Consider the following 72,089-nt stretch of genomic DNA (forward strand, 5'->3'; position numbering starts at 1 on the left):
CTTGTGAGCGTGAGGGAAGGCCCAAGACTGGGAGATATACCTCCCAACGTTATTTACTTCCTGAAACAACACAAAAAGCCATCTACCTCTGTAAGTCTTGATATTGGAAAAATTTTTTAAATAACAGTAATTGAAGCTACTGCTAAGCTAAGTCACTTCAGCCGTGTCCAACTCTGTGCGACTCCATAGACGGTAGCCGACCAGGCTCCGCCGTCCCTGGGATTCTCCAGACAAGAACACTGGAGTGGGTTGCCATTTCCTTCTCCAATGCATGAAAGTGAAAAGTGAAAGTGAAGTCGCTCAGTAAGTGACCGACTCTTCGTGACCCCATGGACTGCAGCCTACCAGGCTCCTCCGTCCATGGGATTTTCCAGGCAAGAGTACTGGAGTGGGGTGCCATTGCCTTCTCCAATTGAAGCTACTATTAGTTGGCTTTTGTGTACCTGCAACTGAATATATTCTTAATTAATATGTCTTTCCATACACTTCAAATTTTTCAAAGGTGTATTCAAAATTGCAAATTTTAGTTATAAATTAAGTACCCTGCAATGACTTTCTATATAATAAAAGAAATTAAAATACTTTTAATCCTCATTTTCCAATCCTTGTAAGTATAATTTGTGAAATCAAAATTTTATTTTTATTGAATTTTTACATCATGTTACATTTGTGTTTAATTTTATAACTATAGTTATAACAATTATTTATAGTTAACATTTTGTGCTCTATTTTGAACTCTATAGTTCTTTAATGATTAAATGTGTTCATTCCCAGGTAAAACTGATTCATCTTTTGGGCAGCTGTCATATGTCTTCAGGCACAGTTGCTAGAAGTTACAAAAGTGATATTTTTCTTTTAAATCTTTCCATAACTAAAAACGCCTATCTTTTTGCCTTTAAGCATGAACAACATGTTAGAAAGCAATCTCTTGTCTACTGCAGAATTCTTGGATTAAAATTTTTCATTAAAACTCCACATTTTTAAAACTGTCTTGTGAATTTTTTAATAAGGTACTATGAAGAATAATCTAAGGGCACAACGAGTTTTTTCCCTTGTTGAACTACAGTTTTTAATTCTCTAAAATAAAATGTTGCAACAATGTAATACTTTATGGATAATTCACCCTGAAAAATGTCAAGCTCTTTGAATCACAACTCACATGATTGTAATGATGATGCTGGTAGGTAGTGATGATGATGAGGTTGAGGTTGAAGATGAGGATGATGGTGATGATTTTAGCTCAGGAAAGTGTCTTACTTTGTATATTCTTTTATTCCTTCCTTTGTTTTGGTCTCTTCTGAAAGTTGTGTATGTAAAATTAGTTTCTGTTCTCCATATCAACTTCCTCTCCCTCATTTAAAAAAAATATTACTTCAGCATTCATAAAGAGATACAGTTCATCTTCTACACCATTGAGTTGAATTTCTGCAGTATCAATTCTATTTCTTATCTTCAAAGCATATTTTACTTCTGCTATTGCATTTTTAAGTTCCCAGAATTCTCTTCTCACTTCTGTCAGATCTTTTTTCATGTCTGCTGGCTCCATAAGAACACTTTTATCTCATTTCTCAACCCTGTTTCACAAGCCCATGCTTCTCATATTTATTGAGACTATAAAGAGAACATCTAGCTTATTTTTCTTCTTTTTTCTCTACCTATGTTTTTTCTCACACAGCATTTTTCTCATGTAGTATAGACTTCTGAACTATTAGACTGTTTCTCGTTAATTTCATTGTATCTTTCTGTTTGTTCATCCTTGAATATTAGAAGCTGAGGATTTATTCTGTCACTGAATATTTCTTTTTAAAAAGAACAGTTTTGGCCACACTGGGAGGCGTGCAGGATCTTAGTTCCCTATCAGAGATCAAACCCATGCCTCCTGCAGTAGAAGCACAGAGTCTTAAACACTGGATGACCAGGGAAGCCCCCTGTCACTGAGTATTTCTTAACAGGTTATTCTTTCCAGAGATTAGCAAATATTTGGCCAATAGCCTTAGTTTCTGAGTGTTGAACTTGACATCTGAATTATCATAGCTGGTTCGATGGAAAGTAGAATGAGTGAGTCAGGTATCTTCCCATCCTACCAAAAATCCTTCCTTTTCCTAGAAAGGGAAAGCCCATGTTACATGTTTTAAGAATGATAGACCATAAATTTTTTTTCACTTGAATGTGATTAAAAAATAAGCAAGTACACTTTGATTACTAACACCCAATACTCTATAGAAAAGTGATACAGGAGAGTGGTTAAAAGTACCGATTTGGAGACAACTTGTGTTTCTGCCTCTTATAACTCCTTAAATAGTGACATCAGGAGATTCACATCTGCGGGTTTTCTCGTATGTAAAATGGTGCTCAATGATACCTATCTCAGAGGCCTACTGGGAGAATTAAATAGTGTATTTAGGATATATGCATCCTATTATTAAAGTATGCCAGGCACTGTTAATACAGAAATTAGTACATGCTGCTGCTGCTGCTAAGTCGCTTCAGTCATGTCCAACTCTGTGCGACCTCACAGAAGGCAGCCCACCAGGCTCGCTCCCCTGTCCCTGGGATTCTCCAGGCAAAAACACTGGAGTGGGTTGCCATTTCCTTCTCCAATGCATGAAAGTGAAAAGTGAAAGTGAAGTCGCTCAGTCGTGTCGGACTCTTAGCGACCCCATGGACTGCAGCCTACCAGGCTCCTCTGCCCATGAGATTTTCCAGGCAAGAGTACTGGAGTGGGATGCCATTGCCTTCTCCGTTAGTACATGACATGCATTCAATATATAGTAGCAACTATAGATATTTTGTTAGTTGCACAGTATTTTGTAAGACGTGATAGTTCTCCCTTTTTTGTTTTTATTAAACCATCTGTATTAATTTATTTGGACTACCTAGTACTCAAATTGCTAAATAAATACAATGACACTTGAAAAAAATTAATTTATTATTTTATTCACATAAAAATTCACATAAAAATACATGATTACTGGGTCATAACAGGCACTGATCAAGTTAACAAGATTACAAATCATTCCAAGAACTTCAGGAGGTATTCAACCAGAATATAATTCAATTTTCACTCAATTTTCTGTACTGATGATAAGTAGATCAAGAATTTCATGATTAAGTCTTTTCACGGACTAAGAAAGACTACAATATATCCAATATTTGATTTCATTTTTATCAGGTGAGAATACTTTCACTGATGACATTTTTTGCCAACTTGAGTTCACAGAAAGAATGTTTTCTGCTGTTGTTTAGTTGCTAAGTCACGTCTGACTTTTGGCAACCCCATGGAGTACAGCCAGCAGGCTTCTCTGTCCATGAGATTTGCCAGGTAAGAGTGCTGGAGTGGGTTGCCATTTCCTTCTCCAGGGAATCTTCCTGACCCAGAGATCGAACCCATATCTCCTGCTTGGTAGGCAGATTCTTTAGGACTGAGCTACCTGGGAAGCCCTCTCAGTTATTTACAAATATCAAAATAGATCGGTCATACTGAGAGAAGTAAGTCAGACAGAGAAAGACAGATATATATGATATTTCTTATATGTGGAATCTTAAAAACTATGATAAAATTAAAATTATTTACAAAACAGACTTAGAGATTGAATTTATTGCTGCCAGAGGGGAAGGGTGGGAGGAGAGATAGTCGGGGAGTCTGGGACTGACGTGTACACACTGCTCTATTTTAAATGGATGACCCACAAGGACCAACTGGGGACTCTGCTCCATATTACATAACATGGAAAAGACTCTGCTCCTTATTACATAAATGCAAAAAGAATTTGAAGAAGAGTAGATAAGTGTGTATGTATAACTGAATCACTTTGCTGTACCCCTGAAACTAACACGACATTGTTAATCAACTATACTCCAATGTAAAACTAAAAGTTAAAAAAAATGGATTGAGAGGGAGGAAACTGGAGAACTTGAGGGGCTAACAAGTTGAAAAAACACTACCTCTTTTTATCTGGCTAGCCCGCAAACATAACCTTGATCCAAGATACAACCAAAGTTGAACATGCTTCTTCACATAGAAAAATTAGGAGCAACTTTAATAACTGCTGCTCTATAATTGAATGGATTCCTTTAAAACTTGATGGAAGGTTTCAAACTGAAGTTCCACATACGAGGGCTTTCCATAGTCACTGAGTTCTGAATCACTGCTAGACAGGACTGGAGGGGATGGAATGCCTTACACTATTCCCTTTGGCTAATCAGCCTCTAGGGACAGCCAGGGGGCCCCATGCGAAAACCACAGGTGTCATCTTGAACTCAGGAGCTACCGAAAGCACAGTGGACTGAGGTTGTTCACTCCTGCTCAAGGGAGCCACCTACTGTGCTCCTCTTACACTGTCCATGTGCAGCCTAGGTAAAACAGGACTTGGGGGTTGGGGGTGGAGAAATTACATTTTTAATAATTCAAAACTATTTTAGTGGCCTTTTTCAATTATAGAATATAAGATCTAATCCGTAACTTTGAGAATCTATCCATGACTTTCATTTATAAAGTATAAAATCGATCTGTGACTTTCTATCTAAAGTGCAATAGTTCTTAAAGAAAAGTATTCATTTGACTAGATATGTAAAATGCTAGAGGGCACTAGTAATGAAAAATCTAGCCAAGATAAAAGTATCTTTCCAACGATGAAGGAAGTCAGTGGCTGGGGAGAAGGGAGAGATGAAGGATATTTAAAATAGGCCACATCCTTCTAGTTCACACTCAGAATCAGCTCTACCTAAAGGTCCCTGAGTGTAACATTTACTCTGATATTTAGAAGATGGCATGGGATTGGAGACTCATTTCTAACCAACCAATCAAACTATATGATTTTGCACAAATCCATTTATCTCTCTGAACCTCAGTTTAAGCATCTTAAATGCAAGGACAATAGACTGGATCAGAGGCTGACAACTATATGTTTAAATAAATGTTGCCAGAACACAAGTAAATGGAAAAAGATAAAATCAGAGTGACTTCAGAGCGCTCCTAAGGAGCCTTAAGGCTCTGTGGGACTCAGTCTGCCAACGACTAGACCAAGTGATTTCTTAGACATTCTCGGAACTAACATTCTATTACTCTAAATGAAAACATGTTAAACAACGAAACCCAGAGCTCTATGTCTCCACCTATATAATATGTCATGAGGTTCAGCACTGTGAAAACTGGTCCGAGTTGTGCCATTCCAAATGTCAGAAAGAGAAAATAACAAGAAGGAAAAATTGGTTGGCTCTGACAGAACCAAACAGAAGGTGATTAGTATGTGTGGATTGTTGCCAGAGCTCTACCCTCCCCTCGGAAAAATTGCACATGCAGCGCACCAAGCCCCTTCTAATGAAAAGAGATGGAATGCACAGAAGGACTTGCTAATACAAATGTTCTTAAACTTGAACTCAGCAGGATCAACTTGTATGGTGAGACATTTCTGACACTGGAGAGAAAAAAAAAGTGCTTAGTATGAAACCTTTGTCCTCACAGCAGTCTTGGCCCTGTTTATGGCTTTGTGAACTAATGTAAATTGAATAGAGCAACACGCTCAAACCACACTGGACTTGATAGTACAAATGAGGAAAAGATGGGGAGTGAGAGTGCAGCTTCATTTTTATTCCATGAAGTCAACACATTATAAAAGTGCTGTAATTCACATGACAAGTGTCCAGAGCTCTCCTCACACTTTCTCTCCTAAACTCAGCCTCCCAACTTCTTTCTGTTCTCATCACACATCCAGTCCTGGGTGATGCCAGAAATTGTATCACAGTTAATGGCTTATGATTATTAAGGGAAATGGACTTTTTACTGAAGTCTTATCTTCAACAATTCTGGTTCCATTCCTTTGCTTTCTTTAGTCTTGACATAGAGCTCTTTGCATATTCATTCTTGACATGCCCAGTTTCCTTAAATATTTGGGGGTACTGTCAATCCTCTGTAGATATGTCTTTGGTAAAACAGATATATTTCCTGTGTTAGTTGTCTGCTCTTGCATAACAAATCACTCCAAAATTTAGTGGCTTAAACAGTACATATATATTATTCCGCAGAGTATCTATGGGTCAAGAATTCGGGAGCTGGATGATTTTCATTTGACGTCCCTCATGAGGCTGCAATCAAGTTGTTGGCCAAGGTTACAGTCATCTGAAGGCGCATCTGGGGCTGGAGGATCCACTTACAAAATGGCTCACATAGTTGTTCGCAGGACGCCTACATTCCTCATTGCTCTTGATACGTGGTCTTAGTTCCTCACCGTATGAATCTTTCAGTAGGGCTGCTTGAGTGTCTTTACAACATGGAGCTGCTTTCCCCTAGAGTGAATGACCAAAAAACAGACAGCAAGGAGACCACAATGCTTCTTATAATCTAGTCCCAGGGGCACACTCCATTGCTTCTAGAATATTCTGTTCATTACAAATGAATCACTAAAGCTGAACCCATGGGGTGAAGGGGAAAGATCAGGCTCCATCTGTTTAAGGCTGGATTATCAAGGTATGTGTGGACATATTTTGAAACCTCCAGCCTCCCTTCAGGCTAACCTAGAATATGAAAATGGAAACTTTGAAAACAAATTACTGCAAGAACGGCAATTCAAATGACCAAAGACTTTTATGTAGGATTTTGTTAGTCCACAGTGACACACTCCACATTAAGTATTGGTTTCAGTTCAGTTCAGTTCAGTTCAGTCGCTCAGTCGTGTCTGATTCTTTGCGACCCCATGAACCTCAGCGTGCCAGGTCTCCCTGTCCATCACCAACTCCCAGAGTCCACCCAAACCCATGTCCATCGAGTCGGTGATGCCATCCAACCATCTCATCCTCTGTCATCCCCTTCTCCTCCTGCCTTCAATCTTTCTCATCAGGGTCTTTTCAAATGAGTCAGCTCCTCACATCAGGTGGCCAAAGTATTGGAGTTTCAGCCTCAATATCAGTCCTTCCAATGAACACCCAGAACTGATCTCCTTTAGGATGGACTGACTGGATCTCCTTGCAGTCCAAGGGACTCTCAAGAGTCTTCTGCAACACCACAGTTCAAAAGCATTGGTTTATAGATCATTAATTAATACTTGACAACAGAAGATCTGTAACATAAACTTTAAGAAGTAGGAAGAATTGCAGGTTTCTCTGTAATGATGGTGTAAAAGAATAGGGAAATTATTTAATTCAGAGAACAGACCTGAAGTTTACAGGAATATGCCTTAGAACTTCTCTGCTAGTACAATGCAGGGAAGTCAAAACAGACATTAATAATCATCTAAGATGCTAACAATAATGTTAAGCTGGTAATGAAGAAGAAGAAATTGAGTGCTTAGTGAGTGCAGTCGTTTCTTCTTTGAAATTACTTTTATGATTTTCCCAAATTTTATAATAGCCGATGGAAAAAAAGAAGTAGCAAAAACTGTGCCATTTTAATTGCATGTGTTGGGGTTGGGAGGAAGAGACCAAAGCTTAACATTAGCATACCAAAGCCAAAATTAATTTTTGCCAAAAGTAAGTAAACAAAAAGCAGTCAAATTAGGTTTTCTCTCATAGAGACAATCAACTTGTTTGTGTTATTTTATTTGTTCATTTTCCAACTGGTTGTTTCAGCAACACACAAATATAGCATCGCCTCTCCTTTCCCAGGGCTTCCCGGGTGGGTGCTAGTGATTAAGAACCTGCCTGCCAATGCAAGAGACATAAGAGATGCAGTTCAATCCCTGGGTCAGGAAGATATTCTGGAGGGGGTCATAGCAACCCACTCCAGCATGCTCACCTGGAGAATCCCTTGGATAGAGGATCCTGGAGGCACATGCACTCCCTTTCCCAGCAATAAATAAATAAAATGATTTTCTTGGTAGAGCCAAAGACATTTATACTCCTGAAACAAACTCTTTTTAAGCCTCACTGATAAATAAAGATGTGTCTACAAATTTCTTAAATAAATACTGCTCCTTCTTAGCAAGTAACTAGCTGTGGTGGATTAAATAATAGACAAGAAATGGTAAGGAGTTTCCATGCTTCCTGACATTTATCTCTTGATATGCTCAGTCACTAAGTTATGCCTGAGTCTTCTGTGACCCCATGAACAGTAGCCCAGCAAACTCCTCCATCCGTGGGATTTCCCAGGCAAGAATATTTGAGTGGATTCCAATTCCTCCATATGTCTTGATGGGGACCATTCATTTACCCTCTCCTGAGCTGTCCAGCTAAGAACCCTGTATTTCCTCAATGAATAACACTTCTCCCATCTGCACCTGCTGCTGCTGCTGTTGCTAAGTCGCATCAGTCGTGTCAGACTGTGCAACCCCAGAGATGGCAGTCCACCAGGCTCCTCCATCCCTGGGATTCTCCAGGTGAGAACACTGGAGTGGGTTACCATTTCCTTCTCCAATGCATCAAAGTGAAAAGTGAAAGTGAAGTCCCTCAGTCGTGTCTGACTCTTAGCGACCCCATGGACTGCAGCCTACCAGGCTCCTCCATCCATGGGATTTTCCAGGCAAGAGTACTGGAGTGGGGTGCCATTGCCTTCTCCGCCCATCTGTACCTATTTGCCTCCTATTCAAATGTCTCCCAGACAGCAATGTACCTTTTGCTTCAGACAGATTTTAGTTTTTTTTAGCACCTACCATCCAAGAGAAAGTCTGCAGTGTCTCAAGTTGAATGATTGTAAAGAATTTTGTGAATGGAAGAGACTCTTTGAAAAAACCAATTCTCTCCTGTTGTCTAAATAGCCTTGCTTTTCCAAGAGAGGCCCAAGAACTAGAGACTGTGAGTCAAGCAGAAATCTCAGGCACCACGGCAGACCTACAGGATCAGAATCAAGGTTTGTTATAAATTAAGTCCTCGTTTGACTCCCATGTGTGCTGAAGTTGGAGAAGCTGTGGAATTTGAATAAAAACATTTACATATGGGATAAACAACAAACTGTTCACAGGGGCTAAACCACTGGCTGTTTCCCCCTTATCAGGTTGTACAAGAAATGTCAGCCTAGACTCAGCCTAGACAGCCTAGAGTGCAGAACAAAGATTGCTGGATGCCACAGAAATGTTCACGTCCTTGTGACTTACCTCCTTGTGTGGTGGGGGCTTGGGCTATCTGACCAGGCCATCAAGACCAGACAGACCAGTGTTTCAGCTAAGAGCTCCTGGCAGAGGTTTACAAATAAAATCCTTCCAACAGAATAATCCTGGCTGGAGGGAAAGGCACAAAGCCATAGCATTTATCCAGGTTATGGGAAAGGGAGAACCAATTCAGACCTTTTTAGTTCTGTTAGTTTCCTGGGCTCACTCAGCTTCCTGTCTCTCTGTTGAATTGTACACAAAAAGGCTGGCAGCTTGTAAGTGTGTATACAAAGGACCAGTGTTGCACTATGAAAGGTAAAAAGGCATAGATACTCTATCTGTAAACCAAATGCTCTATTTGGGACTGACGCAGAGTTACTTTATAGGTTCACACTTCAAAGTAACACTCATAAAATAAATGATTGAAAGTGATCATAATTTAAAAGTTAGTAAAAGAGCACCAGGCCCAGGTAGGGGAGGATATTTTATGATCTGTGCCAGGATGGACAAACACGGAACACCGGACACCATTCCCATTCCTTTGGCCAGTGCAGATTTTATTGTTATCATTACCACAGCCCTTTCTCCTCCCCTCACTGTCTTCAACCAAGACATAATCTAGAATCCTTATCAGTAGTGTTTCTTTGAGCACTTCCAGTCTATCCAGAATGATACACAAGGTCTTTACCATCTGGCCTTGAACCAGAATATTTCTGTGCATCTGTGCTAAGTCGCTTCAGTCATGTCTGACTTTTTGCAACCCTATGGACTGTGGCCCACCAGGCTTCTTTCTCCATGGGATTCTCCAGGCAAGAATACTGGAATGGGTTGCCATGCCCTCCTCCAGGGGGATCTTCCCAACCCAGAGATTGAATCCCTGTTTCCTGCATTGCAGGTGGCTTCTTTACTGCTAGACCAGTAGGGAAATCCCAAAAAAGCATCTTTAGGTATCCTTATTTTGAGCAAACCTATCAAATTGACTTCTTTCAATAATATTCCAAGACAACTTAAATGGGCCAAAGCTTGGAGAAAAACTTCTCCATTTTTTTAATGTTTCCTTCCAAGTGGCGGGAGCTCCACTCCTGTGAAACTTTTAGTCAGTTTTATTTATTCTGCCCCAGTAATGGAGGACTAAATTATGTGATTGTCAAATTTGCAAAGAATAAACTAGATGACATCCATAGCTCATTTCTTCCCATTTTACTTTTGGGAGGAGGATTCTCAGCATCTCTATTCCATGTGTTTTTCTCTGTGCAAATTTTTTTCTTGGTAAAGCCTGTCCCACCCAAGTTGAACATCAATCAATGGGACTCCTTGGTCCTTACATTAAATTTTCCCTAAGGAAAATGAAACAAGGAAATGAAGTTGCATATTAGATTATACGTAATATAGAAATAAAAGAAAAGTTACTGGGGAAATAAGAAAGAGCTCCTTTATGCTTTTCAGTGTCATGTACCTTCACACCAAAAAGCCGTACAAAACTGTTTTGTTTGTTTGTTTTTTTTTAACTCCAAGAACGATGAGTGGGACTTAGCTTAAACCTGAAAGAATCACAAATCTTAAAGGGAAAATCCATCCATCACTCAATCCAGAGCAGCAGTGTTTGGCAGAAAGAATAGAGATAACACACCTTGAAGGTCAGCTAGTGCTTAAGGCTGACTCCAACCTTCTTGGCTGGGGTCACTTGGCTGACATTTTCTATTGTGAGAATGTCATAATAGGCACAGAAATTTTCCCAGCTTCATACCTGGGGGTAAAAGTGTGTGGATTGTTATAATAATGGTTCCAATTACATCCTGTCTCCCCATGTCCATTATGAGTCTGTCACTCCTTCCATCAAGAGACAGAGTCATTTTCTTACCCTTTTCACCTGACCTCATGACTTGCTTTGACCAATAGAATGCTCCAGAAGTGAAACTGCATGACATTGTCCAATAAGACTTAAGGGGACTTGCACCTTCCATTTTACCCTCTTGGATTTCTCATTACTATGTAAGGAAGCCCAAGATAAACTATTGCATGATGAGAATTATCAAGAAAAAGAATGAGCCTGACAACTAGCATCAAGGTTCCAGACAGGTGAATGAGGTTATCTTAAATGCTTCAGACCCAGTTAAGTTGCCAGGTGATTACAGCCACATGAGTGACCACAGATAAGACCAGCAGAATAACAAACAAGCTGAGCTCAACCACCCCAAAAATCATGAGAAATAATAAATCTGTTATTACTAACTTTATTTTTATTTAATTTTTATAATTTTTATGGGCTTCCCCAGTGGCGCTAGTGGTCAAGAACTTGCCTGCCAATGCAAGAGACACAAGAGATGCAGATTCTATCCCTAGGTTGGGAAGATCCCTTGGAAGAGGGCACAACAACTCACTCCAGTATTTTTGCCTGGAAAATCCCGTGAACAGAGGAGCCTGGTGGACTACAGTCCACAGGGTCACAAAAAGTCAGACATGACTGAAGTGACTGGGCATTACTTTTATATAATTTTTAAAGGCTACTTTCCATTTCCAATAATTGAAATAATTCCAATTATTTTAAAAAGTGGCTATATTCCCCACATTGTACAATATATTCTTGAGTCTTATCTTACATAAATCATTGTTTAAGTCTTTATATTTGGGGGTGTTTTGTAATACTACAAAGGCTAACTGGTGTAAGGAGTGTGTTTCTCTGTGGACATGAAGGTTTTCTCCAGAATCTGTCTCACTACTAAGCATGAAAGTCCTGTATCTTTGCCTTTAAACCTGTACAAGTACCAAAAGACTTCCTCTTTTATCAGACACTGCATTTTCCTTCCCTCTCTCCCTTAGGCTCCTTTACTGGGAACCTACTAATTTTGCATCAAGAATTTTTAGGAGTAGCTACAGTTGACTAAGTTCATTTCCCATTTTTATTGTCCTTTTAATTAAAAACATATCCCCTCTCTCGGATTCATAGTTCCACCATCTAAAATATCTTCTTTTTCTCCCATATTCTCCAAAGTAATTGAACAGCGAAGTGGGGGAAGGTGGGGTACACATTTCTTGTGAGAGCAAATGCATTTTTTTTTCCTGGACAAGTCCTTATCTTGTCAATGGCACAAGCCACTCTGACTGTTCCTAGCTATGCACAGGGGCTAAACACTTCTAATTAGAGACAGGCCAGCCTCAAAGGGATTTCACTTGGGTTCCAACTTGCAAATGGAGTTTGTGTGTTTGGATTTAGATTTAGAGTGAATCAAAGCTTTCCTCTGCACATTGACTTGAAGTTCTTTGCCTTAAACCCAGCCAAAATGGAGTACTCTCTCTTATGTGTCAGAACACACACATGGCAAAGATGACAAACTCTTTTAAAGTCTAGATAAAGGGTTTGAGTTGATATCTTCCAGCTGAAGGAGAATTGGAGACTCATATTTGCAATTTCTCTGCCTTCTTAGAGCCTATTAGCACCAAATCTGTGTACTTTTTTGAGGGAGTGGTGACAAACAACTGGGGGAAAAGTCAAAGAAGTATTCAAAGCAATGCGTTCTTTGATCTGTGTAATGGCTAACAGTCCATGCATATTTTCATAGACTCATAGGATCATTTTAGAAATCTTATACACTGGTATCTGTTGACTATTTGCTGTGTAAATTTGTTCTTAATTCTTAAAGCAGTCATAAGAGGGGAAGTGAAGTGAAAATTGCTCAGTCATGTCCCACTCTTTGTGACCCCCATGGACTATATAGTCCATGGAATTCTCCAGGCCAGAATACTGGAATGGGTAGCCTTTCCCTTCTCCAATGGATTTTCCCAATCCAGGGATCAAACCCAGGTCTCCCTCATTGCAGGCTGATTCTTTACCAGCTGAGCCACCAGAGAAGTCCAAGAATACTGGAGTGGGCAGTCTATCCCTTCTCCAGTGTATCTTCCAGACTCAGGAATTGAACCAGGGTCTCCTGCACTGCAGGCAGATTCTTTAGTAGAACTATTATCTCTTTTTTGTCCTATTATCTCTTTTTTGTAGATCAGATATATAAGAAGGAGGTTAAGAAACTAACCATGTCATGCTGCCACGTATGCTTGATCTCTGTCCCATAAAGAGCAGATCATGGAAGGACAGTCATTCATGAAAAGTTCTTCTACCATAAATACTTACACATTAACTGTGGCATTCTGATATAAACTGCAAAGAATTAGCCCTACATTATATAAATCACAGTTAAGGCATGAACCCTAGAATCTTAGAACATTACTTTGCCAACAAAGGTTCATATAGTCAAAGCTATGGTTGTTCCAGTAGTCATGTTTGGATGTGAGAGTTGGACCATGAAGAAGGCTGAGCATCGAAGAACTGATGCTTTCAAACTGTGGTGTTGGAGAAGACTCTTGAGAATTCCCTGGGCTACAAGGAGATCAAACCAGTCAATCCTAGAGGAAATCAACCCTGAATATTCATTGGCAGGACTAATGCTGAAGCTGAAGATCCAACACTTTGGCCACCTGATGTGAAGAGCCGACTTATTAGAAAAGACACTGATGCTGGGAAAGACTGAAGGCAAGAAGAGAAGGGGACAGCAGAGGACAAGATGGTTGGTTGGATCACTAACTCAATGGACATGAGTTTGAGCAAGCTCTGGGAGATGGTAAAGGACGGGGAAAGCTGGCGTGCTGCAGTCCATGGGGTCACAAAGAGTCAGACATGGCCAACCGACTGAACAACAACAAGAGATCATTTGGTCCAGTTCCTTTATTTTGCACGTAATGAGATGAAAGCTTAAGAGAAAAAATGTGATTAGGTTAAGGTCACACCAGGGTCACCGGTAAACTGGTTTAGAACCAGTTGCAGCCACATTAAAGCACATGGTACACAATCATAAAGGAGTTTCACCTGGAGAGTGTTGGCTTGATCCCCAAGAAGTTTCACACTCGGGATGGCACCCATTTTGCTGAATTTATCATCATCATGGACAAGGACATCAGCCTTACACTTTCTGAAATTTGCATTTATTTTTACCATATGCTAGGGGATATATGTCTAAGAGGTCAAATCAAACTAATGAAACTCACAGATTGAAGTACCATAAACCAGAGTGAAGATTCTTTTACTCTGAAGAATGTTATCCTTCCTCTGCCAAACACACAGCATAGTAGTTAAAATATTGAAATGTCTTCCTGAAAAACATAGTTGTGCTTTAAAATAAGACAAGCATATCCACAGACCAAAAGCAGAAGTGAAAACCCAGAAATAATTAGAAGTAGAAGCCACCTACAGATGTCCAGAACCAGAGACAAGAAGAGGCAGCTGGGAGTTCACCACTTCCGGTGTAAAACGGAGTATCTCAACCTCAGCATCAGGGATATTTGGGGCTTAATAATTCTCAGTAGGAGTTATTCTGTACATTGCAGGATATTTAGCAGCACCCCTGCTCTCTACCCCTCTCTCTCTGTCCCCTACCAATCACCATAACCAAAAATATCTCCAGACATCACCAAAATCACCCCCAGGTGAGAACCATGAAGGTCATCTTAAACATACATTACAAATGGTGGGGCTCTAGAGCAGACTCACTTTGTAACACCAAGGATTCAGGTAGCACGTATTAACCTACAAACAGAAGCATTCAAACCATCACTATCTAGGTAAGGCCAGCTGTTGTCACACCATGTTGGGGGATAGGCAGAACAAAGAGAGCCACCCTGCCAAAGTCCTGGCCAAGTCCTCAACTGGCACAAAGGACTAGATCAGTGATTTCCTGGTATCCCCATAAGTCACCCATGTCTCCAGTTTTTTGTGAGGTCATTTCAATCTCTCATGGACCAACATCAATAACCTTCTGTCAAACCCCCAATCCAATGTTCTCTGCATCATAGCATACTACCTGAAGCCCACTCAGACTATTAGTTTAACATATAATAATCTAGCACAAACTAGGATAAAATGGGTGTGACACGAATAAATGAACAGGGTGAATGAACTAGCCTGAAGTGAGCACCTATTATGTACTAGGTTCTGAACAGGATTTGTTACAACACGAACTTTGACATCACACAGACCTCAATATGCTTCTCACTAACTGCAGGACCTTGGGACTGTTACTTTACTTCTCTGGGCTTCATTTTCATTCATAGGAAACAGAGATAACAATGAAACTTTTAGCATATTGCCTTACATACAGTATGGTTTTCATTTTGTTTCTATTTTCCAGTAGAACACTTAACGAACATTTAATTCTGACAACCCATAAAATGAAGGGCTTCCCTGGTAGGTCAGTGGTAAAGAATCTGCCTGCAATGCTGGTGATGTGGGTTCGATCCCTGGGTCGGAAAGATGCTCTGAAGAAAGAAATGGCAATTCACTCCAGTATTCATGCCTTGGCAAGTCCCATGTACAGAGGAGGCTGAAGGGCTACAGTCCAAAGGTCTGAAAAGAGTCAGACATGACATAGGGACTGAGCACGCAGGAGAACAACTTACCCTAACCCCCAGTGTGATGGTATTTGGAGGCAGGGTCTCTGGGAGACAATAGGTTTAGATGATGTCATGAGCATGGGGCTCCCATGTTGGGATTAGTGCCCTCATAAGAAGAGGAAGAGATGCCAGAGCACCCCTGCCCCCGTTGCCCTCACTATTTGAGGACAAAATGAGAGAATAGCTGCCTACAAGTCAGGAAGGCACCTCACCAGAACCCTGCCAGGCTGGTTCCTTGATTTTGGATGCCTAGTCTCCAGAATTGTGAGAAATAGATTTCTGTTGTTGAAACTACCCAGCCTATGGCATTTTGTTACAACAGCCCAAATAGATTAAGGGAGAGCCGATAGAAATCACCTTTTCATGGAAGTGTAGCCTCAATTTTCTAATCATAAAGTTTCTTCAAAGAATCAGGGGGTAGATGGCAGAAGATAGAAGGAAGGATGAGTACACTGACTCCTTTTGGGCCACCTGTTGGGCTCCAACACATCTGGTGCCTAGGAAACCCTGCCCATCTGGAGAACTGTACTCAGAGAGGGTTCATGGAAACTGATTTGGAAGGTAGCATTTCAATTCCTAGTCCAGTCTCTGGAGAAAATTAACCTTTTAAACATAAAGAAAAGCAAACATAATAAAAAGCTAACATATTAAAGGCTTATCTATCAGTGGAAAGTACTTGTTTTTGTTTCCAGGAACAATTTTCCTACTTTGGACTCTTTGCTCCCTCCAGCACCAAAACTGGTTTTATCTGTAGGCATTCATGAGTCTCTTTTGTTGCCAGAAATAAAGAACTGCATAGGCCACCTTGGGTCATGGAATTGACCATAAGGCACAAAGGGAATTAATGAAGGCAAGGAACTGACTGAAAAAGAATGGACCCCACCTCCTTGACTATAGTTTCTGTTCCTAGTTTGTTTTGTCTGATCTCTTGGTGGGGGAGAAGGCAAGATCTTGTGCTTCAGAACTTGTCTACATTACACTATGCCCTACTAAGGTGTCAAGATTTAGCAAATAAAAATGCAGGATGCAATATTTGGGACTTACTTATACTAAAAATACTTATCATTTATCTGAAATACGAATATATCCAGGTGTCCTATATTTTAGGTTTCCCAGGTGGTGCTAGTGGTAAAGAACCTGCCTGTCAATGCCAGAGACCTAAGAGACCTGGGTTTGATCCCTCAGTTGGGAAGATCCCCTGGAGGAGGGTATGGCAACCCATTCCAGTATTCTTGCCTAGAGAATCCCATTGACCAAGGAGCCTGGCAGGCTACAGTCCATTGAGTCACAAAGAGTCAAACACACCTGAAGCAACTTGGCATGCATGCATGTCCTGTATTTTATCTGGCAACAATTCTCCCCACTCAAACAGACTGAGTGAAGCAGCTTCACAAAGATGAGACGACCAGGTACCCTCAGTGATTGGCCCAGCCCAGTCTTTAAAGGACATCTGTCTGAAATACACATGTGATCACTGTTTTAACAGACAAAGACATGAAGCACAATTAACCATGTCTTGATCATACAGGGTCACCATTGTCAATTTCAGTTCTGTGTTCAAAGCTTATTACTACATGCAGCTCCTAGCCCCTGCACTGGAATTTCCATTTCTTGGCTGCTTTTTCCAGCTTTAAGCTAACTCCGCATCACATCTTGCTGCTGGCCATATGCTTGCCTCTTCCTTTCAAATGTATAGAGTTATATTGGTAACAACCGTCAGCTAGAACAAGAGTAAATAGAGACTCCAAGGAAGAGCATTAAGGAATTTCATGAGACTCCACTTGAACATAGCATCTCACAGTTTCAAAACTTGTGAGTTCTAATACTTGGATTTTTATGGCATTGGCTGTTCAGAGATATTGTTGTATTTAGAGAAGGGAGAAAATGCATTTATTTATTGTCACTGAGTAGCGTTCCAGATTCTCTGCTATATGTGACACATAAACTACCAGTGTGCTTCAGACACAGGACATTGAAAAATGGCTAAATTCCTTTAAAAAATTATTTTTGAAGTATAGTTTATTGACAATACTATGTTAGTTTCAGGTATTCAGAAAAGTGATTCGAATTTGCCTGCCAATGCAGAATACACAGGAGATGTGTGTTTGATCCCTGGGTATAGAAGACCCCCTGGAGGAGGAAATGGCAACCCACTCCAGTATTCTTGCCTGAAAAATTTCATGGACAGAGGAGCCTGGCAGGCTATAGTCCAAAGGAGTTGGACGTGACTGAGCACACATGCAATGTGTGTGTGTGTGTGTGTGTGTGTGTGTGTATTCCTCTTGAGATTTTTTTCCCCTTGTAGGTTATTACAAAATAACAAGTAGAATGTGCTGTGCTATACAGTAGGAGCTCATTGGTTATCCATTTTATATATGATGGGATGGCTAACTTCCTAATAGGAGAGGTCTATTACTCTATCTTTTAAAAATCTTATAACATTATGTAATCCTTAATTTCCCAGGCTCTTCTGGAGTGGGAAAAGATGACCAGGGTTAAAGGTACCAATTAAAACCATAATTAAAAAAAAAAAATTCTGAGCTTCCACCAGTGTAATTGCTGACACCTTAAAACTGCGCCTTACCAAGCTTACCGCAGCCCATTTCTCCTCCTGTAACCACTCCCAGTTTGATCAGTGACACTACCATCACAGAGTTGTCCAAGCCAGTAACCTGGGGGTCCCACTTAACCTCTTCTTCTCCCTTAAAATGAATAATCATGAGTCTGGTCAATTTTGCCTACTGATTACACTATTAATCTTTTCCTTCTTTCTATCAATTACCCTTTCCCTGATTAGGTCTTTTTAAATCTGCTGGGACTATGCAAATATCTTTCTATTTATCTCCCACTTTCAATCCTGTGTCCTCTGCCCCCACAAATCGATTGCATGCACTATCATCAGAATATCCTATATGAAGTACAAATCCATCCATGTCACTGACCCCAGGATAGCCAGATTCTCCTAAACTTGTGAGCCTAATCTCCCACTGGTCTTCAACTGACCTTGAACTTTACACTCTGCAGAAGCAGTTTTTATTTCATCTCCCATGCAGCACTATTTCACACCTCAGTAGCTTTGCTAATACTGTGTCCTCTGCGAGAAACACTCTTAGCAACTCTATGCTTCGCCAGCTTCTGAGAATGTCTTTCAAAACTCTGTTCAGTCATTCTCAGCTCTATCCCCTCTTGACCTAAACCTCAAACTGGATTAAGTGCTTCTTTTTTATATCCCTGAGACATCTGGGATCTCTCCTTCTTACAACACTTACTGCATAACATCAAAATGATCTGGGTGAACTTTCCTTGAACTAGACTCCCAGCCTCTTGTGGGTAAGGGTTTTATTGCTCATTCTATGTCTTAAGTACTTAGGACAGTGCCTTTTACATGAGAGATGCTGAATGTCACTGGATCTGCCTGAGGAAACTGGGACATGCTCTTGAAAGTCCTTGAGTTCCTCTCCTCCATTCTCCATGTAGATCTTTGCTCAACTTCAGGCAGCCCTATTCTGTAGAAGCTGCTGTCATGGCTGATATAGATAATGATGAATCTTGGCAATTTAAGCTACAGGTGATGCTGTAGGGGTGCTTCTGCTCAGAGAGATGAAAGCTGCATTCCTCCCTGATATCCCATCTTTTCCAAGACACTCTACCACACAGGCTTTATATTTCTGTTGTTCCTAGTACCTACTTATCATATAATCAAGTTTATTTTGTTATTCTTAATATTCCAGCACCCTATAGTACAAACTTGGGAGTGCTCCCTGAGGAGTACTTGAAGAACCATGTACATGGCGTCCTCTAGTGCCTACAGAAAGCCCAGCTCATCACTGACCAACCTTGTCCCTCACGGAGTTCAGGAATCACTCCTTCATCTTCCAGGTAGGTGCCTGCCCTGCCCATCAAGAACAGTATTAAGATGATAGAGTTTGTTTTTATCATTTTAACTTCTGACAAAGTTTATATACTGTGCATAAAGTTTAAACCTCACTGTTCTGGGACCTTCAGTACAAGGATCCTTAAAAAGCCAGTCCAAGGTTTTGTCTCAGAGCTCCACTAATTTTCAAGCAGATAAGATTCCTCTAGACGTCTCTCTTGGGCATCCCATTCTTTATAGGGAATGTGTTGCACTCCAAACCTCTCCTACTTTTTCTTGGAAATGAAGCAGCTGCCCCTCTCAGAGGGGATCAGAATATCTCCTGCACTGTGAGGCTCTTCAAGCATTACTCCAGCTCTTCTGCCATCGATATACTTGATTGATGACAGCTAGGTTATAGAATGGCTTTAGCCCTATTGCACAAAATCTGTACTTTCCTCACTCACTGATCATGCATGTATCTGAATCCCTCATATCTCCTCGCAAAGTGTAGCTGTTCAAACAAGTTCCCTGATTACCCTAGAGAGCAGAGTTTTAAAATTCAGTAAGTAACTCACAGAGGAACCTGGCAGGCTACAGTCAGTGGGGCTGCAAAGAATCAAACACGACTGAGGGACTGAGCACATACATACATACAAATAACCCACAAACCCTTAAATATATTCTTTATGGTCAAATGATTAGTATAGCAATCCTATATACGATTTGGGCTTTGGTTTCTCAGTTCAGTTCAGTTCAGTCGCTCAGTCATGTCCAACTCTTTGCAACCCCATGAATTGCAGCACGCCAGGCCTCCCTGTCCATCACCAACTCCCGGAGTTCACTCAAAGTCACGTCCATCGAGTGAGTGATGCCATCCAGCCATCTCATCCTCTGTCGTCCCCTTCTCCTCCTGCCCCCAATCCCTCCCAGCATCAGAGTCTTTTCCAATGAGTCAACTCTTCTCATGAGGTGGCCAAAGTATTGGAGTTTCAGCTTCAGCATCATTCCCTCCAAAGAAATCCCAGGGCTGATCTCCTTCAGAATGGACTGGTTGGATCTCCTTGCAGTCCAAGGGACTCTCAAGAGTCTTCTCCAACACCACACTTCAAAAGCATCAATTCTTCTGAGCTCAGCTTTCTTCACAGTCCAACTCTCACATCCATACATGACCACTAGAAAAACCATAGCCTTGACTAGATGTTTGGTTTCTCAACCTAATCTCAAAGATACTATTCTTTGGTGATTGTTCCCTTCTTACACATTTGTCCAGGCCTCTTTTCCCTGGAGATTATATATATATTTATAAGAAATCTTCTAATCAACAAGGACCTACTGTATAGCATAAGGAACTCTACTCAATATTATGTGATAATATATATGAGAAAATAATTGGAAAAAGAATGAATATATGTATATACATAGCAGAATCACTTTGCTGTATACCTGAAACTAACAGAACATTGTTAATCAACTATAACCCAATAAAAATTTTAAAAAGATATCATCTATCTCCTCCTTGAAAGCAAACCACAAGGAAGCCCACAGCAGGCAAGGATTTATGGTTGGATTAATTAGAAACCAAATTAAGAGGTTTAGAGTTTTTAATTATTTATTAATGCATAACACATTACCTCAACACTTAGTGACTTAATACAGCAACCATTTTATTATATCTCACAATTTTGAGGGTCAGGAATTCACACAGGCTCAGTTGCATAAACCCTATATTCCTTGTAGTGTAAAGTAAGTACACAGTCTTAAAGGAAATCAAACCTGATATTCATTGTGAGAGAGTCAATTCCTAGGAAGGTTGGTTAGAAGTCCAGGGTCACTGAGGAGGAGAAAGGGGTCCAGGGCCCTCGAAAAGGAGAAAGGGGTCTGAGGCTCTCAAGGAGGAGAAAAAGACAAACTTTTTTCCCTACATTGCTTTGTTTTAGTCAGTATAACAACGTATCTTGCTCATGCTTCTCCTTAACAAGAATTTCTAACTAATCTTATTATCTTAAGACCTCTGTTGTGGGAGTGGGTCTAGTAAGACCTTTCTATTGTTAGCTCTAATCTTGTTAATTTAAGATGTATGTTGTGGGAGTGGGCCTGGTAAAAGTATATAAGGCCTAGATAAGACTCTCCATCCCCCTTCTGATGTCTCTGTCAGAAGCTTTCTCTGTCCTCTTTCACTTTAATAAAACTCAGATACACAAAATCTCTTGCGTGAACAAGACTGGTCCCTGGTCCCGAAGCTAAATCTTCTTCTCCAGAGATCATGAACCCAATACCATTCACAGTAAGCTATCAATTGGAAGGCCTGATGGTGAAGCTAAAGCTCCAATACTTAGGCCATCTCATGCAAAGAGTCAACTTATTGGAAAAGACCTTGATGCTGGGAAAGATTAAGGGCGGGAGGATAAGGAGGTGACAGAGAATGAGATGGTTGGACGGCATCACTGATTCAATGGACATAAGTTTGAGCAAACTCCAGGACATAGTGAAGGACAGGGAAACCTGGCATGCTGCAGTCCGTGGGGTTGCAAAGAGTCGGACATAGCGACTGAACAGCAACAACAAAGTACACTTACCGCAGGGGGGTTTCTCCTTTGGTAGATGGGCTGGTCAGGGGGTGAAGGCAGCATCAGTCACATGGCTGGCACCATGGCAAGGATGTCTGCTAAGCTCGGCTAGGATGGCCAATTAGAGCATCTTCACATGGTTTTTCCAGGATGGCCAACTCAGAGAAGTCAGATGCTTTCTATGGCTGGCTTCCCTCAGAGCAAGTGCTCCAAAAGACAGGAAAGGAAGTTGATGGTTTCCAAGGGCGGTATGTGGTCCACTGGAGAAGGGAATGGGAAACCACTTCAGTATTCTTGCCTTGAGAACCCCATGAACAGTATGAAAAGGCAAAATGATAGGATACTGAAAGAGAAACTCCCCAGGTCAGTAGGTGCCCAATATGCTACTGGAGATCAGTGGAGAAATGACTCCAGAAAAAAAAAATCTATCAGTGGAGAAATAACTCCAGAAAGAATGAAGGGATGGAGCCAAAGCAAAAAGAATACCCAGCTGTGGATGTGACTGGTGATAGAAGCAAGGTCTGATGCTGTAAAGAGCAATACTGCATAGGAACCTGGAATGTCAGGTCCATGAATCAAGGCAAATTGGAAGTGGTCAAACAAGAGATGGCAAGAGTGAATGTCAACATTCTAGGAATCAGCGAACTGAAATGGACTGGAATGGGTGAATTTAACTCAGATGACCATTATATCTACTACTGCAGGCAGGAATCCCTCAGAGATCAAATTGCCAACATCCACTGGATCATGGAAAAAGCAACAGAGTTCCAGAAATACATCTATTTCTGCTTTATTGACTATGCCAAAGCCTTTGACTGTGTGGATCACAATAAACTGTGGAAAATTCTGAAAGAGATTGGAATACCAGACCACCTGATCTGCCTCTTGAGAAATTTGTATGCAGGTCAGGAAGCAACAGTTAGAACTGAACATGGAATAACAGACTGGTTCCAAATAGGAAAAAGAGTACATCAAGGCTGTATATTGTCACCCTGTTTATTTAACTTCTATGCAGAGTACATCATGAGAAACACTGGGCTGGAAGAAGCACAAGCTGGACTCAAGATTGCTGGGAGAAATATCAATAACCTCAGATATGCAGATGACACCACCCTTATGGCAGAAAGTGAAGAGGAAGTAAAAAGCCTCTTGATGAAAGTGAAAGTGGAGAGTGAAAAAGTTGGCCTAAAGCTCAACATTCAGAAAACTAAGATCATGGCTTCCGGTCCCCATCACTTCATGGGAAATAGATGGGGAAACAGTGGAAACAGTGTCAGACTTTATTTATTTGGGCTCCAAAATCACTGCAGATGGTGACTGCAGTCATGAGATTAAAACACGCTTACTCCTTGGAAGAAAAATTATGACCAACCTGGATAGCAGAGACACTACTTTGCCAACAAAGATCTGTCTAGTCAAGGCTATGGTTTTTCCTGTGGTCATGTATGGATGTGAGAGTTGGACTGTGAAGAAGGCTGAGCGCCAAAGAATTGATGTTTTTGAAGTGTGGTGTTGGAGAAGACTCTTGAGAGTCCCTTGGACTGCAAGGAGATCCAACCAGTCCATTCTGAAGGAGATCAGCCCTGGGATTTCTTTGGAGGGAATGATGCTGAAGCTGAAACTCCAGTACTTTGGCCACCTCAGGTGAAGAGCTGACTCATTGGAAAAGACTCTGATGCTGGGAGGGATTGGGGGCAGGAGGAGAAGGGGAAGACAGAGGATGAGATGGCTGGATGGCATCACTGACTCGATGGGCTCGAGTCTGAGTGAACTCCGGGAGTTGGTGATGGACAGGGAGGCCTGGCGTGCTGCGATTCATGGGGTCGCAAAGAGTCGGACACAACTGAGTGACTGAACTGAACTGAACTGAACTGAAGGGCAGTACAGGGTCACTTCTACCATTGTCGATTGATCCAGCAGCCCCAGAACTCCCCTGGTATTAATATGAGGAGGGGATGTAGACCTGACCTCTCGATGGGAAGAACAGAAAAGAGTCTGCAGCCAATGTTTAATGTCACTCTCAGAGCATCTCCTCAGATATTGTCAGAGAAAACAAGACATCATGTCATTCTTCACCTGAACAAATACTTCCTGGATGTTCACTACTGAGGGCGGGACACCATGCTAGCTTCTGGGCTGAGACTGCAAACTAGTGGGTCACACATTAGGGCAGCTTCCAGACATAGTCTATGGTTCTGGAGGGTTTATTCTTAAGTATTTGAATTAACTGTCAAGGTTTAAAAGTTGGAGGGTTTCACATAAAATGTGAGTTTTCGACTTTACTGGAAAAAAAAGCTAATTTTTGTCAGCAGGTGACTGGAATGGCCTGAGGAACCACACTCAGCTTGAGGTGCCAACATCTCTTCAGGCAGAGAGGGGACCTGCCATTCAGACATCCTTGTCCTTGCCCCTCCTTGTCCCTCAGTGATGGTTTTTGTCCCCTTGGAGATTTCAGCCTGCCACTCACACTCTATAGACAGAAATATGAATAAAACCTTAAAATCATGTCCATGGTTTTCACTGTCACCAAAGCCACAGCTTTTGGGATGATAGCTGAAAAGCCAAAATGGTCATGTCAGTTTGCAGGCTTATTTGTAATTCCTTACACCCTTCTCTAGGCTTTCCCTGTGGCTTAGCAGTAAAGACTCTGCCTAATGCAGAAGGCATGGGTTCATTTTCTGGGTGGAGAAGATCCCCTGGAGGAGAGCATGGCAACCCACTCCAGTATTCTTGCCTGGAGAATCCCATGCACAGAGGAGCCTGGTGGGTCCATGGGGTCGCAAAGAGTCAGACACAACTGAGCAACTAACACAGAGCCCAAGTACACAATGTAAGGTCTAAAGAATAATACAGTAAAACGTGCACACACCCACCACACAACATTGAAACAGAACATTGTGAATAGCCAGTTTTTCTCCTGTCTGTCTCTCCCTTAACTCTTCAGAAATAACGAAGTCTGGGAGGTTTTATAATTGTCCTTCCATTGTTTTTCCTATAATTCATCTCCGTGCATCTTGAAACAACATGGTTAGTCTTGTAAATCTCAGAATTTACATAAATAGAAATATTCCATATGTATCTATGACTTACTTTCTCTGTTTACTGTTATAGTTGTGAAGTCCACCCATTTTTGAAGCCTACAGATACCATTCATTCATTTTTTCTTTTACTGTCTCAAGCAGTCTGTGGTATAATATATTACAACTCATATAGTCAGCTCACATAGAAGGAAACAGATTTTTTTTCTGTAATTTGGGGTTATAAGGAACAATATCACTATGAATAGTCTCCTACATGTGCATGAGTACAATGGTTTCTTTAGAACACACGCCTAAAATAGAAATATTTGGATCTTTAGAGGATGCTCATCTTCAAATATTTCAAGTATTACTAAATTGCTTTGCAAAGCAGTTAACACCCCAGCAGCAGTAACTGTAAGCACCGACTGCTGTAGTGTTGATCAACACTTAGTATTATTAGACATTTGAGTGTGTACCTCTCTGAGGGTATAAAGCAATATTACATTGATGTTTTAATTTGTATTTCTTTGATTACTGAAAAGGTTGAGAATTTTTTTTCCTCTATGTTAATTCTAAATTCTGCTTCTTTGTGAAATTCCTATTCACATATTTTTAGAAGTTATTTTTACTTGGAGGATAATTGCTTTACAGTGTTATGTTACTTTCTGCTGTACAGCAAAGTGAATTAGCCATGAAGCGAAATGAAGTGAAGTGAAGTCGCTCAGTCGTGCCCGACTCTTTGCAACCCCATGGACTGTAGCCTACCAGGCTCCTCAGTCCATGGAATTTTCCAGGCAAGAGTACTGGAGTGGGCTGCTACCGGGGTCCAGCCTGTGGTTGGATCCAGGGATTCCCTTGGGAGGACAGCATTGGGATTAAGAATAGAGAAAGAGGATAGCAAAGCAGAGAGATTAGAGGCTCATTATAACTGGTTTATGTGGAAAGTCAATAAAACCTGTGACATCAGGTTTGTTCTGACCACAGAGGCCACAGGCACCCTCTCGAATCGCTGAAGGTGCCCCACCTTAGGCACCTTCTTGAGTGGGTCTTAGAAGCCCAGGCAAGTAAGTGGTCTCAGAGGACACCCACGCTCCAATTATATGTCCTGAAGGAAGAACAGAAAAGAAAAGGAGAGAAAAGGAAGCAAGAAAGAATGACACGGGGAGACCAAGCTTTGAGCAAGGCCCGTAGCTTTATTGTCAAAGGGAGCTTATATACCCTAAGTTGCACATAGAGGATAATAGGTGGTGTGAAATCATGCAAAGTCAGCAGTCCTTGATCCTTATCAAGACCAGGCTTTCTTTTCTGCAAACTTATCGTATACAAATGGTTTACGTGATTTATATCATCTTCTGGCCAGAAGGCCTGTTAACATTTTATGACTCTGATAAAGGTTTGTCAACCATAAGACTTATTTTCTCTATGAGTAATTATTTTAAAGTTTGGCGCCATCCTCCGAAGGTGTTAGATAAAATTGCATTCCTATAGGGTAAAGGTGCAGTGGGCTTACAACAAAGGAAAGAGTTTATTACCTTAAGGGTCTAAAGTAGTTAACACCAAGGCCACTACTTATTTTTTCTATATACCAACTATATTAATTAATACACTTCCAAGGATACAATACAAGGGATGTGGAAACTTGGCAGCAAGCATTGGCTCAACAATGAAATCTTCTACTAGTTTTATTCTAACAATTTCTAACTCCCCATGAGGCTCTATACTATTTGACTATCTTAAGCTTCCCATGCCTCTTGCGGTTGGGAGACTGTAAACGATCTTATGCGTAGCTCTAGGAGTCCAGGTAAACCTGTCAGGCAAGTTAGAGAGCCATCTGAGGGGTTTGGATTTAAACACTCCTATTATGCCCAGGAGGCTTATTAACTAGAGCTTTAAGTTGATTTCCTTCAGAGAAAGGTGGTCAGGGATAGTCCCCGTTAATGTCAGAGGAGTTGGTGAAAGTCGTAAAATAGTAAAACAGACAGATTCTGGTTTTGGGGTAGACGCTCAGGCAGATCCAGGGGGCGCCGCTCGAGCTCTGACTTGTCTTGCCCGTCAGGGTTCTCCTGCATGACCTTGTCATGGGTGGGAACTCCTGTACTGGCTCCCGGCAGGCTGCCATTTCTTTCTCCAAGGGATCTTCCCAACCCAGGAATTGAACCCAGGTCTCCCGCACTGTAGGCAGATGCTTTACTGTCTGAACCACCAGGGAATTAGCCATATTTATACATATATCCCCTCTCTCTTGAGCCTCCCTCCCACCCCACTCCCTCACATATTTTTCTACTGGGATGCTTTCTTTATCTTCTTGACTAGCAGAAATTCTTTATGTATAAAATACACTATGCATTTGCAGCTTTTTTTGTTTTTGTTTTTACCTTATGAATAGTGTGTTTTACTGGAAAATTTTCACTTTATTTCGCTGGAGTCATCACATTTTTTATTCATGTTTTGTAATTTTTATTTAGTTTAATGGTCTCCTTACCCTGAATCTATAAATATATAGGAGAAAATTTCCCTCTAAATATTTAAGACTTGGCTTCTCACATTCAAATCGTTAGTGTTCCTTGAAGTTATTTTTATGTATGGTATAATGTAGGTATATAATTTTATTTTTTCATATCAGATCAGATCAGATCAGTTGCTCAGTCATGTCTGACTCTTTGTGACCCCATGAATCGAAGCATGCCAGGCCTCCCTGGCGTGGTGTGGCCTCCATCACCAACTCCAGGAGTTCACCCAGACTCACGTCCATCGAGTTAGTGATGCCATCCAGCCATCTCATCCTCTGTCGTCCCCTTCTCCTCTTGCCCCCAATCCCTCCCAGCATCAGAGTCTTTTCCAATGAGTCAACTCTTCGCATGAGGTGGCCAAAGTACTGGAGTTTCAGCTTTAGCATCATTCCCTCCAAAGAAATCCCAAGGCTGATCTCCTTCAGAATGGACTAGTTGGATCTCCTTGCAGTCCAAGGGACTCTCAAGAGTCTTCTCCAACACCACACTTCAAAAGCATCAATTCTTCGGTGCTCAGCCTTCTTCATAGTCCAACTCTCACATCCATACATGACCACAGGAAAGACCATAGCCTTGACTAGACGAACCTTTGTTGGAAAAGTAATGTCTCTACTTTTGAATATGCTCTCTGGGTTGGTCATAACTTTCCTTCCAAGCAGTAAGCGTCTTTTAATTTCATGGCTGCAGTCACCATCTGCAGTGATTTTGGAGCCCCCAAAAATAAAGTCTGACACTGTTTCCACTGTTTCCCCATCTATTTCCCATGAAGTGATGGGACCGGATGCCATGATCTTCATTTTCTGAATGTTGAGCTTTAAACCAACTTTTTCACTCTCCACTTTCACCTTCATCAAGAGGCTTTTTAGTTCCTCTTCACTTTCTGCCATAAGGGTGGTGTCATCTGCATATCTGAGGTTATTGAAATTTCTCCCGGAAATCTTGATTCCAGCTTGTGTTTCTTCCAGTCCAGCGTTTCTCATGATGTACACTGCATATAAGTTAAATAAACAGGGTGACAATATACAGCCTTGATGTACTCCTTTTCCTATTTAGAACCAGTCTGTTGTTCCATGTCCAGTTCTAACTGTTGCTTCCTGACCTGCATACAAATTTCTCAAGAGGCAGATCAGGTGGTCTGGTATTCCCATCTCTTTCAGAATTTTCCACAGTTTATTGTGGTCCACACAGTCAAAGGCTTTGGCATAGTCAAGAAAGCAGAAATAGATGTATTTCTGGAACTCTTTTGCTTTTTCCATAATCCAGCGGATGTTGGCAATTTGATCCCTGGTTCCTCTGCCTTTTCTAAAACCAGCTTGAACATCAGGAAGTTCATGGTTCACATATTGCTGAAGCCTGGCTTGGAGAATTTTGAGCACTACTTTACTAGCGTGTGAGATGAGTGCAATTGTGCAGTAGTTTGAGCATTCTTTGGCATTGCCTTTCTTTGGAATTGGAAGGAAAATGGACCTTTTCCAGTCCTGTGGCCACTGCTGAGTTTCCCAAATTTGCTGGCATATTGAGTGCAGCACTTTCACAGCATCATCTTTCAGGATTTGAAATAGCTCAACTGGAATTCCATCACCTCCACTAGCTTTGTTCATAGTGATGCTTTTTAAGGCCCACTTGACTTCACATTCCAGGATGTCTGGCTCTAGGTGAGTGATCACACCATCGTGATTATCTGGGTCGTGAAGATCTTTTTTCTACAGTTCTTCTGTGTATTCTTGCCATCTCTTCTTAATATCTTCTGCTTCTGTTAGGTCCATACCATTTCTGTTCTTTATTGAGCCCATCTTTGCATGAAATGTTCCCTTGGTATCTCTGATTTTCTTGAAGAGATCCCTAGTCTTTCCCATTCTGTTGTTTTCCTCTATTTCTTTGCATTGATTGCTGAAGAAGGTTTTCTTAACACTTCTTGCTATTCTTTGGAACTCTGCATTCAGATGTTTATATCTTTCCTTTTCTCCTTTGCTTTTCGCTTCTCTTCTTTTCACAGCTATTTGTAAGGCCTCCCCAGACAGCCATTTTGCTTTTTTGCATTTCTTTTCCATGGGGATGGTCTTGATCCCTGTCTCCTGTACAATGTCACGAACCTCATTCCATAGTTCGTCAGGCACTCTATCTACTGTCACGGGCGCGCTAGAGCGCAGGTGGCTGCGAAGGGCGCGCTAAGCACGGCCGAGAGGAGCCACCCCACGTCCGAGGTCAGGGGCAGAAGCCAGGAGGACCCCATGCCCAAAGGGCGACGGCCAAGAGGAGTTACCCCACGTCCGAGGTCAGGGGCAGTGTCCAAGAGTACCAGACTGTGATGGCGCAGGAACGGCTGAGAGGAGCTACCCCACGTCCGAGGTCAGGGGTGGTGGCTGAGAGGAGCTACCCCACGTCCGAGGTCAGGAGCAGTGGCTGGGAGCAGATACCCCATGCCCGAGGCCAGGGGCGGTGGCCAGGAGGACCAACCCCACGTCCAAGGAGCTGTGGCTGCGCGGGCGCAGGAGGGCCTAGAGGAGCTATCCCACGTTGAAGGTCAGGAAGGGCAGTGGTGAGGAGATACCCCTCCTCCAAGGTAAGGAGCAATGGCTGCGCTTTGCTGGAGCAGCCGTGAACAGATACCCCACGCCCAAGGTAAGAGAGACCCAAGTAAGACGGTAGGTGTTGCAAGAGGGCATCAGAGGGCAAACACACTGAAACCATACTCACAGAAAACTAGTCAATCTAATCACACTAGGACCACAACCTTGTTTAACTCAATGAAACTAAGCCATGCCTGTGGGGCAGCCCAATATGGGCGGGTCATGGTGGAGAAATCTGACAGAATGTGGTCCAGTGGAGAAGGGAATGGCAAGCCACTTCAGTATTCTTGCCTTGAGAACCCCATGAACAGTATGAAAAGACAAAATGATAGGATACTGAAAGAGAAACTCCCCAGGTCAGTAGGTGCCCAATATGCTACTGGAGATCAGTGGAGAAATAACTCCAGAAAGAATGAAGGGATGGAGCCAAAGCAAAAAGAATACCCAGCTGTGGATGTGACTGGTGATAGAAGCAAGGTCCGATGCTGTAAAGAGCAATATTGCATAGGAACCTGGAATGTCAGGTCCATGAATCAAGGCAAATTGAAAGTGGTCAAACAAGAGATGGCAAGAGTGAATGTCGACATTCTAGGAATCAGTGAACTGAAATGGACTGGAATGGGTGAATTTAACTCAGATGACCATTGTATCTACTACTGTGGGCAGGAATCCCTCAAAAGAAATGGAGTGGCCATCATGGTCAACAAAAGAGTCCGAAATGCAGTACTTGGATGCAATCTCAAAAACGACAGAATGATCTCTGTTCGTTTCCAAGGCAAACCATTCAATATCACGGTAATCCAAGTCTATGTCCCAACCAGTTATGCTGAAGAAGCTGAAGTTGAACGGTTCTATGAAGACCTACAAGACCTTTTAGAACTAACACCCAAAATAGATGTCCTTTTCATTATAGGGGACTGGAATGCAAAAGTAGGAAGTCAAGAAACTCCTGGATTAACAGGCAAATTTGACCTTGGAATACAGAATGAAGCAGGGCAAAGACTAATAGAGTTTTGTGAAGAAAATGCACTGGTCATAACAAACACCCTCTTCCAACAACACAAGAGAAGACTCTATACATGGACATCACCAGATGGTCAACACTGAAATCAGATTGATTATATTCTTTGCAGCCAAAGTTGGAGGAGCTCTATACAGTCAGCAAAAACAAGACCAGGAGCTGACTGTGGCTCAGACCATGAACTCCTTATTGCCAAATTCAGACTTAAATTGAAGAAAGTAGGGAAAACCACTAGACCATTCAGGTATGACCTAAATCAAATCCCCTATGATTATATAGTGGAAGTGAGAAATAGATTTTTTCATATACATAATAAATTTTCTCAGCACTATATTCCCTTTCTCCCACAATATGTAAGCTCAATCTGATGCTAACTTTTAATATGTGCAAAGATAGGTTTCCCAGCTCTTGAGATGGTTCTAGAGGTCTGTTCTTCCAGTGCTGTGCTACGGGTACACTGTCTCTATTAATACAGCTTCTACAACATCACAAAAGGCATGTTTCCCCACCCTGTTCTTCATGAGTGTTTTGGCTATTCTTAGTCATTTACTGTTGACTGTGAATGGTATTTTTTAATTGCATTTTCAAAATGCTTATTGCAGGTATATAGAGTTCAATTTTTAAAATAGTGAGGTTAAGGCCAGCAATTCTGCTAAACTCCTTTATGAATTCTAGCAATTCATCTTTAGATTATCTGAGTTGTTTTCGGTTTTTTTTTCCATACAGGACAAAATGTTGTCTTCAACTAATGATGATTAGGTTCCCTAAGTATCCCTATCCTGTTTCTGATTTTATGGAGAATGCTTTAATCTTTAACCATTAAATATATTTGCTGAAATTTTCTGGACTACCTCTTATAAGGTTACAGAATTTTCTTAGTTTGCTAAGAATTTCTTTCCATGAATGTTATTGAAGTTTATTGAATGACTTTTTTTGTCTTCATCTAATAAGATCATCATGTAGTTTTAGCAGTAGAACAAATTTGCTTTTCTTGGATAATTCAATATGACTGTGACATTATGACATTGGTAGAATTATAGTTTTTATACATTGTTTGGTGAAATAATTTGCCAAAGAGCTCTGCATCTGTATTTATGATGTAAGTTAAACAGTATTTTTTTTTTCCTTTTTTTATAGTCATTGTCTAGTTTGGGAATTATAAAATAAATTGGAGAGTTTTCAGATTTGCTACTATCTGGAAGATAATTTGAAAAATTGAATAATGAATTTGAATAACATTGAAATTTGAATAATATTGATGTTCCTTTGAGTGTTACTAAAACTACTCTGAAAAATCATTAAGGTTTGTATTTTATTGCAAGAAATATTTTTAATAGTAATATTAATTAATTAATAACTTTTAAAGGATATAGGACTACTCAGGAGTTCTGTGTCTTCCTGTGGTAATTTTAGAGATTTATATTTTATATGAATTTGTCTATCAGGGAAGAGATCTGGACTGAAGATACATCTGTCTTTGTATCTCCTACATCAAGAGCCAACACCAATTGAATATACATGTTAAAATAAAATGGAATGAATCAGAGATACAAAACAATAAATCACCTGTCATTTTCCCAGATGTGCTAACTCATGGGCTTCTTGAAGGCCATGCCAATGAATCTTGAAGAGGGCATGGTGAGGTCTAAGGCCTGCCTTGGTCAGTGGTTCCTTATACATCTTAACTCAGCTCTCAAATTTTTAACTAGAAATTGAGGCTAATAGTCCTGATAATCTGCCTGCTTCAAGGTGAAGATGTAAGGTGATAATACACACATAAAATTATGGAAAATTACTAAATGCTTGTGTGAATGAATGTGTGAATCAAATTTCCTTTCATTCTCTCTTAGGGTTTATGGCTCACATTCAGAAGAGGTCACACACTCTATCAATGTCTCACAAATGTAACCACTGGCATGATGACCACCTTAGCTTTCCTCTATGCATCACTGCTCTTTTTCCAGTATATAGTGTACTTCAAACAACCAGGCAGTGATGCAAGTTCAGACACGCTGCCCACTGGTGATTCACAATGCTGAAGGCATATACCTTGTGGTCTTGGGTTTGCCAGACAGCAGTGCTAGAGGAGAAAGAGTTTGGAATGTCTATTTAGGAGACCTACCAGATATAACTCCAAATCTGTTAGTTTCTAGTCATGAGACTGTGACTAGACTCGCATAACTCCTTGAGCCTCCTCCACTGTAAAGGAGGGTGAAATCACCTCCCTCAAAATAGTGTTACTGCCAAGTCACTTCAGTCATGTCCAACTCTTTGCAACCCTATGGACCATAGCCTGCCAGGCTCCTCTGATCAAGGGATTTCCAGGCAAGAATACTGGAGTGGGTTGCCATTTCCTCCTCCAGGAGATCTTGCTCACCCAGGGATCGAACCTCGGTTTCCTGCATTACAGGAAGATTCTTTACCGTGTGAGCTACCAGGGATGAAAGATTCTCGTGTCCTTTGCAGTGTAATACAAAGACTAAGGGAGATAATGCTTGTATACACATGTTTAAAACTGTGATGCACAATATAAAATAAATGTTTTTTTCTAAGGTAATCCAATAAAATGAAGGAAAAGCAGGATGGTGTCATGGGAAAAGATTGAAACTTGTAAAGAGAAATGGAGGTTTGATTCTTAGGGTTGCCTCTTTTTAAATGTGTGATCTTGTTCAAGGTACCCTTTCTGATCTTCAGCTTTCCTACGTAAAAATAGAGAGATTTTTCCCCTTTTCCTGTTAATGAGAAATATATGGTTTATAAGTAAATTAGCATACATAAAGCTCTGGCAGACAGTAAGCACTTAATAAATGTCATTTTGTCCTCCCTCCCCCATCACTGGTGGTGGTGGTTTAGTCACTAATTTGTGTCTGACTCTTGCGACCCCATGGACTGTAGCATGCCAGACTACTCTGTCCATGGGATTCTCCAGGCAAGAATACTGGAATCACTACACCACTATGAATTTGGTTAAAGTAAAATAAACTTTTATTTATTGTTTAACTTGTTCTATATCATTGTTTTCAAACTGATTCACTTTTGAAAAATCTCAGCCTGATGAAAGGAAAAAAGATATATGCCTCTGAAGTTCTATGTGAGAAATGTTTGAGTGAGAAAAGTCGATTTCTAGATTAATGCTTGAACTCTACATGTTATATCTTTGCTTTATCTTTGAGCCAAATTTTAGCAACTTCAGTTCAGTTCAGTCACTCAGTCGTGTCCGACTCTTTGCGACCCCATGAATTGCAGAATGCCAGGCTTCCCTGTCCATCACCAACTCCCAGAGTTCACTCAAACTCACGTCCTTCTCCTTCTGCCCCCAATCCCTCCCAGCATCAGTGTCTTTTCCAATGACTCAACTCTTCGCATGAGGTGGCCAAAGTACTGGAGTTTCAGCTTCAGCATCATTCCCTCCAAAGAAATCCCAGGGCTGATCTCCTTCAGAATGGACTGATTGGAGCTCCTTGCAGTCCAAGGGACTCTCAAGAGTCTTCTCCAACACCACACTTCAAAAGCATCAATTCTTCGGTGCTCAGCTTTCTTCACAGTCCAACTCTCACATCCATACATGACCACAGGAAAAACCATAGCCTTGACTAGAATGGACCTTTGTTGGCAAAGTAATGTCTCTGCTTTAGAATATGCTATCTAGGTTGGTCATAACTTTCCTTCCAAGGAGTAAGCGTCTTTTAATTTCATGACTGCAGTCACCATCTTAAGTGATTTTGGAGCCCAAATAAATAAAGTCTGACACTGTTTCCACTGTTTCCCCATCTATTTCCCATGAAGTGATGGGACCGGATGCCATGATCTTCATTTTCTGAATGTTGAGCTTTAAGCCAACTTTTTCACTCTCCTGTTTCACTTTCATCAAGAGGCTTTTGAGTTCCTCTTCACTTTCTGCCATAAGGGTGGTGTCATCTGCATATCAGAGGTGATTGATATTTCTCCTGGAAATCTTGATTCCAGCTTGTGCTTCTTCCAGCCCAGTGTTTCTCATGATGTACTCTGCATATAAGTTAAATAAACAGGGTGACAATATACAGCCTTGATGTACCCCTTTTCCTATCTGGAATCAGTCTGTTGTTCCATGTCCAGTTCTAACTGTTGCTTCCTGACCTGCATACAAGTTTCTCAAGAGGCAGGTCAGGTGGTCTGGTATTCCCATCTCTTTCAGAATTTTCCACAGTTTATTGGGATCCACACAGTCAAAGGCTTTGGCATAGTCAATAAAGCAGAAATAGATGTTTTTCTGGAACTCTCTTCCTTTTTCCATGATCCAGCAGATGTTGGCAATTTGATCTCTGGTTCCTCTGCCTTTTCTAAAACCAGCTTGAACATCTGGAAGTTCATGGTTCACGTATTGCTGAAGCCTGGCTTGGAGAATTTTGAGCATTACTTTACTAGCATGTGAGATGAGTGTAATTGTGTGGTAGTTTGAGCATTCTTTGGCATTGCCTTTCTTTGGGATTGGAATGAAAACTGACCTTTTCCAGTCTTGTGGCCACTGCTGAGTTTTCCAAATTTGCTGGCATATTGAGTGCAGCACTTTCACAGCAGCATCTTTCAGGGTTTGAAATAGCTTAACTGGAATTCCATCACCTCCACTAGCTTTGTTCATAGTGATGCTTTCTAAGGCCCACTTGACTTCACATTCCAGGATGTCTGGCTCTAGGTGAGTGATCACAGCATCGTGATTATCTGGGTCGTGAAGCTCTTTTTTGTACAATTCTTCTGTGTATTCTTGCCACCTCTTCTTAATATCTTCTGCTTCTGTTAGGTCCATACCATTTCTGTCCTTTATTGAGCCCATCTTTGCATGAAATGTTCCCTTGGTATAAGTTTATCTCACCCATGATTAGACGCACCAGGGATCTAACACCTAAATGGAGATGTCCTATCACAAGGGCTGTGCCCCAGGAGCAGTGTCCAGGCAGCCATTATGGAAACTGAGTCCAAAACTCAAGCCAAAATACCTTTCTCTGTCAATTTTCAAGTTCACTTAATGTGACTGTTAGATATAGACTAACTTTTGTAGTCACTCTCTTGCTATTAGCTATGCACATTGAAGAAGGAAAAACCTGCAACCACATGGATAGACCTTGAGGGCATTATGCTAAATGAAATAAATCAGACATAGAAAGACAAACACTGTATGTAATCTCACCTGTATGTGGAATCGAGAATAAAAGAAAGAAAAAGAAAAGCAAACTCATACAAAAGAGATCAGATTCCTGCTCACCAGAGGCAGACAGCACAGGGAGAAGTAATTGGAGGCAGATGGTAAAAAGGTACAAACATCTAGTTATAAGATAAATAAGTACTAGGGGTGTAATATTAATATAAACAAAATGACCATAGCTAGCACTGTTATATGATATACAACAACATGGATGAAAATGGAGGGAATTATGCTAAGTAAAATAAGCCAGAGATACACAAATACCACATGGTATTGAAACAGAGTGGGTCCCTGTGGGGCTCCCTGACATGGAGGCTTCTTATGGGCAAGGCTTCAACCTTTCTTGAGTCCCAAAGGGCAGATTCCAACAGTTATTAATCAAGGGAGGACACCCAAGAAAGCAGCTGAGCCAAGATTAAAGGCACCAGAGAAACTCATCAAGATCAGGATACGGACCATCTGAGATTAAGGGAACACAAGCCCTCAATTCAGTTCAGTTCAGTCGCTCAGTCGTGTCTGACTCTTTGCAACGCCATGGACTGCAGCACGCCAGGCCTCCCTGTCCATCACCAACTACCAGAGTTTACTCAAACTCGTGCCCATTGAGTCAGTGATGCCATCCAACCATCTCATCCTCCATCGTCCCCTTCTCCTCCCACCTTCAATCTTTCCCAGCATCAGTGTCTTTTCAAATAAGTCAGCTCTTTGCATCAGGTGGCCAAAGTATTGGAGTTTCAGCTTCAACATCAATGCTTCCAATAAATATTCAGGACTGATTTCCTTTAGGATGGACTGGTTGGATCTTCTTGCAGTCCAAGGGACTCTCAAGAGTGCTCACACCTTAATGTTGTCAGAGACCCCACCCTTGAACCATTGTTATAAACCCTTCATCATTCCTCTGGTTTGGAACACAGTCTTTCAAGGGAGAAGGCTGCTGCGTCCCCCTTTGCCTGGCAAAGCAATAAAGCTCTCCTTTTCTACTTCACCCAAAATCTCTGAGATTTGATCCAGCACTGGTTTAGAGAAGCCAAGTTTTTGGCATTGGTATCACTTACTTGTGAAATCTTAAATTGAACCAAAAGGAAAAAAAAAAAAAGGCAAACTCTCATAGAATCAAAGTAGAATGGTGGTTGCCAGGGGTGGGGAAGTGGGGGAAATTAAGAGAGGTTGATAAAGTTATAAGATGACTATGATCTGAGGCTATAATGCATAACATGGAGACTATAATTGATTATACTGATTTGTATACTTGAAATTTTCTCAGAGAGTAGAACTTGTGTTCTCACCAAATAAATATGTGTGGTTCAGAATTTTTTAAAAAGAAGAAGAAATGTACATCAAAACCTTGGTGCTGAGGTGTCAAAATCAGAAAATGGTCTTTGAGGAACTGAAGTGAGTAACTTGGAAAAGAAGGTTGGCTGGAGCAATTTTAATCAGTTTCTGACATTTTAGTTAAATCGCCTATAAAGAAAATGTGGAGGTTCAAGTTTCTTAGCAATAATTCCCTGCATTATATTATCAGCAATTCAAGGATGAGACTAAATCACCTCATTCACTTATAATCCCAGGGGTGTTGCTGACAGAGTTGAAGCTCAATAAACATTTCTCGAATGTTATTCTTCTCTCTGAATTCAATTTGCATTGTGTGTTCTTTGGCATCTGCCTCTCATCTAACCTCCCATTTACTTCTTTCTTTCAATAAAAGATGACCAAGGCGTCCTTCCAAGACCTGACTCAAACCCATTTCCAGCAGAAAGCCCTCTTAGATTTGGCATATCCTCTGTTCCCCACCTCTCACCTATATTTTGCATTTCTTCAGCCCCTCAGTGTATAGACTGTTTATAGATTGCTTTACACATGTCCTTAAATTCCTTTTTTTTTTTTTTCTTTTTTGGTAATATCTGTTTCTTTCCAATTAAAGAGGGAGAAATGTTTGGAACTATGCTAGGTATTTTAACATTTGCATAACAAATATGTATTAAAATAGAATACAGAGAAGGAGAAAGAGCAAAGAAAGTAAGGAAAAGGTATAAAGACCCTGATGCTGGGAAAGACTGAAGGCAGAAGGAGAAGAGGATGACAGAGGATGATGGTTGGATGGCATCACCAACTCAAAGGACATGAGTTTGAGCAAGCTCCAGGAGTTGGTAAGACAGGGAAGTCTGGTGTGCTGCACTCCATGGGGTTTCAAAGAGTCGGACACAACTGAGTGACTGAACTGATTCCATGTCTGGCATACCCTCCTCCTGTAGATGTAGCATCATGACCAGATTAGATGAATGCAAACAGAAATGGGAGAAATCCAGAGAAACTGTGAATCACAGAGAAAGAAGAGAGAGTGTTGTTTGTCTCTTCATTCAATCTAAACCTTAAGGAACTATAGGGACTTCACTAAGGTGTTCACCTTCTATATTTTTTATACATATATATTTGGCAAGCCATTGTTTTTGTAAAGAAAATGTCAATACTTTATTACCCCCTGGTATTTATCTGGGAGGACAGACTGAGTCAACAAGTAAGGGAGTTGCAGTTAAAACTCATTTTAATAGTGATCACAAGTCTTAGTTCTGGAGGCTGAAAGTCCAAGGGGAATTTGCCATTCTCAGTGAGGGCCCTCTTCTTGGCTTGCAATGGCTGCCTCTTTACTGTATCCTCACATGCTGGAGAGAGAGGTCCAGCCTCTTTCTTCTTACACTGGGGATTAAGGCTTCAGCATATGAATCCATAACACCAGAAATGCTTGGTCAGTTGGGAAGCTACATGGGGGTGTTCTGACAATGGCATCTGCCATGAGGGTTATCATTTGCATTAATCATGATTCAGAGGATGATGGCTGGCTTGATGTAGGTTCTTCTTGCCTCACTAGGGTAAATTCTTCTTTTTTAAAAAAAAATTAAATTAAAAAAATATTTCTTTATTTGGCTATGCCATGTCTTAGTTGGAGCATACAGGATCTTCAGTCTTCAGTATGGAATGCAAACTTTTAGCCCTGACTAAAAATAGAACCCAGGCCCCCTGCTTTGGGAGCTCAGAGTCTTAGCCATTGAGCCACCAGGAAAGTTCCAAGGTGGATTTTTCTTGAAGCTGAGCACTTCATGGAAGAGATAATCTTCCTATTTGTTTGTTGTTCCTTTGAACAATTATTTGTTGAATACCTACTATGTGCCACAAACTCTTCTACGCACCAAGGATACAAGCTCCAGGAGCTTGTGTTCCCTTCCCTCCAGGAGCTTATGTTCTAGTGGAAAGAGAAGAGTAATAAAGAGAAAACAAATGGGCAAGATCATTTTAGGAAGATCTATATTGTAAAGGGAAGCGTGACAGGTCATTATTCAACCCAACACATGTGACTGTCTTTTCTCCCTTTGCTAAAATCTCCAAATAGGATCTCCAACTTTGTCCTCAAATAAATTGCATTTTTGTCAAAATCAAAGGAACAGTTTATCTCTCTCTGTCATCCCCATCCTTTTCCTCCTAGCTCACTTTTATTGAAGCATGGGTTAAAGTGCCTTACAATGCATCATCTCATTCAATCCGGAAAACAGCACCATGAGTTTAGTATCAGGAAAATAACCATTTCACAGATGGGAAATCCAAGGCAGAGAACAGTTTAGCAACTTGCATTTAGTCATACAGCAAGTAAGTGGTGAAGCCAGGATATGAATGCATAGCCTCTGAGTCCAGAGATCCTGGCAAAGCTAATGTGTGAGCATTGTCCCTGTGGCAGAACTAGTCCTTCCAACAAAAGGAGGCACCAAACAGATGCTCTCTATCTCCCCAAAGAAGAGAAGGAAAATTTGTATTACAGCTGAGGGCAATGAACTAGACACGGTAAAGAATCAATTCAGTTCAGTTCAGTTCAGTCCCTCAGTCGTGTCTGACTCTTTGTGATCCCATGGAGTGCAGCACGCCAGGATTCCCTGTCCATCACCAGCTCCCGGAGCTTGCTCAGAACTCATGTCCATTGAGTCGGTGATGCCATCCAACCATCTCATCCTCTGTTGTCCTTTTCTCCTCCTGCCTTCAATCTTTAAAGCTAAAAACTTCCTAGAGAAGTTTAGCAAATTTTTTCTTCTACTAGAGATTAGAACAGAGGTCAGCAAATTACTGCCCATGGGTGAAATCCAGCTACTTGATTTCATAAAGTTTCCCTGGAACATAGCCACGTTTCTTCATTTACATACTGTCTATGGCTGTTTTCACATTACAGAATTGAGTAGTTGTGACAGAGACCATATGGCCAGCAAATCCTAAAAGATTCACTCTCTGGCCCTGTATAGAAAATGTTTACTGACCTTTGACCTAAAATACCAGGATGGATTTTGCCTGCGTTGGCTTGAGTATGTTTCTCTCCAAATTCAAGGAAAATCTAACTGAAACTTTCAGTTCTAGGAATAAAGAAGTGGTCCACCTTACTGGTGGAACTCTCCTCCCCACTTTGCCCAGCTTTCTCCCAGCTCCAATTTAGCTAAGTCTCTCTAGATTACAGGAGAAGGCAATGGCAACCCACTCCAGTACTCTTGCCTGGAAAACCCCATGGACGGAGGAGCCTGGTAGGCTGCAGTCCATGGGGTCGCTAAGAGTCGGACACGACTGAGCGACTTCACTTTCACTTTTCACTTTCATGCATTGAAGGAAATGGCAACCCACTCCAGTGTTCTTGCCTGGAGAATCCCAGGGACGGGGGAGCTTGGTGGGCTGCCGTCTCTGGGGTCACACAGAGTCGGACACGACTGAAGCATTGGACACGACAGCAGCAGCAGCAGCTCTACATTGTGGGCTTGCTAGGTGGTGCTAGTGGAAAAGAATCTGCCTGCCAATGCAGAGATTCAAGAGATGTGGGTTCAATCCCTAGGTCAGGAAGATCCCCTGGAGGATGAAATGACATGCCACTCTAGTATTTTTGCCTGGAAAATTCCATGGGCAGATGAGCCTGGTGGTCTATAGTTCATTGGGTCGCAAAAAGTAGGACATGACTGAGCACACATATTACATCACATTATTCTACATTATATTTAAAAGGTCCATGGCTGACCAAAGTCTCCCAGATTATATTTCAGACTACCAGTAAGCACAGTTTAGCAGTGGTGGGGATTAAGGGGGCAGCAGTAATAAATTATACCTGCTTTGACATTAATTCTGCTTCAGTCACCATTTAGACTGAGCATGAAGGGATGGCAGATTTCTGCTGTTCCAGTGATTAATATCATTGCCATGATCTCTATTACCAGTGATCAGGACGTGCTGTGCTGTACTTAGTCACACAGCTGTGTCCAACTCCTTGAGACTCCTCAGACTGTAGCCCACCAAGCTCCTCTGTCTTGATGATTCTCCAGACAAGAATACTAGAGTGGGTTGCCATGCCCTCCTCCATGGGATCTTTCCAGCCCAGGTCTCCAAAATTGCAGGCGGATTCTTTAACATCTGAGCCACCAGGGAAGCCCAGTAATAAGGATATATCTTATTTAATTTTACTTTGGGTAAAAGAAAAATAGTTTGTTAGAGCATGAAGGTTTAATTTCTAAAGCATTTTTGTGGATCAGACAGAGAGGTAGAACTGAGCCACTTATGAATATATATATATTTTTTTTTTTTTTAAATACTATACACACACAAACACACACACACACACACACACACATCCTGGGGGAAATATGTACTAACTGCAAACACTTTTCATCCTTAAGAAATTCATGAAGGAACTTCCCTGACAGTCCAATGGTTAAGACTCTGAGCTTCCACTGCAAAGGGCATGGGCTTGATCCCTGGTCAGGAAACTAAGATCCTGCATGTCACAAGGTGCAGGGAAAAAAGAAAAGTTAAGAAGTCATGAGTATTTTCCCAATTCAGTTCGATGTAAAATGACACTTCCTTTTGCTTTTTTATACCACCCCTAACAAACTGAACTGTGACAGCCGGCCTCTTACAAGGTGTGTGATCTTGAACAAGTGACTTTGTCTCTCTGAGCCCTACTTTCTTTAGTGAAATGTGGCTGTAGAATGGATGTGCTTTTCCTAGCCAAACAAGAGCCAGCATGCCCGTGGGCCTTAAGAGTCCTCCATCCGACCCCAGGCACCACCCTCTACCTGGTATCCAAACCATGTCTCAGCCTGGTATAATAAACAGATGTGAATTGGAGTCAGCCAGCCAGACTTGGGTCGAATCTTGAAAAGCACAGTTTTATTTGCAGTTCGAGCCACATACTCCCCTCTGACGGAATGACAGGCCGTCAAGCTATTGCACACATTCTTCCTTCCTCCTAGAACACCCTTCCACAATTGGATCAGAGCATTAATGTTCCTGGTCACTCTCCTCCCCCTCAAGGAAGAAGTGTGTGTCCTCTGATACCTGGGAAGTTTTCACTGTTAACTGTGCATGTGGTCTTCCTACAGACAATGACTTTCTCAAGATCAAGCACTATGCCTTGGGTCAAGCATGGTGGGGACGTCCACATGAAAAGAATTCCCTGCTTAAGACTATCTACAGCTTTTCATCGCATTCCAGCTCAAACCCAAAGCTCTTATCCTGCTTCAAGGATATCCTGGCACAAACTGACCTTTGCCAACTTTTCCAGTCTCATTGTAGGCTGTTTGACCCCTTTTCTTAGGTTCTCTAGGCCAAGTCCCATCCCCTCATTTTTTTTATATACTTCTAGTTCCCTCTGCAGAAACTTTCTATACACAGCTCCCCCACAGCCCTTTACTGGGCCTTTTCTAGATCTTAGGTTCAGTTCATTCATTCATTTACTTAAAAATATGTCTTGAGCACTGTTCTAGGTATTGGACAAAAATCCCTGCCTAGCTGGTGTCTCCATGATAGTTGGAGGCAACAAACAAATTTAGCAATAAATGCAAACTGCGTCTGATGGTAATATGTGCTAGGGAGAAGAATAAAGGAAGATGAAAGGCTGGGGCAGGTGTGATTCCATATGAGGAGGTCAGAAAGGTTCCATAGAGGATAATGGATGAGCAAGACCTGGCAGGAGAGGGAGATAAAGTGCAAGCGTATTTGTGGAAGGAGCATTAAGTACAAAGGCCCTGAGTCTAGGTGGACCTGAGAGGAAGAGCAAGAAGATCAGTGAGAGGGAGAGAGGGGTGGGTGACGGTGCAGAGATAGAAGGGTTCCAGGTAGTACAGGGCCTTAAGGCCACTGGAGGACTTTGACTTTTCTTCTGCATGAGATAAGCAAATTAAACAAAATGACCAAACTTCTATTTGGAAAGGACCACTTGGGTCGGCATATTGAAATTACGTGGCCAAGGGACAAGTTCAGACAAAGACTAGTTAGGTTTTTCCAATAATCCAGGTAAGAAATAAATTTAGCTTAGACCAGGATGATTGAGATTATAATGCAGTTAACAAATGATTGGGTTCTGAATAGGGTTGGAAGGTAAAATCTATAGGATTTATACATGTGTTGGAAATGGAGGATAAGAGAAAGAAAATAATTCAAAGACAATACCAAGGCTTTGATCTGAACCTTGAGAAGGATGCATTTGCTGTTTACTAAGATGAGCAGGCTGAGGGAGGAGAAGTTTAGGACATGAGGTTAGGAGATGAATTTGGTTTCAGATACATTCAGTTACAGATGTCTGTTAGACAGCCATACGGAGAGATCAAGTGCACAGGTGAATTAGGGGTTCAGAGGAGAAGACATGGGTGGCTGCAGGGGCACTTCAATCTTTAGAAGACACAGATGTCAGAACAAAATGTTAGTTGCTCAGTTATGTCTGACTTTTTGTGACCCCAATGACTATAGCCCACCAGGCTCCTCTGTCCTTGGAATTCTCCAGGCAAGAATACTGGTTGCCATTTCCTTTTCCAGGGGATCTTCCAGCCCTAGGAATTGAACCTGGGTCTCCTGAAACAGCTAAGGAAAAGGAAAAGAAGAAGTCTGTTATGCAGAGGGGGGAGCCAAAAGAGAGTATGGTGTCCTAGAGGCTAAATGAAGAGAGTGTTTCAAGAGGGAGGGACAGGTCAACTGTCAAATGTTGGTGATAAACCAAGCAAGACAGGACTGAAAACTGACCATTAAGCTTAGCCAACTGGAGGTCATTGGCAGCCATGTCAATGGTATTTCCTTGGCGCACCGACGTGAATGAACTTCTCCTTCCTCTTCCATCTTGCACAAACGGTAAACCTTTCAGTCAAGTCATGCCCATTTCACAATTTTGTAAATCCTAGAGGCCTGTCTCTGCTGTCATTAACTAGCTCCTTGAGCTTGGGCAAAGCTGACTTTTTCTCCTCTGGATTTCAGTTTCTTATCTTTTAGCAAAGTGTGTGAGTTAATGGCCCTGCCAGCTGTATTAGCCCACTGTTCCATAATAGGCCTAGGTCAGGCTCTCTCATTTCCAGACTATGGTGTCACTTCAATCCTTGCCTCCCCACAAATGTCTCCCACTGGCCTGAATTCTATCACTAGATTTTAACACTTTTTTTGGGTAAGAAATGAGGAAGCTTCTTTTTTTTTAATTTTTATTTTAAATTGGACTATACTTGATTAATAATATTGTGATAGTTTCAGGTGTTCAGCAAAGTGATCTTGTTATACATTTTCTCTTTTAAGTTGTTATATAACATTAAGCAGAGTTCCCTGTGCTATACAGTAAGTCCTTATTGATTAGTCATTTTAAATACAGCTGTGTATACATGTCCATCCCAAACTCCCTAAGTATCCCTTCCCCTACTCCTTACCACACTCTGTAACCATACATTCACTCTCTAAGTCTCTGAGTCTGTTTCTGTTTTGTAAATAAGTTCATTTATATCATTTTTTTAGATTCCACATATAAGCAATATCATATAGTTGTCTTTCTCTGTCTGACTTACTTCACTCAGTATGACAATCTCTAGGTACATCCATGTTGCTACAAAGGCATTATTTCATTTTTTTCATGGCTAATATTCCATTGTGTATATATATATACCACATCTTCTTTAACTATTCCTCTGTCGATGGACATTTTGGTCACCTCCATGTTTTGGCTATTGTAAACGGTGCTGCAATGAACATTGGGCTACATGTATCATTTTGGACCATGTTTTTCTCTGGATACGTGATTTTACCACTTTTGAATTCAGTCTGAATTCTACTAGATACACGAATGAGGAAGCAGCTACTATCAGCCATTTTTGCCGGAATGTGAGTACACTTCCCTTGTCCTTTCCTGATGACAGTTTTAGATGAGAACTTGAGAAAGCATGAGAAGAGTGTGTGTTCAGGAAGTGTATTGCTGCTGAGGTAGGAAAGGGGTTCCAAAAGTAACCGAACTGGGAAACAGATGAACTCCCTGAAAATCTATGTATGGCAGGTCACACTTTATAGACCTGAACAGTAAAGTTTCAGTAAAGGTTAATTTGTGTCTCTAAGCAACTCTAGCTCCTAAGTGAAAGCCCAGCAATGTTGACTACATCGTTTCTCCAACCTGAATTTTTATATCAGTGAGAACAGCAGAGCTGCACTTAACCTGAAAATTCCATGCTCCCTTTAAAGGCAGAGTGTCTCTGACTAGGGAAGACTTCTCTGACTAGGTAGAGCAGGAAAGATAATCCATTTCCGCCTTACATTTCCACCTTACAATGAGAGATCAAGCAAGTAGTCCCACATTTGCAAATACATGGTTGGTCGGTCATGTCAGCCCCAGGAAATGCTAGCCAAGCATCTTAGCAAAACAACAACAATTCCTTTAATTTATTCAGGTTCTGACAAAAAATTTTAAATGGTCCTTGCCTGCCTCTGGCCATACCCTATAAGCTTGGTCATATGCGTTGTATGTGTCAAGAAGGTCACAGAATCCACTCTTAGCATTGCCTTTGGCTGAGACTATGTATATAGAACTAGGGTTAATTTAGTCCCCATGGTGTTGACCTCCCTTTAATGAACCTGCCAGCATCAACAATAAGGATTGGGCTATGGGCAAATTTTCCAGTAGTGTATTGGCTTATACTGGGCCATGTCTATCTACATGTACAATATCTATAACAAGATATTTGTAAGCCAGTGATTAAGGTAGAGTCTATGACCTCATCCCATATCTATATCTGGTGAAGGGTGAGTATAAATAAACAGATCAACGGGCAAGCAAATCACATTTCTGACCATTTCTTTTTCAGAGAGTGAAGTCAACGGGATCGTCAATAGAATCCAGCCTGTAACTTCAGCTTCCTTAGCACAGCCCCAAGGACAGGATAAACGATGTTTCTGGATAACCAGGGTGAGATAAGAAATTTGAGAATCACCATCTGCTGCTGTCAGATCTACCTTAAGTCAGGGAGCGGAAGCCTTGGCACAGGGCACATGTGGATGTGTTTCAGATGGTGTGAGCGTCTGCTGGTGTGTGTGTTCAAAGTTCTTGTGGGTGGTACACTTAATACAGTGCTTTTCTGTTCAGGAAAATTATATCCCTTCCAAAGCCCTGAATTATTAAAATCTTGAAGTTTCTCACATCTGTTGTGAGCTCCTTATCACAATTTCTGGACGCTATTGGGTGCCATTTTCTGGGTCTGACGTTACGGGCATGCTTGAACTCTTCCACTGCCAAGCCAGGAGATCGTTTGTTATAACTGCAGCCAAAAGACCCAGAGAGCATGATTCTGAGACAAGGCAGCAGGGCAGGGAGCCGGCCGAGTTGTGGGGTGGTCTCAACACTCAATATTCCAGTCTCTTGCCTGAGTGTAACCAGAGCCCCTCAGAGACAAACCAGCCTGAGGTGCTTCAGCAGCTGTAAAATTCCTCTAATAGCCTATATTCTAAGTTCCTCTTGCGCAGACCACCACCATGTAGATGGAAACTGAATTAGGTCCAAATAGGATGAACCAAACTTCTGTTTAAGCAAAAAAGTTGGCCCAGGACTGCACAGCTTTAAATGGACCATGAATAATGTTTTATTGCCTCAGCACTGGGGTGAACTCGGCCCCTACACTTAGCCTCACCTTTCACAGTGTTATTTTTAGAGATCTCATTACATCCCAGCTTAAACTAAAAATATGTTCCCCAGGAATAGCAGCACCTAGTTTGAATTGTGTGGAGTGACCCAAGGGCTCCTGGACTCTGATTACATATGATGTTTCATGCATGTGATATCTGCTCTAGGATCAAGAGGGGAATTGCTAAATTTCATTTTTCAAGAGCAGCAACAAGACTGGCTTTGGGGCTGTTGGACTCCATGGGCTTTTTCTAGGCTGGAGTTGTTTCCACCAGCTTTAGTATCACATCATTTGGTATGATTTATATAGAATCACCGGTCCCAAGAAGCCCTGTTCATGAGAAGTTCATCTCCACCATTCTCATCCAACCCCAACACATCCTTCCCTCCCCATGGTCCCAGAGCTTGGAAGGAAAGGTCATGCAGTAGAACTTCGGGGTCTGACAAACTGGCAGCTGCATCTTAACTCTGTCCCTCTACCTCAGTGACTTCAGGCATCTTATTAATCTTCCTGAGTTTGATTCTTCACTGGAAAAAAATAGAACAGAAGTTGTATGGATACAATGACATAATTTCCATATTTAAAGCAGAACCCTAATAAATTATCACTTGTAAAAAATTTAACTTGCTTATATAGGTCGCTAAGAGTCGGACACAGCTGAGAGACTTCACTTTCACTTTTCACTTTCATGCATTGGAGAAGGAAATGGCAACCCACTCCAGTGTTCTTGCCTGGAGAATCCCAGGGATGGGGGAGCCTGGTGGGCTGCCTTCTATGGGGTCGCAGAGTCGGACACGACTGAAGCGACTCAGCAGCAGCAGCAGCACACTAGTCAAAGCAGGAGGGACATTTATTGAGCCCCAACTAAGGTCAGATCCTGACAAAGATGCACAGGGGCAAGATGGCCCAGAGCAAGGCAGCATGGAATGTCACATTGGACTTGAGGTACCAGTCTGGACTGTGAGGCCACTAGCCAGGGAGCAGTTCAAGCTGGGGGAAGAAAGTCTCCTGAATTCAAAATGTTCTTTGAAAGTTTCCTCTCTCTACTGGCCCACTTAAGGGTTAAGGTCATAGACTGCCCGACATGGAACCCCCGTTTTGACTGCCCGTGCAACCTTGCATAAGTTCCTTGAATTTTTATGCCTTTAGTTTCCAAAGCTGTAAGATGGAGATTGATAACACCTGTTTCATAACGTGCTTATGAGGATTAGATGAGCTACATAAGATGATGCATGTGTCTTTAGCACATTGTCAGAAAGGAATCGCTCAAGAGACACTGGCTGTTAAGGGTACTGTGAAAAGTATGTTCTCAGAAGAGGTACCAGTTTGAACAAGGAGAAGAAAGTGCAGGACAATTAAAGGAGTATCTTTTGTCCTAGTTTGACTGACTCATAATGTATGTTAGGAGAAAAAGGCAGGGTCTCAAGTGTTCTTAGAGTTGATCTTTGCATTCGCTTGTGATGTCTTCCAGGTTATCGTCAGTATACATTCCATCTTTCTGCCCAGTTAATGCATCTTCGCATGGCAGGAAGTTCCACCGTAACCAATGAGAGCCTCACAGCTTTCTATTCTCCAGCGGAATCATTTTCCCATCCTGTCCCCATATTCCTCTTTTTGCTGCAGTTCTTCAGGATCAGTGGACAATTCTTGAGCTTATGACAAAACTCACAGTTTCATGACATCAATGTGATCACTCAGTCTGGTTAGCAAGAAAAGCATGTTTGTAAAATTCCTCTTTGCAGAGATACGGGGCCTTTGCAGAGGCCCCATTTCATTTGTGTAATCTCTCAAATCTCAATGACCAGCCTAGAAGGGGGCTTGTTCATCCTGGACCTGACAGCTATGTTCTACAGCATGAGGGCAGAGACAGGGAGGAGGGATGCTAAGTGACAGGCCGACTATGGAAATCCTGAAAGGAGCCATACACTTTAAAAATTAGGTCACCGTGAACACTCTTTATAAATGATCCACTGCCGTAAGATACTTACTAATCCTAATCCTAGCATTATTTGGGATCTTGGCAGGGTATACACAGGTACCCAATACCAGGAAACTTTTATATTCCTTTTTTTTTCCACAGAGTTCTTGCCATATTTGCACACAGAAATGAGTCCCATATCATTGACTTTAGGAGGAAGAATAATTATTTTGTACACCAAGGTGAACAATTCTTTTGCACACTGGTGTGAATGATGAACAGGAAGTTGGAAAATGAGAGGTAGAGGAGACATACTGGCCCCCCTCCCAGAGTGTAGTACGGCCACCTTGTGTACCTCAGACCCCCTGACTGTTGCTTTCAGATCATAGTTTCCCTCTAACCCCTAGTATCTAGAAGCAGAGGACCTGAGCCCGAGCAAAGTCAGCAAAACCTCCTGGGAGTTGACTCTCGCTGCTGGGTCTCCTTAGACCCCAGGTTCTGCCCCAGGCCGCTCGCCCTGAGGAGCAGTGAACCTGGCCCCCAGACCACATCACACAGACTCCTTGGCAATTCCAAGGCTGTCATGTCCCGGCACCTGGGAGAGACCCAGAGCATCTGAGAAGGGCAGAGAGGGCCCCGCATAGCAGCTGGACAGCAGAGGTGCCACAGGGCCCCTCTCCACCCTGAGGAGGCCCGCCTCCCGGGAGTGAGCCTGACTGGACAGCTGATCCTCTCTAATCCCCACTGGGAGGGCCAGCCTGGTCGACTTTCATATAGCTATGACTTGCGTGTTCTTTACATCGCCTGCTTTATTTTCAAACCTGTCAACAGGTTTCTGAAAAGGTTGCACATATGAGCAGAGATCTGGGCAGCTCAAAGAAGGAGCCACAGGCAAGGTGGGGAGAATAGCCACCCCAGACCTGGGGGACCCGGTCAGGAAACCATGGGCTTCCCATTTTCTTGGATTTTCTCTAATCAAAACAAAAATGAGGCAAACCTTTTGACACCATGACCCCTTCTGGTCAGGTTAGAAACTGGTTATAAATTCGAGATGGACCACACACTTACTGAACTATATTTATCAAGTTTCTTAATAAAGCCAAAAGCTCAGGGGCCTCAGGGAGTAAACTTTTTTTCTTTTTGACAGAGACAGAAGCCAGCAACAATGGGTTTACTGTTGTTGTCCTGTTGCCAAGTGGGTGATTCAGTTAAAATAGGCACTGCCTCACATCTGTTTACAGGAACCCGCGGGGTTGCTATTTGTACAGGGGCCCAACTTGTCTGACCTTGGTTGTTGCTAAACTTTTTTTTTCCCCAAGACTGTTCCAAGGATCTAAAAGAAGACACACTGCCCTACCACCAGCGGTGCCATTTGCTGGCGCGTCTTGTCCTTCCCAGAACCATCACGTAGCTGTGACAAAGGCTGGAAGAGCAGACTGAGGCCCCCTTTGAGGCTGGATGTCATGTAACTCCTTTTTCTAAGTAGACTATCTAATGAAACTAACAATGGAGTTCAAGATCATAAAAATCAGAATATTTGAATGGGAGGGGATCCTGGGAGAGTACATAGTACAACTCCCTCATTTTCAGCTGAAGAAACAGAGGACTAAAGAGATTGTTGGAGGGAGCTGGGACGTGAAGGCAGAATTGTGGGGCTCTTGCTAGTTTTTCATGCTCCCCAGGAAGTGTGGCATCTTGAGATATAGCCTGGATCAGACCAGACTAAAACTTCACACCTGAGCATATGAATGTGTTACCTGACAGTGTGGGAGAGGAAAACTTTGGTGTCACCCATGAGGAGAGCAGCATTTTGGATCCTTATATCTGCAGGGTTCCTCTCAAAGCTGGGAAGGAGCTTCCAGATTTTCTCTCACCCATAAACCACATGGAGAATTCAAAGTCTCTGATGAGCCTCCGAGGAAAACTACAGACAAAAAAAAAAAAAAAATACCAGGATAGCCCAGGGATGATGAGTAATGCAATAATGTATGGGAAAAGGACCCTTTCTGTAAACCCTAAAGCAGTCTTCAAATATTTGAGTGTCACAGGATGTTACATTGGAAGTTTTAATTGAGATATCAAAATATAAGTATCAGATATAAAAATACCAACACACCCACTCAATAACAATTTCATATTTCTATAACCCTCTCTGGAGAAGGCTGCATGTGAATACCACTCAAACTCTCAAAGGCTCTTAAAGAGTTTGTCCCATGTCTCCCCAATAATTAGGGGGATAAAGTGGACTAATACCTTATCCTCAGCCACCAACCCTTAAAATGTAAGGAATGGGGAGTAAAGGAGAGGTGACAGCTCTAAGTCCTGGAGTTTGCACGGCAAAGTACCCTGACTTTCCAAGGACAAGACATGGGCAATGTGATGGAGCTGGCGTGGGCGGTCTCCAGAGAAGTTGGTAGAGGATTATCTGATTTCCAAGGGCTAATGACAGTAGCTGGGATGGAGAGCACCAGCAGGGCGAGAGGGTCTGCAGGCAAAAGACCACCAGCGAGAGGAGAAGACCCACAGATCACCCAGGGAAGTTATCAGCCCTCAATTTTTCCCAGGCTTGGAGAGCTCAGAGCCAGCTGCCTTTGGTTGGGCTGCCTTGGAGCAGGGCCTAATAGAGGGATTCTTGTGGTTTACGGAGGGGGTGTTCTCAGGGGAAGGAGTTGGGGAATCAGGATAGAACAGGATGGGGGAGGACAAAACAAGGATGAGGTCATGTGAGTGGCTCACTTCTGACTGGCCCCACAGGTTCTGCTGTCCCGTGGAAAAGGGGACCAGGCTTTCAACAGCAGGCCAGTTGGTCGTGGGCTCCTGCTTGTAATGTGGGGGAAGGGGGACACTTGGGGAGACTGGGGCATGTCTGGGTCATCACCCAGCAGATGTGGCTTGTATCTGGTCAATTACAAATTCTCCCAAAAGGGGGAAACTGTGGGCCATTAGCAGCACCTGTGGATGGGGCTCTGGGAGGAGCATGAGAAAGATTCACTCTGTCAGCTTCTGGCCCACCGGCTAAGAGCTTGTTAGTTCTCCTTATGTGTTCTCCCCCCTCACAGCTGGCAACCCCCACCCCAGGGGTCAGGAACAGGGGGTAGAGATGAGTGAGGAAGAGGGAGAGGAGGTGATCTTCTCCACACACACCACTTATACACTACATACACCACATCACACACACACACACACACACACCATACACACACACACACCATACACACCATACACACACACACTATACCACACACACTATACCCACATACACCACACCAGGCACGCACACACTATACACACCACATACACACTACATCACACACACCATACCACACACACACCATACACACCTTACACACACTACACAAACATACACCACACACCATACCCCCCACACACACACACACCCCACACACACCACACACACACTACACATACATACACCACACACAGACACACACACACACACCATACCACACACACACACACCACAGCACACATGCACCATACACACACTACACACACATATACCACACACACACACCATACCACACACACACCCCACACACACACACCATACACACACTACACACATATACTACACACACTCACACACACCACACCACATACACACTACACACACCACACATGCACCACACACACACTACACATACATACACCACACACACCATACACACAGTACAACACATACATCACACACACAGTACTACACCATACCACATACACACTATACCACACACACACTGCACCACACACACTATACCACACACACTATACCCACATACACCACACCAGGCACGCACACACTATACACACCACATACACACTACATCACACACACTATACCACACACACTACACATACAACACACACACACCACACCACACATACACACACACACGTCCTTTCCAAGAGGCAAAAGACCCTGTAATAGGGCCTCCCTAGAGGTGGGGGAGAAATCGTAACTTTGAGTGAAATTGAAAGTTTTGATTACTGCATAGAACTGAACAAAATTTCATAGAAATATGACATCCATATAGAAAATGCTCCTATCAGAAGCCTACAGCTCAATGAGTTTTCACAGAACACACCTGTGTAACAATCCCCAAGATTGAGACACAAAAGCACCCAGTGGCTCCCTTTCGGTCACTTCCCTCCTGTGTCCATCACAAGGGAAACACTACAGCATTCTTCACACAACACAGATTCATTTAACCCTGTTGATGAAACCTGGGATTTTGACCTAGCTGGAGCTTGAGGTTTATAACAAATGTCATCAATCTCTAACTGATCTCAAACATCCAGCTTCAATTCCCATTACCATAGGGTGAAGGAGGGTAGGTTTTCATAATAAAAATAGATAAGAACCAGATTTTTATCTCCTTGATTATTGTGGGGAAAGAGGAGAAAGAAAAACAGGATTTTTTTTTTCCTAGGTTTCTTCCCACCCCATTCTACCTACCCTCCCGGCTTCCCAAGGGAACACACAAAATAATCTCATTCCCCCACTCAGAGACCAGCCTGGGCCAGAGGGCATCCCCTCAGGACACGTGTGTGTGTCCTCATGTGTACGTGGGGCGAACAAGCCATTGCTGAACTATGTGGGACTTGAGCTCTTAGGTCCCTGGATGGGCCTCTGGAAAGCAAGCCCAGCTTTTGTTGTTCCTTCCCGTATTTTTGTCCAGTCAGTTGTTTCCCTGAGAGCAAGGGGTGTTGGGAAATCAAGTTGCTGCAAAAGGCCTTTGTTTGGGGGAATTTTCACCCAACGTGTTATTTTCTAATTGGTGCTATTTGCTGTGGTCCTCCTGCCTGACTGTCTGCATTGAGACAAGATTATAATTATAAACAGAGGAGCAGCATTTCCATTGAAACTCATCATGTGGTTTCCCTGACTCATCCTAATGAACTGTGCACCCCTCAAAGGGAAGGGACTTTTTTCCCCTGAAGAAAGTACTATGGTAATGACCTTAGTTGACATCAGAATAACCAGATGCACTTGTTATTCAATTTTTTAAAATATTGTATTAAAAGGCAGAAGAGGTGATGCCAAACGGTGTTTGTTTATATGCTGTGGATATACCTGTGTATTTTACATGAGACCTTTATTTTTTTAATAATAATATCTTAATTTATTTATTTTATTTTTGGCTGTGCTGAGTCTCCATTGCTGCACACAGGCCTTCTCTAACTGAGGCGAGTGGAGGCTTCTTACTGTGCTCACTTCTCCATGGACTCTAAGGTGCTTGGGCTTCAGTAGTGTGGCACACAGGCTTAGCTGCTCCACAGCATGTGGAATCTTTCTGGACCAGAGACTGAGCCCATCTCCCCTGCATTGGCAGGCAGATTCCTATCCACTGTACCACTGGAGAAGTCAAGATCTTTATTTTTTAAATTGTACCAATATTGTATGGCCATGCAGCCTTACCAAAATGACTCAAATGTTCTCTTCAGAGAAGACTACTTTTTATGCCAATGGAATATGACCACTGGACAAGTTAAGAAGAATAAAGAATAAATTAAATAAGAGGATCCTTGAAAATCTCGCTTTCATGATATGGGAAAGTGGCTGAAAGAGCTATGACTTGGGGAGGAAGCAGTTTACTCTGCTCAGCTCAAGTGAAAGTGAAGGATCCCCAAAGTTTTGGAAGGACCCCACAGCCTTTGGATTCTTATAACACAACTCATAGGGGCCATTCACGACAAGGTGAGTTGCTACTTAAAGGCCCTACTGGCTGCCTTCCACTCATTAAAGCATCCACCGCCTCCTGTTGTGGGGAGAGAAACACAGCTCCTACTTCTCATGCCCTGGTGACATTCTGAGAAGTCAGAGATTCCTGGAAGGTCAGACTGGGGAAGGACCTTGAGACAGATGAACTTGGACATATTGCAGAGGGAAGCAGGGTGCTCTTCAGAGATGGCACCAAGACCATCACAAACCTGGATAAGCCAGGCCGATCAGTGGGGATCTTTCTAAAGACATTTGCTCCTGTGTCTGGTCCCAGACCTATTGAATCAGAAACTGGGGATGGGTGAGGGGGGCAGAGGACAGCAGGCCCCTGTGATTCCGATGTGTACTCACATTTGGAAATCAGCAATTCTCATGAAAAGCCTTTATTTCAGAGTTTAGGATAGTAAGATTCAGGAAAATGAGTTCCTTTCTGGAGATCACCAAACGGTTAGTGACAAGTGTGTCTACGTGGTATGTTCAGTGTTCTTCCCATGCTGTGTTCCAAACACCACTGGCTTGCCTTCTGGATGCTTCTTTTCCCTTGGTCTCTCACTTTCAAAAGGCTGCCAGCTCTGCCATGGGAACAGGAATTCTGCTTCTCTGAACCTCATTGTCCTCATCTATAAAAGAAGGATGTGTGTGTGTGTATGCACATGCGCACCCAGTCACTCAGCCATGTCCAACTCGTTGCAACCCCATGGACTGTAGTCTGCCAGGCTTCTCTGTCCATGGGGTTTTTCACGCAAGCATACTGGAGTGGGTTGTCATTTCAACTTCAGATCTTCCCAACCCAAGGATCGGACCTGCTTCTCTTGCATCTCCTCCATTGGAAGGTGGATTCTTTACCACTGCACCACCTGGAATACTACTCAGCCATAAGAAGAACAAAATAATGACATTTTGCAACAATGTGAATGGACTAGAAGTTATCATACTAAGTGAATTCAGACAGAGAAAGACAAATACCATACGATATCACTAAAATATAGAATCTAAAATACTACACAAACGAAGTTATCTGTGAAACAGAAAGAGACTCACAGACACAGAGAATACAGTTGTAGTTGCCAAAGTGGGCGGGTAGATGGATTAGGAGCTTGAGATTAGCAGATGCAAACTATTACACATAAAATGGATAAACAACAAGGTCCTATTATATAGCACAGGCAACTATACTCAATATAAGAACTGCCAAATGAGGATTTTAATAAATGATTAGGAAGAGCTTTGAAACTGTAAAAAGCAGAATACCTAGTAGGTAAGACTCATTATTATTTATACTGTGAAACTAACTTGTTCAAACTGTATAGGAATCTAAGAAAGAGAAGAGAGAAAAAAAATCTGTGTATTAGTGGGCAAGAGCCTTTAAAATATTCAACCTCCTCAAAATGTGATGAAAGCAGGGCTTTTGGTGATTATTAAAATAAGCTTTGGATGAGACTGGGCCTTGGACCCACTGAATTTGCCATTTAGCTGATCATCATTTTCTTTTTCCCTCTCTCACACCTACCTTCAGACTACTTTGGTTTGCTGTGGTGTAGTTGAAATTTTTCATGATGGTTGAAGCTGCTATAATGGTACATCCACCCAAGACTTTCCCACTCATGCTGTGAACCCCCTGAAATGAAGACCACTTTCTCAATTCTTGAGAAAACTACCAGCCCCTCACATATTGAATAGTATTCCATGAGAGATAGATAATAGGTGAGCCTAGAAACACAGGGCTGGAAGAAACCTCAGAGGTCCATTCATTCAACCATTGAGCAGTATTTATTGAGCACCCATGATATGCCAGTCACTGTTCTAGGCTCTAGGGTTATAAGCAGTGAGCAAAAAATAGTCATCCCTGCCCTCTAATGCTCAGTTTCTATTAGGTAAGAGTAAATCTATAAATAAGCATCTTAGTCAGTTCAGGCTGCTATAACGAAATGCCACAGACCAGATGGCTTCAACAACAGACACTGAATTCTCACAGCTCTGGAGGCCGGAAGTCCAAGATCAAAGTGCCTCAGACATGGATCCTGCTGAGAGCTCCTCCCTGGCTTGTTTTGTCTTCACATGGCCTCTCCTTGGTCGGGGTGGGGGGTGGGGTGGGGAGGGGTGGGTGGAAGAAGAATGAGGGGCAAGGAAGAGAGGGAAGGGAAATTGAGGGAGGGAGGGGGAAAGAGAGGGAAGAAGTAAGAGGAAAAGGGGAGGCCATTAAAGACACCCACTTTGGTCTCTCTTCCTCTTCTTATAAGGGCACTAATCCCAACAGGAGGGCCCCACCCTCATGACCTCATCTAAACCTGTGTGTGTGTCTGTGTTTTAGTCTCTCAGTTGTGTCTGACTCTTGCAACCCCATGGACTGTAACCCTCCAGGCTCCTCTGTCCATGGAATTCTCCAGACAAGAACACTGGAGTGGGTAGCCACTCCCTTCTCCAGGGGATCTTCCTGACCCAGCAATGGAAACTGGGTCTCCTGCATTGCAGGCAGATTCTTTACCATCTGAGCCACCAGGGGAGCCCCCATCTAAACCTAATTATCTTCAAATAGCCACCTCCAAATACCATCACATTGGGGATTAGGGCTTCAACATATAAACAGGGGGGCAATAAGAATATTCAGCCCCAAACAGTAAGTAAACAAACAAGTCCATACTTAAGTGAGGCGTCAGGTAATGCTAAGTGCTGTGAAGTGAAGTGCAGCAGGTCGGGGGTCAGAGAGTGGGAGAAGGGCAAGCACACTCAAGGAACCATTGAGGAGGGAACATTTGAGTGGAATCTAAGGAGTGACTCACATGTGGGGTGAGGAGCGAGCCCCACTGCAATTTCACAGGCCCAGGTGAGGGGCAGGAGTTGGAGTCAATTCTTCAAACCAGATAATGTCTCTGGGGGATTCTGATACAGGAGGTGTTCCAGGTCTGACTCATAGTTAACAGTATTCCTTTAGCCCTTGGCCAGAAAAGTATGGTAGAGAAGTAGTGTGGAAGCAGAAAATCAGTTCGGAGACTTCGGGGGTGACAGGTTTTGGTGGCTTGGATGTGGCAGAGGCCGTGGGGGGTGACACACTCAGATACAGTCAATTGCAGTTTGAAGGAAGCACTGAGTTAATCTGCAGAAAGCCTCCAGTGACGCTCACCTGTGTTTCTGAAACCCGGGGCTCCTAGGAGGAGCTGGAGGCTGCTAAGGAGGCAGGCAGGGGAGTTAAGCATCTCCAGCACCCCCTGCTGGTTTCCACCGCAATTGCTGAGCTTTACCTGTTTCACACCCGTCAGTTCAGTTCAATTCAGTCGCTCAGTCCTGTCCCACTCTTTGCAATCCCATGGACTGTAGCACGCCAGGCTTCCCTGTCCATCACCAACTCCTGGAGCTTACTCAAACTCTTGTCCATCAAGTCGGCGATGCCATCCAACCATCTCATCCTCTGTCATCCCCTTTTCCTCCCACCTTCAATCTTTCCCAAGCACCAGGGTCTTTTCAAATGAGTCAGTTCTTCCCATCAGGTGGCCAAAATATTAGAGTTCCAGCTTCAGCATCAGTCCTTCCAATGAATATTCAGGACTGATTTCCTTTAGGATGGACTGGTTTGATCTCCTTGCAGTCCAAGGGACTCTCAAGAGTCTTCTCCAACACCACAGTTCAAAAGCATCAATTCTTTGGCACTGAGCTTTCTTTGTAGTTCAACTCTCACATCCATATATGACACATGGGAGGGGTCAGTTGAAACTACCCCCTTCTCCTGTATCACAACGTCATTTGCAGTAATAATCATGAATGAAAAGAACACCAATTATGACCAGAAAAGAAATACAGTGTAAATTTGCTTTCATTAAATTTCATACGCCTATATAACCATACCATTAAACACAAAAATAAATGAAAAATATGAGAGAAAATAAATATTATGGTACAAAAAGTGGAGGAAAGAACAATTATTTATTCAATAGCTTGATACTTACCCAACAGTTTTGAAATGTGACTCTCTGGTTATAGTGTTATAATAATATTTTATTTAAATGACTCCCCATTAACTAATAAGCAATCTGTAATAAAACTGAAGTGTCTGCAAAGGGCACAATTTAGACAACTATGAAATCATAATGCTGATGAATGTTTTTACCCTGCTTTGTTCTTCAGTTTTAACTCGGTTTTGACTTTGGTTTTAACAGAAGAACTATCCCGAAAAAAATTTACAACAGTGGTACATTAATTTCAGTAAAACCACTAACAGTTGTTTTAGAAAGGAATACATTTAAATCTTACAGATATTATTCCATTTCAGTAGACTATTTCATGTCTGAACTAAATTTGTATTTTTATAAACACAAAGAAATAAACACATTTATACATATTACACTTTTATAGTTCATACTGTTTCATTTTAAATGCTTAAGTAAGTACTAACTCCAAGTGATTACAAAAAAAGAATCAAAGCAATTTTGAGTCCTTTTTCCTTCTCTGTGCTCACTCTGCTGTCATTGTTTAGTTTGAAATTTCTGTTTAAAAGCAGGAAAATGCAGCACATCTCATGGGACTGGTGAAGCAAAATGCATCCAGAGCTCTCAAAGGATGTCAGACAATGACGAATTCACCCTCCAAACAGTCAGCTGGGTCTCCAGTTGTGAGCAGTGAGTGTATAACCATGAGCATTTAGAATAAACCACCATGTAAATTACAGTGTTTATAACAGGGTAATTAATGAGCTATCCTATTTAAGTTTACATATTATGAAAACTCACCAGCAACTGCAAAGTTTCTTGGAACTTAGACCAACAAAACATTTTTTGATGAAGGAGTATTTTATCACTGACTGGTAAAAAAAATAATTTTAGTTGGTTTTATTGGAGTTTTATATTTTCTACAGACGATGCATCATCTTATTGCCTGAATCTAAGGTGCAAGTCTCCCATTGTTTGTTTAGTCCTGAATATGCCACCAGTGCCAATAAGGTTGCATTTGTGTTTCCCCAGGCATGGAGGGTCAGGAGACATCCACGCATCCAGGTACTCTCATTGTCCAGGTGCGGAAGCTGAAGTCAGGTGGGCATGTGTGACTTCTGCAGGTAAGAGACACCTTGGTGGAAGGAAATGAGAGGGAGGGTCTCCAAGCTTTTCTTGTCAGGCTGTGAGCTAAAGAGGCTCATAGGGACACGATTTGAAGTGCAGGACATCCTGCTTAAGTGAACAGGGCATCTCAGAATGTCCTCTGGAGCCAGGCAATGATGGAAAGGGAGGATCTGGGTATGGAGGGGTGTCAGTGGACAAGTGGGCAACACAGCTCCCACCTGAAGGCATGTGGGAACTGAGGTCCGGCCAGAAGTTGCCATGCAGGAATGCGGGCAAGCAATGCCAAGCCTCCTTTGCCTAGAGAGGCCAGAGAATGGCCTCAGCCCCTTGGGCATGAAATCTGTTTTTCAAAAAAATTTTTTTATTTTATTTTTAATTGGAGGATAATTATTCTACAATATTGTGATGGCTTCGGCTATGTATCAGCATAACTCAGCCATAGGTATACATACATTGCCCCCTCCTAAGCCACCCTCCCACTTCCCTCCCCATCCCACCTTTGTTTTTCTTTTGGCCACACCACGAGGCACGTGAGATCTTAGTTCCCCAACAAGGAAGAACTTAGTTTGTTGTAGCCACACACTCCAGGAAACAAACTCACTCAGAAAGACAATGCAGATAGTGGAGTACAGTTTATTATACCAGCGGGCCCAAAGCAGAGTCTCCTCTTAGCAAAGGACTCCGACTGACTTTTATGAAAACCTTTTATACCTTAAGTGTACTGCTCAAACCCACATCCCCAAATTCCTTAAACCTAGCCTGGGAAATGTTAAAGGGGATACAATTAGGTTACAGCCATGATTCTTAATCAGAAGGGTCAGCTGGTTATACACTGTAGCCTACACCCATGGGTGCCATAAAGATTAGAAAGGTGATTGACTACATAGGGGATTATTACATTCTTTTTGGCGACGGGAAAGCTTGGTATGGAATCTGGTGTTTATCAGTCCAGGAGGCCAGTTCAGCCATAGGTATGTTATCCCCAGGGCTACCAGGCACGTAGTCCAAAGCTCACTGAAGGTGAAAGATGGAATTTCCTCCTTTTTCAAGGTGGAGTCAGCTCGGCCTGTTCCTTTCCTCCCTCAAGTTCACCCCCTGCACTGGTGTCCTAACCACTGGACTGCCAGGGAAGTCCCTGAAATCTCTCACATTTTGTATTCTGGCAACTAATCCAAATTACTTAAAGGAAAATAAAAAGGAAGGAAGAAAGAGAGGAAGGATGGGAGGGAGGAAGCACAGAAGGGAAAAAAGGAACCAAGGAGAAGAGGAAGGGAAGAAAGAGAAAGCCAGACTCTGAAGCCTGCCACCTCTCCCTCAGGGCTGGCCATTTACTGCCCGCTCTTGGCCTCTTTGCTGCTTCTTTGGCAAATAGAGCTTCATCCTCAACATTCATGTTAAAGAGTTCCAGATTGGCCTTTTCTCTTAGAGGTAGTTATATTAGCCTTTACTTCCTGTGAAACCCCTTGGGTAGTGGAGGGGTAAGGCCTCTGTCCCCCACTGCTGCTAATATTTGGAGCCCCTGGACTTCCCTGGTGGCTCAGACAGTAAAGCATCTGCCTACAGTCCAGGAGACCCAGGTTCAATCGCTGGATCAGGAAGATCCCCCTGAAGAAGGAAATGGCAGCCCACTCCAATACTCTTGCCTGGAAAATCCCATGGACAGAGGAGCCTGGTGGGCTACAGTCCATGGGGCCGCAGAGTCAGACAAAACTGAGCGACTTCACTTCACTTTAAGCCAGGGGTCCCCAGCCCCCAGGCCACAGACTGTTTGTTGGCAGTCTGTTAGCAACTATGCGGCACAGCAGGACTTGAGCAGAGAGCAAGGAAGTGAAGCTTCATCTGCATTTACAGCCGCTCCCCATCACCTCCTGAGCTCAGGAAAACAAGCTCAAGGCTCCCAGTGATTCTGCATTATGGTGAGCTGTATAATTATTTCATTATATATCACAATGTAGTTCTTGAGTCATCCCGAAACCATCCCCTCCACCCCTGGTCTGAGAAAAGAATTTTCTTCCAGGAAACCAGTCCCTGGTGCCAAAAAGGTTAGGGCTTTAGGTCAATGCTGGCCCTTTGGCTCCACATGTAGGAACAAGACAGACCCCCTTCCTGTCCAGGGAGAGGCTTGCCATCCTGGGCAGCGCTGTGCTTTCTGCCCCTGCTCCTGCCCTCTACCCCTGCCACAGACGGAGCTCACGTCGCAGACTGGCCAGGGTGCTAAGAGACCAGGTTCGAGGGGCCACTGTGGGCTGCCAAAAGAAATTTCCCTTCCTTAACTGGTCAGAAGCAGACAAGCGGCACACAGCTCATGTAACATTTTCACCATGTGCGATTTTGAAAGAACCCTGTTCCACGGAGAAAACCTTTCAAAGACTTTTCTTTGTAAACAGACCTGATGATAAAGACATGCTAAGTCCTAGAGCCCAGAGGATGTCAAGGGTTTTACATAATACCAATTTTGTCTTATCTCCTGGGCGCTGTGAACTTGAACATAAGCTAAAGCTAAGTGCTAAATTTATTAGACATATGTCAGCATCTGTCTGTCACAAACGGGAGAAACTCCCTACCAACTGAGCCATTCTCTGGTAGAGGAAAATATTGAAAATCGTCTGGAATGTTTTCTGAGAATATATATAAAAAAAAAAAATAGCTTGGGTTACACAGGTTTTGGTTTCTCTGCTTTTACCCAGCAGAATAAAAATGCAGAAGCGTAGCTATTGATCATCTGAAATTTGTTTTAAAAAATAAACTCACACACACACACACACACCCCCCCCCCACATGTCCAAAGAAAAAGGCCAGGTGAATAAATATCCAAATGTTTTGCAATAGTTATCTTCAAGTGATGGAATAAAGCATAATTTATTTTTCTTTTTGTATAATTCAATTTTGTATAACTCAGAAGTGCTGTGATGAATATTTATCATTTTGGTCATAAGAAAAAAAATCAAGTTTGCCAAGATTGCTATAACAGAGTACTACAAACCAGATGATTTAAAATAGCAGAAATGTATTCTTTCACAGCCCTGGAAGCCGTGTTTCAAACCAAGGTATTAATGAAATTGGTTCCTCCTGGAGCATCTGAGCCATTCTATGTCTCTCTCCCAGCTACTGCTGGTTGCTGGCAATCCGTGTTGTTTTTTGACATTTAGAGATATCACTCCAATCTCTGCCTCTGTTGGCACAGGGCATTCTCCCTGTGTACACATCTGTGTCTTCACATGCCCTTCCTATGAGTGAACCAATCTTTGGGTTTAGGGCCCACCTTCATCCACTCTAATCTAAATTCATCTGCAAAGATCTATTTGAAACTCTGGGGTTCTGGGTGGACATCAATTTTAGGAGGACACTGTTCAACCCAGTATACATAGCAACAAAGTGAATTAATCCCCCCCGAAGAGACTCAGGTCCCCATTGACCCTTGGGTATGGATGCAAGCTCAGTCATGTTCGATTCCGTGCAACCCCATGGATGGACTGTAGCCTGTCAGACTCCTCTGTCCATGGATTCTCCAGGCAAGAATACTGAAGTGGATTGCCATTTCCTTCTCCAGGGGATCTTTCCAACCCAAGGATCAAACCCACATCTCCTTCATCTCCTGCATCGGCAGAAAGATTCTTTACCCACTACCACCACCCGGGAAGTCAGTCCCCACCACTGACCCTATTAAGCTTTAGTTCTTGAGAAGTGGGGCTTTGGCTACGCAAATTACACAGCCTCCCTCTCACTTAGTCTCTGGGCTGAGAAGTAGGGCCATAGCCAGAGCAAAAGGTGTCACTCACAACACAGTCCAACAGGACACATCTGGGACCAGTCACACCCCTGGGCCACTGAGCCCTGACAGCAGCTAGTGATGGTGAGAAACCTGACAATCACGTGTGCCCGCGTTGCATCTCACTCAGATGATGCAGTATAGTGTCGTAAGTGTGTATAGATGTCACTGGGCTTCCCAAGTGGCACAGTGGTAAAGAATCCTCCTGCAGTGCAGGAGATGTGAGTTCAATCCCCGGATTAGGAAGATCCCCTGGAGAAGGAAATGGCAACACACTCCAGTATTCTTGCCTGGAAAATCCCGTGGACAAAGAAGCCTGGTGGGCTACAGTCCATGAGGTCACAAAAAAGTCAGGCCCAACTGAGCATTCATGGGCATGTAGATGTCATTAAGGATTATTAAATTGCAAAACTGTTTTAAAGTATTACTGTCAATATGTATTTTCTTCATCAGTGGGTCTTAAAAGTAGAACTACTGATATATATGAGTCTGTGAAATATCTAATGATAAAAATATTCTTTGTACTCCAAAAGGTTTAGAATCACCATCCTACACTTTTTTCTATAGCAGGCAAAGAGAAGTTATTGCCATGGTGTATTATATATTATGTAACAAGTACTGCACACAATCCTTTAAAACCATTATTTTTCTAGTCTTCAAAATAAAACCATGGGGCAATCATCTCATTTTTCAGATGAGGAAACAGGCTGAGAGAGGCTAGACAGTTACAGAGAGGTTGAAACTACCTAACTAGGTAAGGGTAGAGGTGGGATTCGAACTTGAAGGTAAATGTTTCTAAGGCTATGAGTGGTGTAAATCTTTCAGAGGCTCTGTTGATATGAGTTACTAGTACTCTTTTTAGCTCTGGATGGAACATCAGAAACCTACATCCTAGAGCCACGTTGCCATGGTTCCGAACAGAGTATTTCTCCCTGAGAGATACTTTAGGGGTAGTCTCCAGGAGGGACCCTCTAGTAGCTTCAGGAAACACATTCCTTTTTAATGATCAGACACACAGAGAACACAGTCCACTGTACCTCCCTGTGGCCAGGCCTCGGTGAGGCATTCCTGCAGAGCTAAGGAGCAGGAAAAGATCAGCTTCTGCTAAAGAACTGACACATTAATATTTTCTCGTTAGAGACAAAAGGAATAGGATTTGCCTGGATTACCATCATCTCTACTCAGATCTGTCAGCTCAATCACAGTAACTATGGCTTGATGTCCTTATGCTCTGTGATCCAGTCTGCCAGCTCCTGCCCCTGAACTTGACCCATTTTTCTCATTTACATCTTTTCTGTCTCAATTTTCATTTTAATTCATAATTTACTCTTGTGTTGGCTTTTTTTTCTGGAAATCCACTCTTTCTCCAAAATTTTTTTCATTAGTGTGGCTCTTGCACAGGAAATGGAAGGGGATTCAGTGTGGAGTTAGCAGCCTGTTCCGTCTGCTCCTGCCAGCTCTGGCTCCTTTACCAGGGTCTCTCCAATTGGCCAAATTTCACATGAACCTTGGAACTTCATGCAGCAGACTCAGTCTGCTGACTCCATGCCTTACTCAACGCTCCCATCTTGAAGATTCCTCTGACGCTAGTCCTGTCTTAGATCTCTGTCTTCGAGTGAGTTAATTAACTAGGCAAAAAAAATTTAATTGCCAAATGAGTTTATGAATATCCCCCTTGGGTAACCTTAATCTAAAAAAGAAGAACTACTAGTTTCAACAAAGGTTCAAGATTTCTCTAAAACTACATTTAATTTATGTAAGAAAAAGTAGAGTCAGACTACCAATTTTGTCAACTTAACAATGCGAAGCTGAGGGCTGAAGCCCACTCAGTTGTATGCTTTCTCAAACCTAAAGCCAGACCCCAAAACACTTGTTAATATACCCTTTGGATCCTTGATTCAGTCAAAATAAAGATGTTGGGACTTCCCTGGTGGGCCAGTGGTTAAGAACCCACCTTGCCACAGGTTCAATCCCTGGTCAGGGAACTAAGATCCCACATGTCCCAGAGCAACTAAGCCCATGCACTACAGCTACTGAGCTCGCACACCACAATTAGAGAGTCCTTGCACCACAACCAAAGACCCTGCATGACTCAAGGAAGATCCCATGTGTCACAACTAAGACCCAACACAGCCAAACAAAATTAATTAATTGTTTTTTTTAAATATCCTAAAATGCAAGACCATACAAAGCTGTAGAAGACCTTAAGACCCTGACTCCAGTCTGAATTCAATGACAAGTATATTGCCCACAAGAGTATTCCAATTTGACTACAGCTATATTCCCTGTGTGCCACGTGCTCAGACATTTTATTTTAATTAATCTTCCAGCCCAGAACCATCTGGAGTGGAGACAAGCTAACAGCTTCTGCTCTGTTCCTGGCCTGTGACCTTCTGTCCCGGGACCAGAAGGAAGAGGAGTTGGTGACATCTAAGAAAACACCCAACACAATCCACTATGTTGGCTGATGGCTCAGACTGGAAACATGAAGCTTTTTGTTAGCCTGGCCTCCCTTGTGTGTCAAAACCTGGCCTGGCAAGGTTAGGATGGCCTGGCATTGAAAGAAGCTCCTCAGAAGATGACTTGCTATGAATGGAGATCAAGGAGAGTAACAAGGCTCCCTGGGCACCAGAGTAGACACACTGCACCAACCTGCACAGGTTTGCACTGTGCCTGGAACCATCAGATAAGATAAAGGCACTGCAGCATGGGAATTAGGAAATGGAAAGTCTGTGTGTATCTAATGGGGCTCTAAACCAACCCGGGGCAGCCATCCATGCGGTCCCTATTTTCATGGACATTATTCTCACCAACTGGTTCCATCAGTGTTTACCCTTCCTAAGAAGGAATACTGTCATCGGCTCTCCCACACCCAATAAGAACATGCAAGACAGTTACAAAGTCCCTGGTATTTACCCGCTAGGGTCACTGAGGTCCCTAGTACGCTGCATTAGACAGAAACACTTGCACACAAGTCTAAAGTTGCATACCACTGATTTGCGTGGACATGGCAAAACTATGCAATACATTATCTTGCTGCTCTCTGACTCAAAATTCACTGCTTTACAAGGCAAGATTTACAGTACTATTAGAATGTTACAATGCTTCACCGTATGTCATCATTTCTGTGAAAATATTAGGAAATGGAAGCAAACAGCCGTTGAAATAGATTTTGCAAGATGTATGAACACGGAAATACATTTAATTTCATATCATTTGGTTGTCTAACTCAGGGGAAATTAAAAAAAAATTTTTTTTCCAAAGAAAATGTATTTGTTCTTGATCCCAGAATTAACAAAGTTTTGCAATAATTTAACCAAAGTTTCTAAGCCCAGACTCTGGGAACACTTGAAATTATATGTATGTGTGTATGTGACTTGTTAAAGGGAGAGAAGCCATGTATTTGACCAGAATCTGAAAGGGGTTTACCATTGATCTAGTGTTCCATGCCTTGAGTTTATAGATCAAAACACTGACACAGAAAGTGAATTTACAATAGAATGTGGCGGAATTTTGACTAAACTCTAGTATCTTACTTTCTATGCATCACTATTTTTAGGAAGAGTTTGAGATCTCTGTGAAAGGTTAACCACACTTCTGTATCTGACACTGTCCAGCAAGAATCCAGATAAACCTGCCTCAGTCTGGGGTCATAGAGGGACCCAGAGAAAACAATCTGCTTAACACAAATGGGCTGAACCATGCAACCAAATTATTCATTATGTAAGACTTTAAGTCTAATTTCTCAGTCTCTTAACACTTGGGAAATTCTTCAAAGAGGCTAGAAAATTGGCAGAGCATCATTTATCCTCATGGGCATTTTTATTAAATTAAAAGTGGATGCATATTCACACACTGAAACCAGCAAAAGAAAGCTTCACCGTATTCTTTTGGCTGTCTGTGAAAAGTTCGCTTTCAATTTCCTGGATCCATGTTGAATTGTCCCACCTCCCTTCAGCATCTGTTACAGCTTCTAAAGGCATCAGGCACAAAAGAGCAAGGGCAATTACTACACCATCACCCAGAGCATAAATAAACAGTAACAAATGATCCAGCATTCTTAAGTTGTTGATCTTGGCCCTTGTCTAGAACACATGGAGTCAAACTTGTTTTTCTTCCTTTATTAAATCATTGCACATAAGCCATTTTTGTAATTAAGTCAGGAGCATGAGTCTTCATTCACACCTGCCAGCCTGCACCATTCCCAAGTTCTCAGGGTGGGAGGATCTCCATGGATCCTCTTTCCACTGCTCTCCTTTCAGCCAGGCTGACCTCCGAACGTGTGTATCACATCAGACTACTAAAAATCCATGATAATAATGCTTTAAAAAATTACTAACATTCATTACACCAAGATACATATCAAGAAATGTACTGAGCACATGCATAAAAATTTCAGTGAACCCTAACAGTTTATGAAGGAGGTGATTTTTTTATTCCCATTTTACATAGGAGAAAATATAAATTTAGAAATTCAGAGATCATAAGCTTGCAGTTGCAGAGCTGGAATATGAGCCAAACTTCAGAGGGACTTCTCTTTCTCATCCTACTGCTTTGCAACACAAATAACATGAACTCCTAGGCTAGTAGTTTTCCTCAAATATGGTCTTCATTGGTAATAGTTTTCTAACTGAGAGAAAAGACAAAGATACATTATAAATTAGCAGAATACATAAGAATGTAGCCATGAACTCCAGGAAACTTTAGTTGTTACAGGTCCACATTTAAAGGTCACAAATTTGGACTTCCCTGGTGGTCCAATAGTTAAGAATCTACACTTCCAGCGTAGGGGTGCAGGTCCAATCCCTGGTCAAGGGAATAAAGATCCCACACGCCCCACAGCACAGCCAAAAAAATTTTTTAATAAATATATGAAATTTTAAAAAGGCCACAATTTACTGAGCATTTACTATGTGTCTAATAAAACCAATGTGCTAGGTATTTTTTCATTCATGCACTATCTCCAACCCTTTACTTCAAGATGAGTTCACATTTTATTTATTTTTTTTACTTTACAATATTGTATTGGTTTACATTTTAGATGAAACAGAAGCATATACAGGTTAAGTGACTTGCCCAAAGCCATCTAACTAGTAATGTAGGTCAGGATTTGAACCCAAGCTAGTTCCCACACTTCTCATTCTATCTGTCTATGACTCATATACACTTACGAGGTCTGTTGTTTTATGTACATGATGTGAGAAGTCCTAACTGCCCACCACTCTCCTTTAGTAGAGCACAGGGTGAGGGGTGTGCCCATAGGCACTTCATCCCCTTAATGGGCAGCACACCTGTGTGGAGCCAGAGAGGATGTGGAAAGACAGACAGTACCAAGGTTTTTCTCTTTAAGGTAGTTGGTTATGGTACCAAACCTAGCTACCCAGCGTGCTCTGGGGCAAACCCCAGTCTTAAAATGGTACGTGTAATTCAAATGAGCCAACCTGCAGAAAACCCACTTTTTCAAGAACACAGTGTTGCTAAAGAACCATGGAACAGTGAAAAGAATATGGATTTTGAAGCCACATAGACTGTGCAAGTCACAACTGCTGGTAAATGCTTAATAACCAGCTCTATAGTGGCAGGGGGAAGCTCCAATTTAGAGCATTCATCCATTTCCATGGTACAAACACTCACAGGATGGTTCATTTCAAGATATCAGAATTAAGTCCCTGAACATACAGTTGGTGTGAGACAACAGTAATTGACCCTCAAGAGCTGGTTCAGCCAGCTCTAGCACACCACTGTCAGGGGACCTTATTCTCACCCCAGTTCATAACTTCCCAGTGTAAGATTTGAGGCAAGCTGCCTAGCCTTTCTGACGATTAATTTCCACTTCTATAAAGTAGGGGAGATAATGCTATTAATACTAGAAATGACGGTGTGACTCAAGGGCTATAATCAACAGGACAAGATCATCTGTCCCCATTTCTGAGGGCGGTTGCTCACACAAAGCATCTGACACATGGAAGCCAAGGAATACTTTATTGTAAGTGAAACCTATGCCTCTCAACTCAGTTAGGATGGATCTGATCGGATGAGTACTATCATGCAAAGTCTGTGTCCTGTCCTATCCTATCCTTCTAGCCTAAGCCAAAAGCCACATCCCAGAATCTGCTCACCCTCTTCGCTGTTTTTTTACTCACTCAGTTGTGTCTGACTCTGTGACTCCATGGACCATAGCCTGTCAGGATCCTCTGTCCATGGGATTTTCCAGGCAAGAATACTAAAGTGGGTTGCCATTTCCTTCTCCAACTCACCACTACCAATCCCATGAAGGAGAGAGACTAAAGAGAGATGAATGACCCCCAGAGGCTTGCCCTGTGGTAAACAAGGCATGGGCCAGACCAATGGCATGAGTTCAAGAGAGAAGCAAGAACAAAGCAAGGTAAACAGGCTTCCTCACTCATCCTCTTGCCCTTGCTGCCATCCAGAAGGCGATGCAGAGGAGGAGCATCACATTTAATAACATTAAACCTGCAGTGACTCATTGCGCAGCACCCTGGCCTGATCAGCCCACAACTCATGAGATTAGCACATGGGAGAGCCATGTCCCATTCCACTTGGGCACTTGTGCTGTGTGGCTGCTGCGAAGATAAAGTGACATTAAGCAAAGAATCAGATTTTGACCCAAGTTGTGCTGCCCAGTTTTATCATCTGGCTTTCCTTTACCTGAACAACTCTGGGTGGATTCTCACTGTTCAAAAAAAAAAAGGAAGGAAAAAGCTAAATCTACCTGTGATTACCTGCTACTCCTCCACTTCCAGTCCAATACCACCTAATGAGGCTGATTTCTTACCTTGAAGAATATTCAAAAGGATGTGTTTACTGTGTGCTCGGAAGATAGATGTAAAAATTCACAGAACATGGGCAGTAACAAGCTGCTTCCCTCCAGATCTGTGTTTCAATGTTTTGGTTCTTACGTGGTTGTATAAAAACCAGTTCCATTACTTTGTAGTAATGACTTTTATTTTTCAATATGAGTCACAATAGTTCAAAGCAAATGAACCGTATTACATCAGACATGCTAAATGATATTCATTCTCTCTAAGCCAATGAGGAGTGAGAGGTTTCCTACTTTAATTTTGCCTTTAACCTTATCCTCCAGCACCTGCAGTTCCTTAAGTCTTTGATTTCCCTGTTGCAGCTTCCACGATGCAAATGTACCCAAAGATCCATCAGTTGGAAAGGCGTTTTCTGGATTTGCATATGTTAAGCTCTAATTCACTGGGGACTAGAATGTACCAAGTCCCAGTCCTGTTCAGTGGAGCTTTAAGGGTATGGTGTATTGAGAAGCAAATGCAGAATCTGATTGACCTTCTTCCATGTTTCTTAAGTCTTCATGGCTTTCATTTCCACCAAGTGTGACAAGAGGGAAAAGACAATCTGTCTGCCTAAAATACATCTGTTAGGTAGCTAGAACAGAGAAAGGAGTCCAAAATGGCAGTGGCTAAAAGACAGAAAAAGAAAGGGAAAAGCTTGAAAAAAGAGAACAAAGGAAAAATCTGCAGACCTGAGTGAGAACCTCAGGTGAAGCAAACATGCCCCTTTCCTTGCCAGCCCTAATTTGCATAGCACAGACTCAGGGGATAGGAGACAAAACATATAAAAAGAGGGAGCCAAAACAGACTGAGACTTCTCCTGTGGGATTGGCCCACCTTAATACCTGGGGAATGGACTTTCTTTACTGAATAAAACTCTGAGCTGTAACAGAGCTGTAACACTGTTCTGCCATTTTAAATCTGTTTCAGAGAGACAGAACCAAGGAAATTACACTCTCCTGGCATATCCAAAATATCTAAGCAAGAAACCCAAAGAGAATATATCTCCCTTTTGTTATTGTTGTTTAACCACTAAGTCATGTCTGATTCTTCTATGACCCCAGAGACTGTAGCCCACAGACTCCCCTGTCCATGGGACTTCCCAGGGAAGAATACTGGAGTGGGTTGCCATTTCCTTATCCGGGGAATCTTCCTAACCCAGGGATGTAACTCGCATCTCCTGCTTTGGCAGGTTGATTCTTTACCACTGAGCCATGTGAGAAGACTTATATCTCCCATGGTGCATAGAACTAATGTCACAGCCAAAGGAAATCAGGCTGTGACCTGGCCAAGGAGAGGACAGGAAGTGAGCAGAGCCTAAGGGGAAGCAAGCCTTCTGAGAGCTAGGCTCTTTCCCAGGGATTCTTCTCCTGTCTGTGATAGTCCCACACTGAGGTACGTGGTCCCAGGGCTCAGAAAATTTTAGCAGTCTGAGGAATTCTAAGTGAATTGTCAACTGGAATGAATCAATTGAAATAAATTTGAAAAGCTATCCGCCTTTTTCTGAACTTGGCATCCTGGGGGTATGCAGATGCTAGAGAAGCAGGATGGGGTGAAGTCTACACAGCAGGCAAACAAACTTCCCCAAAGCCAGGGCAGAAAGCAAAGTTTCTAGGTTGTCAGATCACTCAGGTTCTGGGTCATGTTTCTAAACGTGCACTGCCCAATATGGTGGTCACTAGTCACTTGTGGC

General features: G+C 42.3%; 1 pseudogene; it reads left to right on the forward strand.

Annotated features, from left to right (window-relative positions):
• Nucleotides 1-19,237: 19,237 nt before the first annotated feature.
• On the forward strand, nucleotides 19,238-31,235 carry LOC129654252 (craniofacial development protein 2-like; annotated as a pseudogene).
• Nucleotides 31,236-72,089: the final 40,854 nt, after the last annotated feature.

Source organism: Bubalus kerabau, chromosome 5, assembly GCF_029407905.1.
Source record: "Bubalus kerabau isolate K-KA32 ecotype Philippines breed swamp buffalo chromosome 5, PCC_UOA_SB_1v2, whole genome shotgun sequence".
Classification (NCBI taxonomy): Eukaryota; Metazoa; Chordata; class Mammalia; order Artiodactyla; family Bovidae; genus Bubalus; species Bubalus kerabau.